Genomic DNA, 72,089 nt, shown 5'->3' with positions numbered 1-72,089 from the left:
GCAACCGGGACAGAACTGGCACCCCAACCAGGACTAGAACCCAGAGTACTGGCACCGCAGGTGGATGATTAGCCTAGTGAGCCACGGCGCCGGCCTCAGTAAGTTTTTATATTCTTAAAGTAACTAATGTGTATATGAAATGTATTGAACTATTACCCACATTCCATTATTTTCCTCTTTTTCTTACTTTTATGGTTCATATTTTCCTTTCTGAGCTTTTTATTGCTTCAATCCTTTAAAAATGATCTCTCTGCCCCAGTTAGAGTTATACTTTATCAAATGATTGTATTCATTAACAGTTGTCTATTCTATTCTTTAGATTTGATATGCCTGATTTTAACTGAGTTCAAATTCCAGCTGAGGTCTCATGTGTCCTATAGTAGATATATTGTTCTAAATTATATTTTTCCACATGTCTAATCAGTTTCTCCAACGTGCTCACTTAATATTAGATACTTCACTCATTGTCATATGGCACATATTAGCTACCTGTTAATGTCATAGATGCTAAATCTATTTCAAAGTTTTGTTCTGTTCCACATATATATCCTTTAATTTGGGAGCCAGCATCACAGACTTACAAATCACTGCTTTGTAGTTTGTTTTAACATGTGATGGGATTTGTTTATTTACTTCAAAGGCAGAGAGAGAGAGAGAGAGAGAGAGAGACCTTCCATCTGCTGGTTCATTCCCCAACTAGCCACAATGGCCACAGCTAAGCCAGAAGGCTGGGCCAGGCTGAAGCCAGGTGCCCAGAACTCCATCCTGGCCTCCCATGTGGGTGGTAAGGGCCCAAGCACTTGGGCCATCCTCTGCTCCTTTCCCAAGTGCATCAATAGGAAACTAAATTGGAGACAGAGCAGCTGGTACTCAAACCCATGCTCTGGTACCAAATGCTGGCATTGCAGGTGGTAGTCTAGCCTGGTATACTACAACACTGGCCCCCGAGAAGAATCCTATTATTCATTATTCTTTTATTTTCTTGCTTATTTTTCCACTTTAATGGAGATTGTGTAAAAATTAGAAAACTACTTGGAGTAAATTATTATATTTATACGTATGTATGCTCTCATCTCATTCAAGAGCAGGTCTACAATGGACCCACTTTACAAATAATATCTAAATCTAAATATTCTGTCAGTATTTCTGAGGTCCCACCACTGTCCCTAATCTCTTCTCTCTTTAGTAACAGGATCCAGTTTCTTTGCAAACTTCAGCAGCTGTGGTAAGCAAAAGAATAACACTCATCCATGAGGATGTCTGTGGTGGAATGAGAAGGCCATGCCAAGATGGCCGCTAGCAAGCGAGCATCAGTTACTCAGGAATGGCTTCAGAACCCACCTGGCAACGGAGCCTGCCTGGCAATAGGCAGTGATTGGTTAGGGCATAGACCACCCCTTGACCACATTGGCTGCCTCGGCTATATAAGCTGCTATACCAACTGAAATAAACGAGTCTGTGGGCTGCTCACCTCTGGCCCGCTTTTACCTGACTCCTGGTGTCTGTGTCGTGACTCTACGCCTCTTGCCCCCACCTCACTTCTCCTCTCAGAACGAATCCACCTCAACAGATGTCCCTGTCCTAATCTTGGAGAACTGTGAATATGTTAGGTCACATAGCAAAGGCGAATTAAAGATGATAAGCATGTGACTTTTTAAATAGGCAGATTATGCAGGTAGACCCAAGGTAAGCACAAGAGTCATTAAAAGTAAAACGGGGGAAACAGAAAGATAGCTGAGAGTGATGAGATGTGAGAAGGACTTGACTCACAATTACTGGCTTTGATGGTTAAAGATGGTTAAAGAAGGGGACCATGAGCCAATAAAAGGGGGCTGCAGAAGGGAATGCAGACCTACTAAAACCGAGATTATAACTCAGTGTTGGATTTTGAACCTATGGAACTATGTAACAAACAAATTTGTGTCTTAAAGCACTAAGATTGTGGTAATGCAAGGGATCCTCAAAGTGCTCATGGGGCAGGCGTTGTGGCCTACCTTGTTAAGACAGAGACCACAACACCAGCACCCAATATGAGCACAAATTTCAATCCTGGCTGCTTCACCTCTTAACAAGCTCCCTACTAACTGGTCTAGGAAGATAGTGGAAGATGGCCCATGAGCTTGGGCCCCCGCCACCAAATGGAAGACCATGAAGAAAGTCCTGGCTCTTGAATTCAGCCTGGCCTAGCCCTGGCCATGGGGTCCATTTGGGGAGTGAATCAATGCATGAAAGAGCTAGATCTCTCTTTCTGTCTCCCTTCTCTTTCAATAAATCTGCCTTACAAACCCTTACAAACTCTTCAGGCTCTGAGAGAGCTACATCAGGTGTGTTTGCTTTGGTATGATTCTTTCCTTCCAGGAGACTTTGGAATCCCTATCACTAATGGGCCTGGGAATGGAACAGAAGACGGCCTAACAACTTGAGCCCCTGCTACCATGTGGGATAAAAGAATGGAGTTCTTGCCCAGCCACATCCTTGGAAGGCATTGAGGAGTAATGCAGTAGACATAAGACGTTCTCCTCTCTGTTCTCTTGTCTCTGTTACTCTGTCATTCAACTTTTAATGATAGATTAAACTTTTAATATAACTTTTAATGATAAACTTTTAATATCAACTTTTAATGATAGATTAAAGGCAGAGAGACAGACAGAGGCAGAGACACACACAGAATTCTCCTATCTGCTGTTTCCCTCACAACATTTCTGAAATCCACACTGCTGAGCCAGGCTCATGCCAGGCCACAGGTGCTTATCCCAGGTCTCCCAGGTGTGAGGTAGTGTCCCATGCTCTTTAACCATCATCTGCTGCCTCTCACAGTGCATGTGGGCAGTATGCTGGAATCGGAAAAGGAGGTTGCATCCTAACCTAGACTCTACATTATGGGATGTGGCATCCCAACACATTTCTTATCTACCACAACACATGCACATCCCACAGCTTTCCCATTAAAAAGTAGCATTTTATTCATTTTCCAGACAGAGAGAACTACAGAAAGAGTGAGAGTCACAGAGAAAGAGACCTCCCATCAGCTAATTTGGTCCTCAGATGCTCTCAATACCCACTGCTGTTCCTATCAGGTTAAAAATCAACAATAAATTGTTTATTAATTCCTTTAAGGCAAGGAGGGTACCATTATTGTGTCACAGAAAGTAAAGTGGCAGCTTGCAACACCAGCAATATTTATTGAAGCAAGGGTTCCATTACTAGCTGCTTCCATTCTGATCCACCTCCCTGATAATGTGCCTGGGAGACAGGGGAAACAGCTCAAGGCCCTTGATTCTCTCCACACACACGGAGACCTGGATAGAGTTCCAGGATCCTGCCTTCGGACTGGCCCTGACCCAGACCTGGAGGCCATTTGGGGTGTGAATCTGTGGACAGAAGGTCTCTTTCTTGCTGTCTCTCTCTCTCCTTCTCTCTGTGTTACTTTGCTTTTCCAATAATTAATCCTTAAGAGCAAGGCAAAAAAGGCAGAGACACAGAGGAAGACAGAAAGAAAGGGAGACAGATAAATGTCACCCATCTACTGATTTCCTCCCCGAATTTCTGAAATTGCTAGTGGTGGACCAGGCTGAAGCCAGACACCAGGAGCTTAATCCAGGACTCCACATGCGTGGCAGGGCCAGGACTGCTTTTGCCATCAACTGCCGCCTCCCATGTGCAGAACCCTGGCATGCATACAGAGCTTGGTCTTGAACTCAGGTTCTTCAAGGTGGTATGTGGGCATCTCAAGAAATATCTGACCTACTGCACCAAATGCCCATCTCAAACCTTTATGTTTTGAAAACTGAATTCTGGGGGCTGGTGTGGGGGAAAAGCAAGTGAAGAGCCTTCTTGAAATGTCAGTATCCCATCTGAGCACAAGTTCATGTGCAGACTGTTCCAATCCCCATTCAGCTCCCTGCTAATGTGGTGAGACCATGAGGAGATCTCATTCCTTTTCTAAAGTTCAAGAACAATTTCCATGAGGACAGGGAACATGAGCAAACCCAGATTTACTGAAAGTAAGAAACCTCCCGCCACACAGTCAGGAGGGTGCTCCAGGGAAGAACTTGCCAAAGCAGCTTACTAGTGCTGGCTGTCTTATACACAAAGTGGCCCGGATCCTACCCTTTCTGAAAATCTGATCCAGATTTCACAAATCAGGAGAGTAGCCCAATAACAAGCCATCAAGAGGTAGGGATAACAACCCTTCAGGAGGCCTGAAAAACATCCAATCAGAGGACAGGGAAGACAGCCAATAAGAAAGGAGGGATAATTAGCAATCACAGAACTGAGAGTGTATGCTAATTAGGCATGCTATGTGAACCAATCAGGGCACTGAAAGTACATGCAAATGAGGCAAGCTACAGGAAACAATCAGGGAACAGATATTGGAGTAGCCCGTTTTGCACAGAAATATGCAGAGTGCTCAACTGGGTTGGTCAGGCAGACTCAACAGCATCTCAATATTACATTGTCTTGGTTTGCCCTGTCTCCAGTACCCCCTCCCCCCGGCCGCCCTCTGGCCCACCCCTGGCCTTTGCTCTGAGAGAGTTACATCGGGTGTGTTTCCTTTGGTATGATTTTTTTCCTTTCCAATACACCCTGGAATCTCTGTCACTAATGGGCCTGGGAATGGATCAGAAGACAGCCTGAGAACATGGGCCCCTACCACCCTGGTGGGATACCAGCATGGAGTTCTGGGCTCCTGGCGTAGGCCTGGCCCAGTTACATCCTTTGAGGGCAGTTGGAGAGTGATACAGTGGATGGAAGATGCCCTTCTCTCTTTGTCTGTCCTTTGCTCTCTGACACTCTCTTTGAAATAAAACTTCTTGAATGTTGCAGAAAAGGCAAAGAGACAGAGGGAGACAGACTCACAGAAATCTCCCATTTGCACTTTATCCCACCCCCCCAACATTTCTGAAACCACCACCACTGGACCAGGCTGACGTCAGGCCCCAAGAGCTTAACTTAAGTCTCCCAAGTGTGTGGCAATTTCCCATGTGCTTCAGCCATCACCTGCTGCCTTCCACAGTGTGTGTTGGCAGGAAGCTGGAATCTGGAAGGGTGGCTGCATCCTAACCTACACTCTACAGTATGGGATGTGGCATCCCAAGACATTTTGAACCTACCGTAACAAATGCGCATCCCATAGCTTTTCCCTTTTAAAAGCAACATCTCATTCATTTACCAGGTAGAACTATAGAAGGAGTAAGACACACAGAGAAAGAAATGTCCCATCATCTAGTTTGGTCCTCAAATAACCCCCAATATACACTGCTGTTTCTATCAGATTAAAGATTAACTTTAAAATATATTCTGAGGCGGGCGCCGTGGTATAACAGGTGGGGCCACTGCCTGCAGTGCCGGCATCCCATATGGGCACCAGTTCAAGTCTTCGCTGCTGCTCTTTGGATCCGGCTCTCTGCTATGGACTGGGAAAGCAGTAGAAGATAGCCCATGTCCTTGGGCCCCTTTACGTACGTGGGAGACCTGGAAGTAGCTCCTGGCTCCTGGCTTCGGATCAGCACAGCTCAAGGGGTTGCAGCCTCTCCTCTTTCTGTGTAACTCTTTCAAAAAAAATAAATATTTAAAAAATAAAAATAAATAAAATATATTCTAATTCATTAAAGAAACAGAGGGTGCCAGCATTGTGTCACAGAAAGTTAAGCTGCAGCTTGCAACTCCAGCAATTTTTATTGAAGCTAATGTTCCATTCCCAGCTGCTCTGATTCTGATCCACCTCCCTGCTAATGTGCCTGGGAGACAGAGGAAATGCCCCAAGTACTCTGACCTCTCCCACCCACATGGTTGACCCATATATAGTTCAAGGACCCTGGCTTCAGGTTGGCCCTGACTTAACCTTGGATACTAAGGAATGAACCAGCAGAGAGGAGATTCTCTGTCTCTCTGTCTCTGTCTCTGTCTCTCTCTCTCTCTCTCTCTCTCTCTGTGTGTGTGTGTGTGTGTGTGTGAGAGAGAGAGAGAGAGAGAGAGAGAGACTTTGCCTTTGCAATAAAAAACTCTTAAAATAACAAACAAAAGGCAGAGAGACAGAGGGTGACATACATGAGGACCAAAAGACAGAAATTGTCAATCTGCTGATCCCCTCCCCAAATTTCTGGAACAGCTAGTACTGGGCCAGGCTTAACCCAGATGCCAGGTGCTGACTCCAGGTCTCCCACATGGCTGGCAGGGTCATAATTGTCCTTCCCATCCCCTGCTGCTTCCCACAGTGTCTGAGGTGGGAGCTGGAATGTGAGCAGAGCACGTACCGGATCCCAGGCCCTCCAAAGTAAAATGTGGGCATCACAGGAAATATCTGACCTGCTGCAACAAAAGCCCATCCCTCAGCTTTACATCTTGAAAACTGAATTCTGGGAGCTGGCGTTGCACAGCAGGTTAAGCCATTGCCTGCCTTACTGGTATCCCATGTGATTCTCTGGTTCCTTTCCTCACTGCTCCACTTCTCATCCAGCTCCCTGCCAATGGGCGTGGCAGTGCTGCAGATGATACTCAAGCACTTAGGCCCCTGTCATGCATGTGGGAGATATGGATGGAATCCCCAGCCCTGGCCATGGTGGCCATTTGGGGGTGAACCAGGGCATAGAAGATCTATCTATGTCTGTCTCTCCCTGTCTCACTCTATAACTCCACCTTTCAAATAAATAAATGAATAAATATTAAAAACATAAAATAAACACATGTAATGGTAGTAACTTTTATTTTTCTAAAGATTTATTTATTTATTTTAAAGTCAGAGTTACACAGAGAGAGGAGAAGCAAAGAGAGAGAAAGAGAGAGGTTGTCCATCCACTGGTTCACTCCCCAGTTGGCCGCAACGACCAGAACTGCACTGATCCGAAGCCAGGATCCAGGAGCCTCCTCCAGGTCTCCAACATGGCTGCAAGGGCCCAAGAAGGTGGGCCATCTTCTACTGCTTTCCCAGTCCATAGCATAGAGCTGGATCAGAAGTGGAGCAGCCAGATCTCCAACCGGAGCCCATATGGGATGCTAGCACTGCAGGCCAAGACGTTAACCCATTGTGCCACAGCACCAACCCTGGTAGTAACTGTTAAAAATTTGATTTATTTGAAAGGCAACTGGGGACTGGCACTGTGGTATAGTGGGTAAAGCCATCGCCTGCAGTGCTGGCATCCCATATGGGCATCAGTTCGAGTCCTGGCTGCTCCACTTCCAATCCAGCTCTCTGCTATGGCCTGGGAAAGCAGTGGAAGATGGCCCAAGTTCTTGGGCCCTTGCACCCACATGGGAGACCCAGAAGAAGCTCCTGGCTCCTGGCTTCGAATTGGCCCAGCTGCGGCCTTTGTGGCCAATTGGAGAGCGAACCAGCAGATGGAAAACCTCTCTCTCTGCTTCTCCTTCTCTTTCTGTGTAACTCTTTCAAATAAATAAATAAATCATTTTTAAGAAGGACTCATTATTTATTCTGCTTATCAAAAATTAGGAGTAACTTGATGTGTGTATTACTAAATGGATTTTTTAAAAGTATGTTGAGGGCCATTGGAGGGTGAACCAACGGCAAAAAGGAAGACCTTTCTCTCTGTCTCTCTCTCACTGTCCACTCTGCCTGTCAAAAAAAAAAAGTATGTTGACATTTCAATTGGTTTCCTAAAGTCTTCCCTGCCTTGGACTGATATGCACACCAATACAACATATACACATAAACATAACATACTCATATATGTACATAAAAACACAAGCATAAACACATGTCTACACGCAGTTGTATACTTGTACACATGCATACACATTCACATGCACCTATTCAGTCAGATAGATACAAATATACACACATAAACAGATACACACGTACACGCGCGCGCGCACACACACGCACCTAAAACTAATGCTGTGAGGAAAGCTCATTATATGAGAAGGAAGAATTAGAAAATTCATTAATTTTTTTCAATTTATGTTGACAAATGTTTTCTGTATAGTTAAGAATTTGAAAACGAAAGGTTGGAAAAAGATATTCCATGCCAACAGAAACCAAAAAAAAGCTGGCATAGCCATCTTAATAGCAGACAAAATAAACGTTAACACAAACACTGTTAAGAGAGACTTAGAGGGGCACTATATTATGATTAAGGGATCAATTCAACAGGAAGATGTAACTATTATAAATGTATATGCACCTAATTATAGGGCACCGGTTTATTTAAAAGATAGGTTAAGGGACTTAAAGGGAGACTTAGGCTCCAATACAATAGTACTGGGGGACTTCAATACTCCACTTTCAGCAATGGACAGATCCACCAGACAGAAGATCAACAAGGAAACAGCAGATTTAATCGACACTATAGACCAAAGGGATCTAACAGATAGCTACAGAACTTTTCATCCTACACTTGCAGAATACACATTCTTCTCAGCAGTACATGGAACCTGCTCTAGGATTGACCACATACTAGGCCATAAAGCAAGTCTCAGCAAATTCAAAAGAATCAACACCATATAATGCATCTTCTCAGATCACAATGGAATGAATCTGGAAATTAGCAACTCAGGAATCTCTAGAGCATATGCAAACACATGGAGACTGAACAACATGCTCCTGAATGAACAGTGGGTCAGAGAAGAAATCAAAAGAGAAATAAAAAAAGTTTCTGGTAGCAAATGAAGATAACAACACAACATATCAAAACTTATGGGATACAGCAAAAGCAGTGTTGAGGAAAGTTTATAGCAATAGGTGCCTACGTCAAGAAATTGAAAGGCACCAAACAAATGAGCTATCAATGCATCTTAAGGATCTAGAAAAATTGCAGCAAACCAGACCCAAAACTAGTAGGAGAGGAGAAATAATTAAAATTAGAGAGGAAATCAACAGGATTGAATCCAAAAAAATATTACAAAAGATAAGCAGAATGAAGAGCTGTTTTTTTGAAAAAATAAACAAAATTGACACACCATTGGCCCAACTAACTAAAAAAATGGAGAGAAAATATCCAAATCAATAAAATCAGAGATGAAAAAGGGAATGTAACAACAGACAGCACAGAGATAAAAAGAATCATCAGAAATTACTACAAGGACTTGTATGCCAGCAAACAGGGAATTCTATCAGAAATGGATAGATTCCTGGACACATACAACCTACATAAATTGAACCATGAAGACATAGAAAACCATAGCTATAGAAAACCAAAACCAAAACCATAACCGAGTCAGAAATTCAATCAGTAATCAATGCCCTCCCAACAAAGAAAAGCCCAGGACCAGATGGATTCACTGCTGAATTCTACCAGACATTTAAAGAGGAACTAACTCCAATTCTCCTCAAACTATTCAGAACAATTGAAAGAGAAGGAATCTTCCCAAATTCTTTCTACAAAGCCAGCATCACCTTAATTCCTAAACCTGAAAAAGATGCAGCAGAGAAAGAGAATTACAGACCAATATCCCTGATGAACATAGAAGCAAAAATCCTCAATAAAATTCTAGCCAACAGAATGCAATAACACATCAGAAAGATCATCCACCCAGAACAAGTGGGATTTATTCCTGGTATGCAGGGATGGTTTAACGTTCGGAAATTGATCAATGTGATACACCACATTAACAAACTGCAGAAGAAAAACCATATGATTATCTCAATAGATGCGGAGAAAGCATTTGATAAAATACAACACCCTTTCATGATGAAAACTCTAAGCAAACTGGGTATAGAAGGAACATTCCTCAATACAATCAAAGCAATTTATGAAAAATCCACGGCCAGCATCCTATTGAATGGGGAAACGTTGGAAGCATTTCCACTGAGATCTGGTACCAGACAGGGATGCCCACTCTCACCATTGTTACAAGAACTTTTTAAATTTATTTTTTGTTTATTTGAGAGGTAGACTTATAGACAGAGAGAGGAAGAGACAGAAAGGTCTTCCATTCTCTGGTTCTCTCCCCAAATAGTCACTCCTCAAATGGACATAATGGCTGGGGCTAGACCGATCTGAAGCCAGGAGCCGGGAGCTTCTTCCAGGTCTCCCAAATGGATGAAGGGGCCCAAGCACTTGGGCCATCTTCAGCTGTTTTCCTAGGCCATAGGCAGAGAGCTGGATCGGAAGAGGAGCAGCAAGGACACTAACTGGCATGCATACGGGATACCAGCACTGCAGGCAGAGGCTTAGCCTGCTATGCCACAGTGCCGGTCCCAAGAATATTTTTAAAAAGAATTTGTTGGAACTTGTGTCGTGGTGTAGCAGGTAAATCCACTGCTTGTGATGCAGGCATCCCATATGAGCACTGACTTATGTCCCAGTTGCTCCACTTCTAAATTAATATATTTATATTAAAAGACAAGAATAAAATATATGAAAATGTTCATAATCATCATCTCTTGGCTGTAGAATTGCATGTCATTTTATATGACACCTTTGTAATATATTACTTATATAATGTATTTATTCTTGTAGTTTAATATAAATATATTTATGATTTTAAATAAAAATTATGTTGTGTAATATCATTTCCCCTTAATATTATATCAGGAACTAGGACAGGCATTATGGTGCAGCAGGTTAAGCCACTGCTTGTGACTCTGGCATGCCATATGAGTGCTGGTCCAACTCCTAGCCACTCCGCTCTGCTTGCAATCTAGCTTCCTGCTGATGCACTAGGAAGGCAGCAGAGGATGGCCCAAGTACTTGGGCCCCTGCACCCATGTGGGAGACTCAGATAGAATTCCTGGCTCCTGGCTTCAGCCTGGCTCAGCCTTAGTTGTTGCAGACATTAGGAGAGCGAATCAGCGGATGGAAGAGATCTCTCTTCTCGCTCTCTCTCTCAGTCTCTCTCTGTCTCTGTCTCTCTGCTTTTCAAATAAAATAAATAAATCTTTTAAAGATATCATGAACATGTTCATTCTGGGGGAATAAAAATACATTTAAATCACTATAATTTTTAGTGCCTTCATAGAATTGTAGCATTATGGGTTGCTGTAATTTCTTTTTTTAAGATTTATTTGAAAATCAGAGTTACAGAGAGGGAAAGGCAGAGGCAGAGAGAGGTGGAGGAGTCTTCCATCTGCTGGTTCACTCCCCAGATGCCACAACAGTTAGGGCTAGGCCAGGCAGAAGCCAGGAGCCAGGAGCTTCTCCCAGGTCTCCCATGTGGGTGCAGGGGTCCAAGGATTTGGGCTATCTCCCACTGTTTCCCAGGCCTTAGCAGAGAACTGGATCAGAAGTGGAGCTGCCAGGACACAAACTGGCACTCACATGGGATGCTGGTGCTGCAGGCGGTGGTGTTATCCACTATGCCATTGTGACAGCTATACTATAGTTTCTTAATCAGGATTGTATTCTTGAACATTTCAGTTATCTCTGATTATCCATATTAAATTAATACTGTGTGGTCGCTGTTGTGGCACAGCACTTGTAACTCTGTATTTTCTAACTTTTGATAACAGAGTATAATTTTGAGTTATGTACGAATCAATTCTGGCCGGCGCCGTGGCTCAACAGGCTAATCCTCCGCCTTGCGGCGCCGGCACACCGGGTTCTAGTCCCGGTCGGGGCACTGATCCTGTCCCGGTTGCCCCTCTTCCAGGCCAGCTCTCTGCTGTGGCCAGGGAGTGCAGTGGAGGATGGCCCAAGTGTTTGGGCTCTGCACCCGCATGGGAGACCAGGAGAAGCACCTGGCTCCTGCCATCGGAACAGCGCGGTGCACCGGCCGCAGCGCGCTACCGCGGCGGCCATTGGAGGGTGAACCAACTGCAAAAGGAAGACCTTTCTCTCTGTCTCTCTCTCACTGTCCACTCTGCCTGTCAAAAAAAAAAAAAAAAGAATCAATTCTGTAAGAGCAAAATAAATCATGATCATGTATTGCAGGAAAAAACACAAACAATTTTGGAATTGATTGAATGCAATATTATTTTAATGCAGGTTGCACAATGAAAAAGCCTTCATTTAGAAAAACTTGTTTTCTGCTTATAGAACTTAGTATAAGTTGTTATACATTTAGAATTTAATGGCATATTCTTAGGCTACTTTGAACAGGAGAAAATATAATTATTTGAAAGGCAGAGTTACAGAGAGGCAAGGGCACCCAGAGAGAGAGAGATCTTCCATCTTCTGGTTCACTCCCCAGATGGCCACTATGGCTAGAGTTGCGCCTATACAAACCCAGGAGCTTCTTCCAGGTCTCCCATGCAGGTGCAGCAGCCCAAGGACTTGGGCCATCTTCTACTGCTTTCCCAGGCCATAGCAGAGAGCTGTATTGGAAGTTGAGTAGCCAGGACAGGAACTGGCACTCATAGGAGATACCCGCACTGCAGGCGGTGGCTTGCGGTGGCTGTACCTGCTTTTCCACAGCACTGACCCCCAACAATTGGATTATTAACCTCAATGTTATTCAAATTTGTATAATAATGCAATAATGCAATGCTTTCATGTAGTTATTGAAATAAGAAGCGCAAATACTCCTCTGCATGCTAAGAATGGATTTCAGGAAACCCAAACTCTGCTTGTGGGGAGAGTTGGTGGAAATGGAGCATTTCTTCAAATAAGTGTATGAGTTTTAAACTCTTTAGTGAGTATTTTATTTTTATGAGACAGAGACACTTTGTTTTTGACGTAGTAAGTAAATTGTTCAACATTAAATGAATCCCAGTAAGGAATCTCAGTGATAAAAGAAGAGATGCTCTAGAAATAATAGGTAATAAGATCAATTCTAGTTCTGGCAATACATTTTATTTTTTTAAAGATTTATTTATTTATTTGAAAGTCAGAGTTACACACAGGGAGGAGAGGCAGAGAGAGAGAGAGAGAGAGAGAGAGAGAGGAGAGAGAGAGGTCTTTCATCTGCTGGTTCACTCCCCACTTGATCGCAATAGCTGGAGCTAGGCTGATCCGAAGCCAGGAGTCAGGAGCCAGGAGCTTCTTCTGAGTCTCCCACATGGGTGCAGGGGCCCAAGGACTTGGGCCATCTTCTACTGCTATCCCAGGCCATAGCAGAGAGCTGGATCGGAAGTGGAGCAGCCAGGACTTGAACTGTCTCACATATGGGATGCCAGCACTGCAGGCAGTGGGTTTACCTACTATGCCACAGCACTGGCCCCAACACATCTTAAACTTTTAAGATGTGCATACTTTCCTATCTAGTAATCCTACCTTTAGAAATTTGTGTTAATGAACCGCATTGTGGTGCAACAGGTTAGGCCACCACCTGTGATACTGGTATCCCATGTCAGAGTACCTGTTGGAGTCACAGCTGCTTTGTGTCTGATCCAGTTTAGTGCTAATGCACCTAGGAGGCATAACAAAGTAGCCCAAGTACTTGGGCCCCTGTCACCCATGTGGGAAACCAGGATGGAGTTCCTGGCTCCTGATTTTGGCCTGGAGCAGCCCTGGCCATTGTGGCTGTTTGGGGAGAAAGCTAGAGATGGAAGATCACTCGCTCTCTCTCTCTCTCATCACTCTGTCAAATACATACATACATACATGTTTTTAAAAATGAATTTATCTTAATGCAATAAGCAGAGTTTGGCTTAGAGATGTATGCATTAGGTTGAATAATGTGTATTTGCTATTTGACCATTTTTACTTACAACAGTGACAACTATATATGGTTCAACCTAATACAAAGATTTTCCTCATGGTATTAAATTTTGTAGACTTATATATTTGGCAGGCAGAGTGACAGAGAGAGAGTGTGTGTGTGTGAGAGAGAGAGAGACAGAGAGACAGAGAGAGAGAGGAAGAGAGAGAGATATCTTCCATTCATTAGTTCACGCCCCCAAATGGCTGGGCTGGGCTAGGCCAAGCCAAGAGCCAGAAATCCATCCTGGTCTCTCATGTGGGTGCAGGGGTCCAGGTACTTGGGCCATCTTCTGCTACTTTCCCAGACACATTTGCAGGGAGCTGTATTGGAAGTGGAACAGCCAGGACTTGAACCAGAATCAACACATTTGGAGAAGATCATAACCACCAAAAAGAAAAAAAAATGTTATATGACAAAAATGTTACTCTTCTGTCTTTGCTCTTTACAACACAGTGCCCTGGAATGTTTCCCCCCATCAAGAAAAATGCAGACTATTTAAAAATTTGCAAGTTATTATCATAGTCAAATAATTCTGCATATTTGTAGCACGCCATTGCCAAATATTTCTCTTTGGTGTGTGCATCAAATAAACAGGAGGTCCAAGGAGAGAGGTGGAACTTAAGAAGTCAAGAAAGCCAGATAATTTAAAAAGCAGATTCACCACGAATTCTTCTTTCAGTAGGCGGAGCTACTCTAAATTCCTCTTCACTGCTAGCTTTACTTATTAGCCTAACATTGAGGTCCAGTCCACCATGAAAAGAAGAGACCTTAAATAGAGTGAGCAAGCTGACATCTGCTATTGTACAGCAGGACATTTAAGATGTAATCAATGTAAACGTTTCATGAATCAGGTGCATCTATCACTTTATCACCTCTTTGGCTAAGAAGAACTGCCTGTCACCCAAGGATAAAGCAAAGAAATAAATTGCAATGTTATCTCCATAGATACGCAGGTGATAAATAGGAATGATACTTACAATTCAGTAAAAGAGTTAAGAGTAATTTACTGAGAGAATTTTTTTTGGTCCTAGGTCCCTGATTCATGTAGCAAGGACAGACAAGACTAACAGAAATTAGGCGTGATAACATCACTCTTTAAATAGTTAACAAAATTGAAATACAATAGACTCACATTCAAAGATATTTATCAAACAGTTCCCCAAAACATTTGATCCTATATTGCTTCAAATCATATTAGCTTTTCTATTTTTTTTCTTTTTTTGTTTTAAAGATTTATTTATTTATTTGAAAGTCAGAGTTACACAGAGAGAGGAGAGGCAGAGAGAGAGAGAGAGGTCTTCCATCAAATGATTCGCCCCCAATTGGCCACAACAGCCAGAGCTACGCCGATCCGAAGCCAGGAGCCAGGAGCTTCTTCCGGGTCTCCCACGTGGGTGCAGGGGCCCAAGGACTTGGACCATCTACTGCTGCCTTCCCAGGTCATAGCAGACAGCTGGATTGGAAGTGGAGCAGCCTGGTCTCCAACCGGCACCCATATGGGATACCGGCACTTCAGGCCAGGGCGTTAACCCGCTGAGCCACAGCGCCAGCCCCTATATTAGCTTTTCACTCTCTATTAATACAAGGAATGTTATCCTTTAAAAACAAACATCAACAACAACAACAAAAACATCTTTAACTTTTGATATCCTCTTTAAAATAAGCTCTGAGCTAAGCCATTATCTCTGGCTGAGGATATGTCATGCAAACTTGGAATCTGCCCTGAGTTTCTGAAGCACAAATTTCAAACAGTTAAAAATAAGTGCAGTTCCTAAATTGACAGACTGAGAAAGAAAAACCATTTGATCATCTCAATACATGTAGACAAAGCAGTGGACAAAAAAAAATAAAAAAATAAAAAATAAATAAACTGGGGTGGGAGTTTTTTCTAAGCATTAAGATACCCATGTCCCATATCGCAGTTCCTCAGCTCAAGTCCCAGCTCTGCTCTGATTCCAGCTTCCTGCTAATGCAGACCCTGGAAGGCAGCATTGATGGCTCAATTAATTGGGCTCCAACCACCCATGTGGGAGACCTGGATTGAATTCCCAGTCCATCTACAGCATTGCAGGCATTTGGGGAGTAAAGCAGAAGATAGAAGTGCGCTTTCTCTCTCTCTCTCTCTCTCTCTCTCTCTTCTGCACTCTATCCATCTCAAATTCACAATGTATGAATAGAAGCAGAATTTCATTAATCTGTTAAGGAACAACTCTGAAACATATAGTTAGCATCAGAATGATTTTGGACTGAATGCCTTCCTCTTAACTACAGGTAAGAGGCAAGAAGGAAGTTGAGGGAGTTGGAGCCATAGTTTCAATTTTCTCTGCGAAGGAAGAAATGTTCTCTACCTATGCCCAGTATCACTTTGACACAATTCATAGATATTGCAAAACTAGGAAGAAAGAGAAAATAGAAAATGTTGCTTTTAGCAAGTAATATAAAAGCCAATTGTTTATTAGAATTGTTTCAATTCACTAAACATCACTTTGCCAAACACTACATGTTACATGTGCAAAGATTTGTGCTTTTGTGACACAGTAGTTCTCAAACCTTGGTATGCACTCAAATCACCTGGGAGATTCATAGAATCCACACGGCTAGTCCTTATCCTAAAGATTTTAATTCAATAGTTTACAATGGAGCCTGAGAATCAGAGAATCTATGTTTTGCTTTTTAAAAAAACAAAACAAAACAAAACCAGGACCCAACTTGTGGCCCTGAGAATTAAGCTGCTGCCTGAAATGCCCACATCCTATATGAGCAGGGGCTTGAGTCCTGGCTGCCCCAGTTCCCATCCTTTTCCCTGCTAATGTGCCTGGGAAGGCAGCAGAAGATGGCCTAAGTACTTGGCCTCCTGCCACCCACATGGAAGACCCAGATGGATTCCCACTCTCCTAACTCAGAATTGGCACACCTCGGCTGTTGCAGCCATTTGGGGAGTGAATCAGCAGATGGCAGATGGATCTCTAGCCCTGTCTCTCCACAGCCCCTCCCCAATAAAATACCTCTGCCTTTGAAATAAATAAATCTTAGAAGAAAAACTTCCCTCAATCCCTAATATTGGTGTAGGCAGCACCTAAACCCTGGAGAAATATTAAAGTAATGGCTAGAAGACATCGTGAATGAGGCAACCTAATTTTGCTTCAAGGGTGTTAGATGTTAGCACTGTCTCCTAGTGCCCAAGCTACCAAGGCATCCATTTAATCCGTTATAAGCCACAGAGACACATTCTTTGCTATGGCTTGATTATGTCCCCTCAAAGCTCATGTGTGGGAAAATTGGTTCCCAAATTCAACCTTTGGAAGGTGATTGGATCATGACAGCTCTGTCTTCATGAATGGATCAGTTCATTTATTGTTTTTGGATTTTTTAAAAAGATTTATTTATTTATTTGAAAGCTGGAGTGACAGAGAGAAGAAGAGACACAAAGGGAGATCTTCCATCCCCTGGTTCACTCCCCAGATGGCTGCAATGGCCAGAGCTGGGCTGACCCAAAGCCAGGAGCCAGGAGCTTCTTCCAGGTCTCCTATATGGGTGCAGGGCCCAAAGCAGTTGGGCCATCTTCTACTTCTTTCTCAGGTCATATCAGAGAGCTGGATCGGAAGTGGAGCTGCTGGGACTCAAATTGGCGTTCATATGGGATGCCAACACTGCAGGCAGTGGCTTTACCTGTTGAGCTACAGCACCAGCGTCTCATTTATTGTTTTAATGGGTTAATGAGTTACCCTAGGAGCAGCTCTATTATAAAAAAAAAAAAAAGATCTCCCTCTGACAGGCTTGCTCCATTTGCCATGTGATTATGCAGCAAGAAGACCCTCACTAGATGCTGAGCAGACGCCTGTGCCATGCCCTTGGACCTCCCTGAGTTGCTGGTGTCCCTGGCCTGCAGGTAAGGGGGCCTGATTGTCATGGATTTTGAAAATCCAGGACATGGAGGCTGTAAGACAGTGCAGCATAGAGATGTGTGGTGGTGAAACACAGGTGGTGCACAGGACTGCTCAGCGGAGTCACCCGTAGTGGGAAGGTATGCACGCAGGCCCTTTAGCGCCTGTCGCATAGCCCGGTGACACTATAGTAGGAGGAACCCGTGGCCAGCAGGTGGTTGGGCTATGTCCTGCTGAAATCATATTTGCTCTGGTTCTCCAGCATCTCAAGCAACACCTCTGCTGAGCCTCGGAAGAAATCTGACAGAACTGCACCTTCTACAAGGGTCATCTCCCTTGTTTAGCAGGGCCATATATGGAGAAAACCACGTATCATACGAAATGTGTAATTAAAGCCATGTAAGTCAAAGCCCATGATACGCAGTGGAAAAGTCCACTGGTAAACTGGCCTAGATGAAAACTGTTTCTGTCTACATTCATTTGCTTTGTACGTTCAAAGTGCCATGGAAAGAGCTGTGTGATGTCTGAGAAGCTCTGAAAAGCAGCACTTGCTGTAAGCACTGTTATCGTTTACAGATTCTCTGATTAGAATCAATAAGAAGAAAAGGCCTGAAAGCTATAAGCTGGTGTTAATCACTTTAGATTCAGTAACTCCTTGTAGTTTTGTGTTTCTTTCCCATTTGTATCTTAGTCACTGTAGCTTCTTGGACAGAAGAATATGTAAATAATCTTTACCTATTTTACACATTCTTCTTTCTTCCCCCTGCCCTTCACTGGACTTAGCATCCCTAAATTTATCGTGATAGAAAACTTTGGAAAGAGTTGCTCGAAAGTGCAAAGAGAAAAAAAGTAGCTAGTATAGACAGATCCTGAGAACAAAATAGAGCAGGCATGTAATTTTATAAGGTTATTTCATTATCTTTTTTTGAAACCCACTGCTTTCTATCAAGGTTTTAGAATATTGGCCTCAGAGGACACTCGCTCCATCTCCCCTTTACAGATGAACAAATTGGAGTCGAAGATGGAGGTGAGTTCCCCAGCTCCCAGTCAAGCCTTGCCTTCCTTCTTCCCTTCCTCGCTCCGTCTTCATTTGCCTTAAGCTAGCTAACCCTTTTGAGTTGCTTTGTCATTCCCCCAAACTTAGGGAAACCCTATTCTTTGCATTTACTGACTCAGGCATACTTACTCTCCGAATCCTTCCCCTGCCATATCTATTGATTCTGCTTTGGCAATATTCTCCAGATCGATCCGTGCCTTCCTAACTCTTACCAGAGCAATCAAGTTCAGGCACTCATTGCCTCTCCCCTGAATTATTGGCACAGCCTCCTGACTCTTCCCTACCACCAGTTTCTGTGTTGCAAGCCCCATCTCCACTGTCAGCCTCCAGAGTTGAAAGACTAACAGCCTTGAAGCCAAGTCATTCCATCACTCTTTCTTGAAAGCTGTCAGAGGCTCCCTATAGTGGGCAACATAAAGTCTCATCTTCTTGAGTTAGTCCTCACTTACTTATCCAGCCCCATCTTCTTTTACTCTCTGGATTGTTCCACATGTGCCAAACTAGAGCACTAGCCTATTGCCAAGTGTTCCCATATTTCCCCTTATCCTTACTGCCATGATTAATCTTTCTAAAGATGAGCCTAAATGTTCCTTCTGCCATATAACACATTAAAAGTTTTCTTTCTTTCCTCGTTAGTGGCCGTTAATTATAATCCAACTTGGGAAATAGATGATTCTTACATTCTTCCTACTCATACTGTAAGCTTCTTGACCACATGAGCCATCTGCGTTATCTCTGATTCAAGCAAAAGTCGTAGTTTAGAATGCAGCCCCTGGAGCAAAGCTGTGCAGCGGAAAAATACTGCAAGCTACATGCGCCTATGTAATTTCGAATTTTCTGTTAGTCACATCAGAAAAATAAAAAGAATTGGGTAAATTAAATATGCCTGCATTTTAATTCATATCAAAATAGAATAATTTCAACATGTAATTGTATTAAAACATTGCTATATTTTATATTCTTTCATAAAAAGTCTTTGAAGTCAACTGTTTTCTAAGTGTACAGTACATATTAATTAGGAGTAGCCACATTTTAATTGTTCAGTAGCCCTGTGTGGCTAATGGCTAGTGGTTATCACATTAGACAGTGAAGGGCAAGGGTTTTGCTGCTAGGATTCAAATCCTAGTTTTATAACTTCAAGCCACCTAATCTATACTAATTGATTGCACCCTTGTGACTTGCTGTATCTCTAAGCGTGGGAACAATAACAGTACCAACCTCATACGGTTATAGTGAAGATTAAATGAGAAAATGTGAGTGGAGAGTTTTGCATGCAATTCAACACGTAAGAATGGTAATCCTTACTTTTAGTACCATCTTGGTAGATTCTGGAAGGTCTAGAGAATATCCACAGTTGGCAATTAATGCATGTTTATTGAATTGAACTGAATTCTGCTCAGAGTTCCTCAAATAGTCAAGGGATTAAAAATAATATTTATGAAAAATTAGCCTGAAAGTATAACATGTATTAAGTTACAAAATCAGAGTGAAATATGTTTGTCTTTTCAATGCAGCCTCTCAGATTCTCTCGACTTCTCTCTGGCCCCTGGGGTGGAAGGACATTCACTTCATTGGTTCTCAACCTTGGCCATATACTGGAATCATCTTGGAAATTTTAAAAACCACCACTGTATGGGTCCACTCTCCAATGATTCTGATTTATTTCTTATTTGGTAGAACTTGGCCATTGTTGGTTGTCTAGAAGGTTCTGAGATGATGCTAATATACAGCTGAGGCTAAGAAACAGTGGCCCAGATCAACTTACCTGGAGCCATGTTTCTCAGAGTGTTCCATAGACTACCTGCATCAGAGTCATCTGAGGCACTTGTTCAGAACGCAACCCCAAGTTCCATGGGAAGTGTTTGTTAGTCAAAAGTATATGGGAGTATGAGCTATGAAGAATTACCTTTATAACAAGTTTCTCAAATGTTTTTACTTTTCTGGCGTTCTGTTTTATGGAATGCTCTTCCAACTGCACATGCTTAGTGAAAGGGTGGTCTACTGTTCCTGGCCTCTAGGCTGAAAAAGCCTCTTCTCAGTATTTTTGACCACCTCCACTCAAACCCCCTTTTGCCAAATACAGATGCTAGATGGTTAAAATTCAAATTCATTGCTCTTCTCCATCACAGGCCTGATTTTCCTATATCCCTGTCCCAATGCAGCAGGTGGGCTGACATCTATTAAAGATGAGGAGGACAAAATCAGAGAGTGCTTCTGCATCTATGCAGTTGTCTAGTGGCAACCATCACATCTCTTTCCTCCCAGTCCTTGTCCTCACATGACTTTCTAAGCCCTTCCTCAAACATGGCTGCCAAATCGCTAGAAATCATCACTCTGACCAATGAGTACCCGATTTGGGGTATTTTGTTGTAAAGGATTTATCGCGATTGCAGGCTTTGTAGCAAGGACACCCCAAATGCACAAACTCAGCTGCCAAACTGCAGCCCAGCCGCACCTCAGTCATGTATGTGTGATTCTCAGTGTGGTCTGAGGCAGAAAAGCATCAAAGTCACTTGGAGAAGGATGGGAGAATACAGGTTCCTGGACCTGCAGGATCCACAAGCAGGGAGCTTGGAGATCTGAGGTTACTTTTCTTTCTCAGTGGAAGTTTGCTAGGGGATGGAAGGGTAAGGAGACCATGTCAGAGTCTATAGAAAAATAAAAAGGGCCCAAGCACTTGGGCCATCCTCCCCTGCACTCCCAGGCCATAGCAGAGAGCTAGCCTGGAAGAGGGGCAACCGGGACAGAATCCGGTGCCCCGACTGGGACTAGAACCCGGTGTGCCGGCGCCACTAGGTGGAGGATTAGCCTATTGAGCCGTGGCGCCAGCCCATATGTGCATTTTTTAAAAAGATTCATTTGAAAGAGTTACAGAGAGACAGAGGCAGAGGGAGAGAGAGGTCCTCCATCCGCTGGTTCACTCCCCAGATGGCCACAATGGCCGATCCAAAGCCAGGAGCCAGGAGCCTCCTCCGGGTCTCCCATGTGGGTGCATGGGCCTGAGCATTTGGACCATATTCTACTGCTTTTCCAGGCCATAGCAGAGATCTGGGTCAGAAGTGAGGCAGCTGGGACTTGAACAGGTTCCCATATGGGATGCCAGTACTGCAGGCAGCAGCAAAAAAAAAAAATCACAATACAATTTCTGTTATGTCACAGCATTCTTAAACTAAAATTAAAATTACAAGTCAATGAAAAAAAAAAAAGAAAAATAAAAAGGGCGGTAGTGCCAAAGAAAAGCTCTGATCATCTCACTCTTGTTTACTTATTACTGTCCTGTACCCTTCCAACTAAGACAGGCAGAGCCTATGTGGTGGCAGAAGTGTTGCTGGCTATTCTGACATTGTATCCCAAAGCTTACTGGGAAGTGTGCAAGCTGTTAGGTTGTGCAAGGAGATTTCAAAAGGATTGTAGAGAAGTGGAATTAGAAGACAATTTTATACGGGTGCATTTTTTTTAAATTCATGTATAGTTTATTCATAAGGTGCATTTTGTGAGGACCCTTCATATGCATGGACAGCAAATTTTTTTTTGTATAAAACAGTTACCTTTTAATTATGTTTCAATGAATTTTTTTAAATAGTTCCATATAATCTTGATACAATTTGACTCATCAGGTTATAGTATTGTTTTAAAGAGAAAGTAATGGAATGATATGTTCCCCTTCCTAGAGTACAAGCTTTTAACAGGGATAGTAAGAAATAAATCTTAGGGGCTGGTGTGATGCAGTGGGTTAAGCCACCTCTTGCAATGCCAGTATTCAATATCAGAATTTGAGTCCTGGCTACACTCCTTCTCATCCAGCCCCCTGCTAATGCATCTGGGAAAGCAGTAGAATATGGTCCAAGTGCTTGGGCCCCTGATGTACCCATGTGGGAGACCTGTTTGGAGTTCCAGGCTCCTGGCTTTGGCCTGGCCCAGCCCTAGCCTTGTAGCCATTTAAGGGGAGAACCAGCAGATGGAAGATCTCTCTCTCTCTTTCTCTCTCTCTCTCTCTCCCTGCTTGTCACTCTGCCTTTCAAATAAATAAAGTCTTTAAAATGAGAGAGAAATAAACCTTAAATGAAGTATAACATATGGTAGGATTTCTGTCCCACAGCAGACAGGGGGAGGAAGAGGGGACTACTGAGAGGTTAGGATACATGAGCAGAAATAAAAGAAAATGGTAGTAATTCTGTTGCTATGTCCTATGGGGAACTAGGCCTTAAAGACACTCAATTTTGGGGCCAGTGCTGTGGCGCGGCAGGTTAACGCCCTGGCCTGAAGCGCCGGCATCCCATATGGGCGCTGATTCAAGACCTGGCTGCTCCACTTCCAATCCTGCTCTCTGCTATGGCCTAGGAAACAGTAGAAGATGGCCCAAGTCCTTGGGCCCCTGCACCTGCAAGGGAGACCTGGAAGGAGCTCCTGGCTCCTGGCTCCTGATCAGTGCAGCTCTGGCCATTGCAGCCAATTGGGGAGTGAACCAACGGATGGAAGACCTTTCTCCTTCTCTCTGCCTCTCCTCTCTCTGTGTAACTCTGACTTTCAAATAAATAATAAATAAATCTTTAAAAAAAAAAGACACTCAATTTCTGTTTCTCTCTGGAAACAACCCGCTTACAGCACCTCTAGGTTATGTGTGCAGGAGTCCCTGCTCTAAAGAGTATCTTATTCCTGGGAAGGTAGTGCCCCTGTAAAGGGCTCTGTGGCTACACTGTGCCTCCAGGATTCCAGCTGGGCCTTGGCAAGGACATAGGGCTTGCTTATCCAATCCACTGGTGGCTGGCCAGATCCATTTGGTAGCCTTGGAAGTTCCCCCCTCCCTTGTCTCATCTCTGTGGGTATTAGGTTAAATCTAGCATTGACCAATGATAGTGTTTGGATGAGAAGGAATTTTTTAATCATGAACGCTTTTACCTGGAGGAAGAATAACCACACTTCAACTTGTAAATCAATGGTTATAGGCAGCCATCCTTGTGTGTTCAGTAAGAATCTCGAAAGTTCCTGTTTTGTATGCAGTACTGTACTCTGGGCTGTCTCTGCCCTAGCAGGTTCCTTTGCCAGGAGTGGATGGCTGATTCCTAATCTTGTCTTTCTAGACAAAGCTTACATTTCTCCTCTGCAGTATTCCTGTTTTACATGACACATTATCCACTCTCCATCACATTACCTGATTTATCTTCTTCATAGTGCTTTTGAGCACCTGAAATTATCTCATTTGTTTCCTTTTTCTCTCCCTCTCTCCCTCTTTCCCTTCTTCCTCGTCTGTCTCCCTCACACCATAGAAAATTAACTCCAGGAATAAAGCTGGTTTCTTCTTTCTTGCTCATTCCTATATCCCCAGTGATCAGCCACTCAAATAGATGTTGAGTGAGTTGAGAGACACTGGAAAGATAGGAATCTTCGGCCAAATCTTACAGGAGATGCTCAACGGGGCCAGCACTGTGGCATAGCCGGTAAAGCTGCCACCTATGATGCCGACATCCATATAGGCACCAATTCTAGTCTCGGCTGTTCCACTTCCAATCCAGCTCCCTGCTAATGCACCTGGGAAAGCTGCAGAAGATCGCCCAAGTGCTTGGACCCATGTATCCACGTGGGAGACCGAAAGAAGTTCCTGACTCCTGGATCCTGGCTTTGGATCAGCTTGGCTCCAGCTGTTGTGGCCATTTGAGGAATGAACCAGCAGATGGAAAACCTCTATCTCTGTCTGTCTCTACCTTTCTCTGTAACTCCGTCTTTCAAATAAAAAAAATTAAAAACTTTAAAAACTACATTTTTATTTATTTTTAAAGAGTACTTATTATTTAAAAAATTTATTTATTTATTTGAAAGAGTTACAGAGAAAGAGAAGCAGAGGCAGAGAGAGAGATACCTTCCATCTGCTGCTTCACTCCTCAAATGGCTGTAATGGCCAGGACTGGGCCAGGCCAAAGCTGGGAGTCTCATCCAAGTCTCTCACATGGGTGCAGGGGCCCAAAGATTTGGATCATCCTCCACTGGTTTCCAGAACGTAAAGTGCTAAACTACAAAAAGGACGAGGTTAGATCAAAGGGACAGTGGAGAGAAGTTTTGGAAGTTCCCAGTGGTGGGGGATGGTGTGTGAGGGACGGGGGTGGGGAAGCATGGTGGCACAGCAGGTGAAGCCACAGCTTGAGACACTGGCATCGCATGTGGGAGCATCAGTTCTGGTAAATATGAGATGGGGGTCACGCATTTTGTGGAACGGCATCCCTCATGGTTTGTCTGCTGAGTTTCTCGTGCTTAGACTGGGATCTTGGAGCTTGGTGAAGTTTCACCCCCCTGGGGAAGTGCTATTCTCACATCATCTCAAACACACATCCTATCAATACGGCTTAACACTAATCATGCTAACTTTGATCACCTGGCTATGGCAGTGTTTGCCAGGCTTCCTCATGTTACTGTTATCCTCTTTCTCTCTCCATGCACTATTCTTCAGAAGCAAGTCTCGGTCCATGTTCACAGGGAACAGGGAAAATTAGGCTCCACCCCCTGTAGAGTGGAATAGCTACATAGGCTATTTGGAATTCTTCTAGATAGAATATATGTTTTGGCCGGCGCTGCGGCCCAATAGGCTAATCCTCCGCCTTGCAGCGCCAGCACACCAGGTTCTAGTCCCGGTTGCCCCTCTTCCAGGCCAGCTCTCTGCTATGGCCCGGGAGTGCAGTGGAGGATGGCCCAGGTGCTTGGGCCCTGCACCTGCATGGGAGACCAGGAGAAGCACCTGGCTCCCGGCTTCGGATCAGCGCAGTGCGCCAGCCGCAGCGCGCTGGCCGCAGTGGCCATTGGAAGGTGAACCAACGGCAAAAGGAAGACCTTTCTCTCTCTCTCTCTCACTGTCCACTCTGCCTGTCAAAAATAAAAAAAGAAAAGAATATATATTTTTCACACATTATTTATTCAATTATGTCAGTATAAATGCATGGATTTTTTTTATATTTTGGGTTATAACCTGATGCTATGTTATTTATTTTCTTGCTTACATTTTGCCAGATTTGGACATTGGAACTTTTTTAAGATTTATGTATTTATTTGAAAGATAGAGTGACAGAGAGAAAGGGAAGGATGGAGGGAGGAGGAGAGAGAAAGAGAGATGTTCCATCTGCTTGTTACTCACCAAATACCACAACAACCAGGGCTAGACCAGGCTGAAGCCAGGAGCCAGGAACTCCATCCAGGTTTCCCACATGGGTGGCAGGGGGCCCAAGTACTTGATCCATCACCTGTTGCCTTCCCAGGTGCATTGGCAGGAAGCTGGACAGCCAGGACTTGAACCAGCATTTGGATATGGGATGTGGTGTCCCAAGCGACAGCTTAACTTGCTGCACCACAACAACCCAGTGCATTGGGAACATTTTAAAAGATTTATTTATTTGAAAGGGAGGGAGGCAGAGAGAGAGAGAGAGAGAGAGAGAGAGAGATATCTTTCATCCACTGGATCACTCCCCAAATGGTTGTAAAGGCTGGGGTTCTGCCAAGCCAAAGCCAGGAACCCAAAACTCCACACTGGTCTCCAATGTGAGTAGCAGGGGCCCAAGTAATTGATCAGCATCTGCTGCCTTCCCAGACACATTAGCAGGGAGCTGGATTAGAAGAGGAGCAGCCAGGACTCCAACCATCACTCTGACATGGGATGCTGATGCTGTAGGCAGCTTAAGCTGTGGCACCACAACACTGGCCCCTGTATACCAAAATCTTGAGGTGTTTCTCCCAGTCTCTTGGTGTGAATTGTACAAGCATGCAAGCCTCTGTGTAAACCAGCAGTGTGATATAAAGAAATGTGATGCAATGGAAAGAACACTAGTCTACAGCTCCAGAGACTTAAACTCTAGTCCTTAAATTGTCATCATCCAGCCCAGTGACCTGAATGAAATATTTAACCTCTTGGCCTCAAGAAAGCCTACATTTCTTTCAAGTTTTCAGAGTTCTGTTATCTCAGATGTGATAAACAATTCTGTAGAATCTAACTCGGTATTTCCAAAACCTAAGTGGAACATCTTTCTTTCTTTCTTTCTTTTTTTTTTTTTTTTTTGACAGGCAGAGTGGACAGTGAGAGAGAGAGACAGAAAGGTCTTCCTTTGCCGTTGGTTCACCCTCCAATGGCCGCCGCGCTGCGGCTGGCGCACTGCGCTGATCCCAAGGCAGGAGCCAGGTGCTTCTCCTGGTCTCCCATGGGGTGCAGGGCCCAAGCACTTGGGCCATCCTCCACTGCACTCCCGGGCCATAGCAGAGAGCTGGCCTGGAAGAGGGGCAACCGAGACAGAATCCGGTGCCCTGACCGGGACTAGAACCCGGTGTGCCGGCGCCGCAAGGCGGAGGATTAGCCTGTTGAGCCACGGCGCCGGCCAGATTTTTCTCTAGTGTATATGTCATGATCAAGAAGTGATAGACTATTTTAATCAATAAGTCACAGTTAACACGTCTAAATTAATATCATCCCCATTCCATGTCATGAAATACACCTAGCCCCATGATGCTGTTATAGCCCAAAACTTCAGAAACTTATTTCATTAACCAATGAAATCCCAAGCTTTCAATTCTGTGAATATTTCAATGACAGAATGTTTATTTCAAAGTTATCATAAATGATATATGTATAGCTCAATTTAAGTTTCTATATGTGTCATATACATATGATTGGACATAATATTTGAGGGCATTTTAAAAGTCTGTGGAAAAAATGGAAGCTTATTTTGGGGCAAAAAGTTTTTTTAAAGGTTTCATTTATTTATTTGAGAGGTAAAGTTACAGACAGTGAGAGGGAGAGACAGAGACGTCTTCCATCCACTGGTTTACTTCCCAAATGGCTGCAATAGCGGGAGCTGGTCCAAAGCCAAGAGCCAGGAGCTTCTTCAGGATCTCCCATGCGGGTGCAGGAGCCTGAGCACTTGGGCCATCTTCTACTGCTTTTGCTGGCCATAGCAGAGAGCTGGATAGGATGTGGAGCAGCCAGGACTAGAACTGGTACCCATATAGGATGCCGGCACCGTAGGTGGAGGATTAACCTACAGTGACAGCAGATACCTGGGTGCCAGTCCAAAGTTTTGAAAGGCATGCAAAGGCATGCATACGGGGGCCAGCACCGTGGCTCACTTGGTTAATCCTCCGCCTGTGGCGCCAGCATCCCATATGGGTGCCGGGTTCTAGTCCCGGTTGCTCCTCTTCCAGTCCAGCTCTCTGCTGTGGCCCGGGAGGACACTGGAGGATGGCCCAAGTGCTTGGGCCCCTGCACCAGCATGGGAGACCAGGGAGAAGCACCTAACTCCTGGCTTCGGATCAGCGCAGTGCCGGCCGTAGCGGCCATTTGGGAAGTGAACCAATGGAAGGAAGACCTTTCTAACTCTCTCTCACACTTTCTAACTCTGTCAAATAAAAAAATAAAATAAAAGGCATGCATACAAATACATCAAAGACAGTTTTTAAACCATACAAAAAGCCAGTGTCATTGCTTTAACAATCACACTTTTTTTTTTACCAAATCCATCAATTTCTAGCTTTCTCACCCACATTAACCACCAGACATCCTACAAATGACCCTCAGTTATTTTCAAAAACCAAAATTCCTCTAAAAAGAGTTTTTGTCATTAGGGGGAAGGAAAACCATTTGAGAACTTAATAAAAGATATGAAATCCTGTCCAGGAAAACACATCAGCAAGCAAAAAGAAATTGTTAACAATTTTGACCCTTGGACTGATTTAGGGACACAACGAAAACCCAAATATGTGAGAATATGCAGAAGAAAACTTTTGGAGCCAACTATGCTTAAAGAAAAAAATGCAGACTATAATGGGAAAATCACTGCACTGGAGTGTGAATAAGGCCCCTCAAGGTTTGCATTTGGATTTGGGTATGCACTAACCAGCTGTTTCCTCTTGGTATAAACTTTCCATTCCAAAAGGAGCGCAGATCCAAGAAGTACCTTTCTCCGAAGGGAGGCGAGAACTTCCACTTTGACTATGGCTTTGTCTAAATAAGATCGGAGTTGGCGAACTCAAGAGGCTTCCATAGCCTTGGCAGCTCATGACAAGAGCCTCCTCGGGTGACTACTGACACCATAAACAAGAGTGTCAATTGTTAAATCAACAACAGGAGTCACTGTGCACTTACTCCCCATGTAGGATCTCTGTCCTTTATGTGTTGTACAATGTGAATTAATGGTATAATTAGTACTCACACAGTACTTTATACTTTGTGTTTCTGTATGGGTACAAACTGCTGAAATCTTTACTTAATATATACTAAATTGATCTTTTGTATATAAAGATAATTGAAAATTAATCTGGATGAAGAATGGGATGGGAAAGGGAGTGGGAGATGGGATGGTTGCGGGTGGGAGGGTGGTTATGGGGGGAAAAGCCACTATAATCCAAAAGTTGTACTTTGGAAATTTATATTTATTACATAAAAGTTTTTTTAAAAATCCAATAGTAAAAAAAAAGAGGAGGGCAGGAAAAAAATGGATAGTGCTACCTCAATAGTTCTCAGTGTGTTCATCAGCCAAGTACAATTAACATCACATAGGAACTCCTTAAAATGCAAATTATCAGTCCCCACCCCCAGACCTACTGAGAAACTCTGGGGGCAGGGCCTGGGCATCAGCATCTTAGCAAGTCCTCCTGGGGATTCCAATGCACTGCTCCAGTGTGAAAACTACTAAGCTAGGTGATCCCTACAGTTCCTTCAAGATCTCAAATTGTACAATGCTTAAATATTGACAAGTTAAAAATACCAAACAAAAATCAATAATGTCAGTTACATCTGTTTAAAAATATGTGTTAATTTCTAAAGGACAACAGGATAATAATCTCTATTTTTCCTTTCATCCCCCCTTCCCAGTATCCTCACATAACTCTTTTTTTAAAGATTTTATTCATTTATTTGAAAGTCGAGAGTTACAGAGAGGAGAGGCAGAGAGAGAGAGGTCTTCCATCCGATGGTTCATTCCCTAATTGGCCACAATAGCCGGAGCTGCGCCGATCCGAAGCCAGGAGCCAGGAGCTTCTTCCAAGTCTCCTACGCGGGTGCAGGGGCCCAAGGACTTGGGCCATCTTCTACTGCTATCCCAGGCCACAGAGGAGAGCTGGATCGGAAGAAGAGCAGCCGGGACTAAAACCGGTGCCCATATGGATGCCAGCGCTTCAGGCCAGGGCGTTAACCCGCTGTGCCACAGTGCTGGCTCCCTCACATAACTCTTTATACCCAAATGTGGGCCATTTTGGATAAAATGAAAATTCTTAGCCCCGGAGGTAGATGGGACAGAAAAAAACCTGACTGAACTTAATCTTTTATTTTCTTTCTTTATTTTTTTTTTCTTTTTGACAGGCAGAGTGGACAGAGAGACAGAAAGGTCTTCCTTTGCCGTTGGTTCACCCTCCAATGGCCGCTGTGGCTGGCGCACCGCACTGATCTGAAGCCAGAAGCCAGGTACTTCTCCTGGTCTCCCATGGGGTGCAGGGCCCAAGCACTTGGGCCATCCTCCACTGCACTCCTGGGCCATAGCAGAGAGCTGGCCTGGAAGAGGGGCAACCAGGACAGAATCCGGTGCCCCAACCGGGACTAGAACCGGGAGTACCGGCACCGAAAGGCGGAGGATTAGCCTAGTGAGCAGCGGCGCCAGCCTCTTTATTTTTTTTTAAAGATTTATTTTATTTATCTGAAAGATAGAGTTACAGACAGAGGTGGAGACACAAAGAGAGGTCTTCCATCCATTGGTTCACTCCCCAAATGGCTGCAACAGCCGGAGCTGCGCAGATCCGAAGCCAGGAGTCAGGTGCCTCCTCCAGGTCTCCCATGTGGGTGCAGGGGCCCAAGGACTTAGGCATCCTCCACTGCTTTCCCAGGCCATAGCAGAGAGCTGCATCGGAAGAGAAGCAGCTGGGACTTGAACCGGTGACCATATGGCTTCAGGCAAGGACTTTAACCTGCTGTGCCACAGCACCGGCCTGAACTTAATCTTCAAAAGCTACTATCTCTCCTGCCTGCTACTCAAACTATTCTATGGCTTCAGTCGCAAAATAGTGAAGAAAAACAACGGGAGTTTGTTTTTAATCTAAAAGCAACAGCTCACTTTCTAGGCAAATGTGCTCAAGGCATCACTAAGACTTACAAACCAACATTAGAACTAACTGTTCTATTCTGGTGCTAACAAAATGCAGATGATGGGGCACGCATTGAAGCACAGCAGGTAAAGCTGCCGCCTAAGATCCTGGCACCCCATATGGGCACTGGTTCGAGTTTCCCTTTCACATGCATATGGGTACCGGTTCACTGCTCCACTTTTTTTTTTTTTTGACAGGCAGAGTTAGACAGTGAGAGAGAGAGAAAGGTCTTCCTTTTCCGTTGGTTCACCCCCCAATGGCCGCTACGGCCTGCACGCTGCGCTGATCCGAAGCCAGCAACCAGGTGCTTCTTCCTGGTCTCCCATGCAGGTGCAGGACCCAAGGACCTGGGCCATCCTCCACTGCCCTCTGGGGCCACAGCAGAGGGCTGGCCTGGAGGAGGAGCAACCAGGACAGAATCCGGTGCCCCAACAAGGACTAGAACCCTGGGGTGCAGTCACAGCAGGCGGAGGATTACCCTAGTGAGCAGCGGCGCCGGCTTCACTGCTCCACTTTCAATCCAGCTCTCTGCTATGGCCTGAGAAAGCAACAGTGGACAGCCCAAGTGCTTGGGCCCCTGCCCTACCTGGGAGACCAGGAAGAGGCTCCTGGCCCCTGGCTTCCTGCCCAGCCCCAGGTCGTCTCTCTCTCGCTGTTCCTCTCTAACTCTGCCTTTCAAATAAAATAAATAAATCTTAAAAAAAGGCAGATGATTTTAATATTAACAAGACTAGCAATTATGATTTTGATTTCAAGTAAGTAGACCAGATATTTGGCATTAAGGAATTTCAGAAATTTAACAAATGCTAGTTGGTAAAGATGTAGACAAACTCTCCTACACTGTTGGTGGGAATGCACATTACTATAGCCACTATGGAAAATGCTCCTCAAAAAACTAGAAACAGAGCTACCAAATGATCCAGCCATCCCATAACCGGATATATATCCAAAGGAATTAAAATCAGTATGTTGAAGAGAGATCTGTAATCCTGTTTGCTGCAGCACTATTCATAACAGTCAAGATGTGGAATCAAATAAGGTGCCCACCAGTGGATGTGTGGAGAAAGAAAAAGTGGTGTGTACACATGATGGGATATTTTCAGCAATAAAAAGAAGGAAATCCTGTCATTTGCAACTGGATGAAGTGGAGGACATTAAGTGAATTAAGTCAGGCATAGAAAGACAAATATAACATGTTCCCATTTTTAAGTGGAAGCCAAAGTTTATCCTAAAGTAGAGAACTGAATGGTAGGTACCAAGCCTGGGGAGGGTACAGGGAAGACAGAGACAGAGAGGGTGGCTAATAGGTGCAGGGCAGTTCGATAAGAAAAGTCATTTTGATGTTCTATATCACAATATGGTAACTATAACAATTAATTGAATATTTCAATATAACTAGTAGAGGATTTCAAATGCTACCAATACAAAATCACAGATGTCTGAGGAGACAGATCTTTACCCCCACTCTGATCATTCTACACTGTATAAATTTAAATGGCATACTGCGAATATGTACACTTACTGTGCACCAATTAAAAATACCTTAACAATAGAGGCTGGCATTGCGGTGCAGCAGGTTCAGCTGCAGCCTGTGATGCCAGCATCCCATGTGAGTGCCTGGTCAAGTCCCAGCTGCTCCACTTCCGATCTAGCTCCATGATAATGTACCTGGGAAGGCAGCCATCCACATGGGAGACCCGGATGGAGTTCCTGCCTCCTGGCTTCCGCAGTTGTTGTAGCCATTTGGGGAGTGAGCCAGCAGATAGAAGATTCTCTCTCTCTCTCTCCTCCTGTCTTTCTCTCTCTGTGTATAACTCTGCCTTTCAAATAAAATAAATCTTAAAAAATACTAAAAACAAAAAGGAACTATTTTTACTTATGGAGATATGATGATGGTATCATAGTTTTATATATATAAATTTTATATAAAGTTATATATATATTTTATATATATAAATGCCCTTATCTTTTAAAAATCACATACTTGGGCTGGCATTGTGTCCTCTGCCTTTCTAACAATTACAAGAAAACAAGTTAAACAACTTGGGCTTACTTCTGATCCAGCAGATAACTGGATTTATGTATTTTTCAATGTTATGTTATAAATTCTTATTTGTAGGCTGGCGCTGTGGCTTAACAGGCTAATCCTCCGCCTTGCGGTGCCAGCACCCCAGGTTCTAGTCCCAGTTGGGGCGCTGGATTCTATCCCGGTTGCCCCTCTTCCAGGCCAGCTCTCTGCTATGGCCCGGGAAGGCAGTGGAGGATGGCCCAAGTCCTTGGGCCCTGCACCCGCATGGGAGACCAGGAGAAGCACCTGGCTCCTGGCTTCGGATCAGCACGATGCGCCGGCCGCAGCGGCCATTGGAGGGTGAACCAACGGCAAAAAGGAAGACCTTTCTCTCTGTCTCTCTCTCTCACTATCCACTCTGCCTGTCAAAAATAAATAAATAAATTCTTATATGTAAGCATAGTTTTAAAAGCTGGAGTCTTTAAAAATGTATGTATTCAGTTCTGTGTCCCAGCATTGTTGCTTACAATTGCACCAAAGGACAAACTCCCAGAGAAAGCTACAAATCATCAAACCTCTAGAACAGCACTGTGTAACAGAACTGTCTGTGAAGATGGGACTGTTTTATACCCTACGCCTTACAAAACACTAAGTAGTCTCTAGCTACTCGTGGCCATGGGGCACATGAAGTATCTATCACTCATGGGACTAACGAAAAAATTCTTCCATTTCATTTATCTTCACTTCCTTTAAATACCCACATGTGGCTAGTGCCTGCCAAAATGCGTAGTATGACTCCAGAGTATCTAAGAGAAGAAAAACACAAACACACATAGTTTTACTTAATATCTAACTCACATTTATTAAAAATTGAAAATTACAGAAAAGCATGAATATTTGGCTGCATTAAACAAGTTTACTTAACTTACCTCTAATTAATAAATGAAAGCATTTTATACCACGAAACAAATTTTAAGAATAAGGTCTATGCTAAAAGAAAAACAGCCAAGACATTTCCCAAAGGAGAGAGCAACCAGATCTCCCTCTAGTGGCAAGAGAGAGAGTTGCTGCTAAAAAGCTGAATCGCTCCAGTATGTCTCCTAAAACTGCCCACATTTCCTTTATAATATTTTAACTTAAAAAAAATTTTTTTAGATAAAAAAGAAAGATAAATCTTACCTTTGGCCAGAAAAAAAATCAGATCTAATTTTCACTTACTATGAATGCTAATCTCTCTAGAAGTTTGAACTCTCTGGAAAAAAAATATCTTGCCAATGATACTTGGCAAATTAGGGTTTTCACCAATCAAAAGTTTAGAGTCCTGGACCCAAACCATGAGAAAAAAGATAGAAACTCCTCTCTGTTGGGAAATGTTCTGGGATGGAGCACGAAAAGGAGCTGATGTGAAATACAAATGCAAAATATAAAGTAGGACACAGCAGCAGGGTTTGTAAAAACTGAAGACACATCAAAAGAACCAAAAAGAATGGTACTATTACCAGAGTTCCTAATAACCAAAATGACATTTCCCATTCTGATATTCAGTTTCAAAAGACAGTTCTGCCACATTGATAGTTTTAATTACAACCATACACACTCATTTAGATCTAACTACTGAAGTACTTTCAAGTACAAGGACAAACTCAAAATAGAAATGACTTGTGTGTTATAGCTACTGTTACGCCCTCACAGCTTCAGGAAAAATCAGGCTTTATGTACACCGTAGTTAAGTACAGCATGTACAGAAGAAAGTTTTATGTACAAAAGTGCATTAATATAGTAATACATTTAGCAGGAATACAGGAAAAAAATCCTGGTTAACTATCTGCTACGTTACAGATTTCAGACTACTTGAAGATTCTCCAAACTAGTCAACTTCCTACTTGCTTTGGTTATGGTATTGATGCTACATGACTAATCTTTGAAACTAAAAAACAAAACAAAAAATATTCCACAAACAATTTGAAATTTTTAACCATCTGTGAAATGCTTCACATATACTTGTGTTGATTGTTAATAGCTTTTGACAACAATCTTATTAAATTCCCAACACAAAGATTTAGAATGGATGATACTTATCTAAATCAGGGTGCTCAAATAGGAAATTAAGCTGATCTGCTACACAGGAACAGACACTATCCGCTCCATTTCTAAAAGCCTCACCTAGATAACCTAATTCCAAAATCTCATTTGAAATCCAATAGGTCAGCTACTGTTAAAGAGCGAGCTGTACCACAAAACAAGTCATGGATTCAGGCCACTGTTCTTAGAACAATTCAGAACAGTAAGTGTTAACTTGTCATTTGTACATATTAATTCTATAACTACCTTTACATAGTTAAAACGTATATGCATAATTAGAACAATTCTCCCTTTTTTCACTCCACAAAAAAAGAACATAGATTTCCACAGGTTCCAGTGACCACAAAGATGCAACAAAAATTTGACAATACAGAAAAAGCACTAAATACTGAATTCAGAGAGGACCAAATCAGGTTTTCTCAGTTCAGTATGAATGTCAAATTAAAATTTATCACTATAGGATCTAGGCTATTATCTATTATCTTAATTTAAAAATGATTGGAGGGGGAAACTGAAAATAATTTTATTATTAGAGGAAAATAAGAAAACTAAATGTTAGTGCATCAATTTAGAGCTTCAGCTCTACCATGAAATTTCCTTACTCCTAACAGCCAGTTACTTAGAGGAATGTTCAGAATTCCTTCTAAGCCTTTTGGAATAAGCTAATTACTTTCCAAAGAAATAAGCATTCTAAGGAGTTATGTTCCACATACTATACTGATAGAGCCTAGTTCAAAATCTCTCTCAGCTAGTTCTTACCCACTTAGCATAATTTAATTTTTAAGATAATATTTATCTTACTTTATCAGACTTAAAAACTAATCCAAAGTTCCCACAGTATGATGGTACTTCAAAAGGTTCATGGAAAAAATGGAATTAAATGTATAAATTTATTTGGTGCTGCTATACAATGTATACCATGAAAAAATTATGCCAGATTTCAAAAGTTGTTGTGCCAAAATAAACTCACACTTTCAATTCCATTTTCCACAAACTTTATGAAGCACCCTCATACATGTGTATACAAATACTTATTTCCTAACAGTCCTTTTCAGGATTAAATCGACTCATTTAAACGTGTTGAATGTCATGGCACTCAACGTCAAAACTATTATTTGAATGCAGCTGGGAATTTTCCTACCAACTATCCCAAACTATAGCTTACTTTCCATCAATTCTAAACAAGCATTCTTCTTGAAGATAAAAGTGCTAAAAGGTAATTCAATAAAGTAAAGGGACGAGGAGTGTTTCAGCTATTACACAAGTGAATTCAATGATTCCCTAAAGTTAACCAGAGAAATCAACTTGCTATATAATCTCTATTCTCGAAGCACTTTTGCCTATACCTTGAAAATGACCTTCCCAGGTCACTAAAAGTTATCTGGGTTTAAAAAAATCACCCTGGTAGCTATGATCTCTTTCAGGAAAAGGAAAAATTTTTTAAAAAATCATTAAGCAACATTTTAGATAACTTTTAAGGTTCTTCAATGATCTAGCTAAGCCAAAAATAAGAGTTTTACAAATGAAATTTAAGGTTTGAACATTTTTGTTTTGTTTTAGTCCTGTTATGATTGATTGGTTCAACTTAACAACTTTGCTTACTGATCTCCAATACTATGGGCATTTATATAAAACAAATTACAACATTTCGATTATTTTTGAGTTTGGAAAAATCTGATAACTGACAAAAAGTACAGGGTTCACTACTTTTAAGGCACATGAGGCTATACAGAGTGAGCCACCAAAGAAAAAGTCTCTACTTACAGAACATGAAACAAACAGGATTCTACATTGGTGTACACAAACATTTTTGGCTTAAATACAAAGACATTTAATAATTTTACAATTTTTAAAGCTCATCAGAATCTGAATACCTATAGCTTCTTGTAATTTTTCCCTTATGAGGGGATTAATACATCTCAAGTTAGCTTTTACAAGTATAGTCAGTATTTCAGAAGTCAGTTTCTAGGTTTAATTTGGTCTTATCTAATTTACTTAAGGGACAGAGGAACTGGACAAAAGTGCCACAGCCTAACAAAAATGAAACACTAATCATGAAAAAAAAGTGCTATTATACTCTACATTCTTGTTGGGACAGAACAAACTAGCCCTTTCTACCCTACTCACATTTCACTACACTGCCTTCCTTTGATCAGCTGCAAAACTAGAAAAATACATGCCCTTTGTTTAGTCCAAGGTTCACACTTTAAAAAGCTGTGGTAGGGATCCACTATTACAGAATCTCTAATAAAATGTTTCTGGATAAATCAGTGGAGACTTTTTCAATGCCCTCAGTTAACAAGGTTTATTTTAAAAGGGAGATATTAATTTCTCCAATGTCAGTTTTCTACAGGTGAGCAGTGACACTGGAACAAATAAGTTTCACCTTTGTATGAACTCATTAGCTAAGGTTTATATTTTTTAAAAATACCGATTTTTAAAATTGAACTCAGAAATACATCAGGTAGAACAAATTATTACTTAGTTCAAGAAAGAGATAATTCAAATGAATTATCTACATGAGGCATCAAAACAGAAGAAGTAATCTAGCATGTTGTCAAAGACAATATAACTTTTTGTTTATGTCGTTTTGTGCTGGTTTCTTTTGGGAAGGATAGAGAAATTTTAAACATGTGATTACAAACAAAGTTGAATCTTCTTGGATCATAAGTAGGCCAAGTTGTTTAACCTGCTTTCTTCTGATTGATAGAAATATTTTCAATCTTCTCCAAATCGACTTTATGGGTTACCTCTAGTTTACAGGGCTGCAAAGACAGTGCATCCAGATTTACACAAGATCTCATGCCACAGTCTATAAGCACTCACATCCTTACAAGCTTTCAAATGTGGCTTTGTGGCACTTTGGTAAACGTGTCCAATAGTGACTTAAGCTAAATCTAAGGTAGTAAGATTATGTGACTGTTGGGAGAGTAGAACTGGTCTTCAGTTACCTCATGACCCTGTTTAGGATTTTCTTTTACTGGTCACTGTCAAGTAAATAGTTTCCAAGTATTAGATAAATGCTGTCAGTGTTCTCCAAAAGGGGCCTATTTTTCGTGAAGAACAGGTAAAGAGAACAGGCAATTAGTCTGTGGGATTTTGCTTTTGCTACAAGCAGGTAGACAATTCAAACCTATTTGCTCTTCTCTCCATTTGCTCTTCCTAGACTTAGAAGAACAAACAAGGAGGTTGGCCCATTCCATCTTCCTCAGAGTATTCTGAGGCCCATCCCTGAACTCTCACTGAGTTCCCTAAGCTGGTTAAGAGCACCAAGAAGAGGGTAGTAGGGAAGTCGGGACTACTCACACTGAAAGTCATATGCACATACATGCTTTTATATTAGTCATATTTTAAATTATTACTTTAGTTGTCTTTAAAAGGTTGTAACTGAACCACAGATCTCAGCTAAGCTGCACTGTATTTTCATCTTCACATTTAATGCTTCAAACCTTTAAGGAACCAAGATGAAATCAAAATTTCAAAACATGGAACTGTAAAGGTTTAAGTCTTCATACCAACTGAGAATTAACAATGCAAATCAGGATTATTTTTCTTAATGAGCTACCTGACTACAACACAAAGTTAAAAAGAGAGTAGAAATCCTACTAACCTCTGGACTATATAGTTTTTAAAAATACTGATTACAACTCTTCCTACAGAAAATGACTCTCTAATGTTATCTACAATAAAAACAATTTATGACAGTTGGAAAGCAGCTTGATTGTCAGTAGTATCACTTTCCATCTTCTTTGAACATGTGAACATTCAATTGCATATGACAGAAGTAAAGGGATCACACTATTTCTGATTTCATAATAGCAATCTCTCTATGCAAACATTTGAAGTAAATTTAGAGTTCTATTAATAACCAACAGGCTACAGTGTTTTCTATATCTTGCTGCTCTGTATATTTCTAGAAATTTGTAGGGAAGTTTAACAGAACTCTAAGGATTTTCATCAGTTAATTTTGAACAGTACTCTGTTCACATGCCAGAAAAAAAGATTTATACCAAATATTTAAAAATTAGAGCTGTGCTGGAAAAAAAATTACCTACAAAAAGAATCAGAGACGGTTAGGGAGAGAGGGAGAGAGGTAGAGAGGGAGAGAGGGTGAGGGAGAGAGATATTGGTCTTCTGCTTTTGAGATAATTTTACAGCCTAAAACTTCAGAAAGCAATGGACAAGCAGAATTGGCTTTTTGTCTGATTGCTTTCTCCATTTTAATATTAATTAACATAGCATCAAATCTAAAATTTTAGTTCTTAGTAACAACATGATCTTCTCAGTAGTCAGCACTTATAAAAATGGAAAACAAAAACAAATTGAACAGGAAAAAGATTAGAGCCTGTTTTCAAACCTTTGAGTTAATGAAAAGAAATAGAACTAAAGCTAAAGAAGGCACTATTGTAAACAGCAATCTACACCTTGCCCACACTTCAAAAGACTTCCACCAGGAACTGGGAATTGTGCTATGGCCCTTTAGAAAAAATAAACAAAGAAATCATAATACAAAAAAGGAATCTGAATTGTGAGCTCCATGTACATACACTGACAAACTACTTGTCAGCAGTACCTTGAAATCGTCTGAACTGTGAAAGTACTAGTATTTAAAAAGCCCACTTAACCACCACAAAGTTTAAATATTCAAAACATTTACCAAAACCAGTGGTTCTTAAACCAGAGTGTATCTCGGAATAACCTGGCACTGGTTAAAAACACAACAGCTGGGCCTCTCCCCCTCAGTTTTGCTATTCACTAGATGTGGGATGGCGCCTAATGGTATGCATTCCTAACAACTTCTCAGGTGGTGATGAAGCTGCAGGCCCCAGGACCATCCACTGAGAACCACTGATCTAAATTATTAATGGTACGTCAGCACAGCCCTAACCAAAATTTTGGTCATGATGCATGTAAACCAAGGAGGACACAACACTTCAATGCTTAGAAAGAATGCTGATGAATTCACCCTTATTACATCAAAACATCAACATCTGCTTCATGGTCTTCCTCAGTCACTTTCAAGGACAGCACCTCTTCATTAAGGAAGAGCCCACTGAGCCTCTCCTTCCGGGCCTGCCTCTGCTCTTTCAGCTGCCTCTTGCGGAAGGCCTTCTGCTGTAACTTCCGCTGCTTGGATCTCTTCTGTCAAAATAAAAATTGCTAAATCAGTAAGGTTTAGATCTTGGCAGATCCATGCCAAAATACTTTATGGCTCAAATTCTGATTTTTATGAGCTGTTCAAATTGCTCTGCCATGTGATCCTTTTTCCAAAAAGTGAACCATTGGCTTAGAAGTAAGATTCTATTCTTATGGTATTTCACCAGTGACTCTTCTGATTAGAAAGGCTTGAAACTTGGTCATTTTGGCTAGTTATGGATAACCAGTCATTTCAACTTTCTTTTTAAATCAAATTAAGGTACATGGTTGTTAATGCATAGCAAGCAAAAAATTAATACTAGGAGACAATATTGAATGCAAATGTAGAGATTATTGTCCGCATCTCTAATGTTTATGATATCATGGTACCTTTCATCCAAAATCACCAGCAGTTTTACAATGGCTGGGAAAAAAAATCAGCGCCTTTTTCATATTGGGTAAATCCCATCTTAAAAGCCTATTAGAAAGCCAGTGGGTACTGCAATCCTTGTCACTGGTGAACTGACACCAGAAAGGAATGACCATAAATCCAGAGAAATCCCTAGGCAACCGACAGAGCTGGCTACATTTCTGCTACTTCATTAAGAACTAGGGATGGAATTCTTGTGTATTTTCAAGTCACCACTGGGTTTCCAACGACCTTAAGAGATTCTCTGATCATTGTTAAGTTGACCTCTGACTCTGTTGCCATTGCAAGAAACTGAATTCTCCTGCTAAGCCAAGGGAGCATTCTAAGCACACGTATACTTTCTTTTAAGTGCCCAACAATATTTTACAGAATTTCTCAGCCATGAAAGGACTAGACAGAAATTACAGAATGTATTATTACATTTTGAGAAAGGAAGCATTCATGATTAAAATGCTAAGAGAAACATTTAACACACAACAAAAGACACACATGAAAATCGAAAATCGTAGGAGCTAATAGACAGCAACATCAGTAATGTAGTAAGATTTGCTCAGTAGTGAGTTGCAGTCAGTATTGCAAGCTTGAGAATCACTTGTTACTTCCATCAATTTAGCTTATTTAAAACAGACACAAAAATCAGATAAAATCGAATGACTTGTGGGTCCAAACAGTATTTCAAAGCACTCAGCTTAGAGTGCTTTGTTTAACAGCAGAGCTTCCTACTTGTTCAATTAAAACCAAACCCACAGGCATCTAGATAGCAGGATTATATTCACGTTCCAAGAAATTTATATGAAGGAGTACTAATGTTAATATTGAAAGGTAAAGTTTTGTATTGATGAGACATTTTACTTTTGAATCCCGAATCCGCTCTGCTGCACTTGCAGACAGGTTGCTGTCACTGTGTGCTCGACTCATGTTGGCACTGGAGTTTGAAGCAGAGTTTCCAACACTGGACCCACTGCTGCTTGCAGAACTGACCATGCTGGCACTGCTGCTGCTGGCGCTGGCGCTGGCACCGCTCACTCCACTGGTGCTTGCACAACTAAAGTTGCTTCTCTTCCAGGCCTCTCTTGCAGGCCGTTGGCGAGGGCTATGCTCCTTGATATAGTTTCTGACCTTGAGACACATAGACATAAACTTGTTAGTGTTGCATCTTGACATTCTACCCTCAAAATTCTGGGGAAAGAAGTCATACTGTCTTGAATCTAAAAGACTGTCAAACGTTCTGCAGATGTGTCAAGAAGACAGAAGGGCAAAAGTAATCTTTAAATGTAGACACAAGTACCAGGGGCCGGCATTGTGGAGTAACAGGAACCTTTCACATGTGACACAGGCATCCCATATGAGCACTGGTTCAAGTCCCAGCTGCTTCACTTCCAATCCAGCTCCCTGCTAGTGTACCTGGGAAAACAGTGGAAGATGGCCCAAGTGTTTGGGCTCCTGTCACCCATGTAGGAAACCCAGATGGAATTCCAGGCTCCTGACAATAGCCTGGTCCAGCCCCAGCTATGGCAGCCATCTGGGGAATGAACCAGGGAATGGAAGATTAATATTTCTCTCTCTCACTGTGTTTTTATCTGTCCGTCTGTCTAACTCTGCTTTTCAAATATATAAGTCTTCATTTTTGAAAAGATGTAAATGCCAGAAAATTTGCCAATGTTCACAGTTCTAGAAAACTTGTTATGCAGTAAAATGTTAAAAGGCTATAAAATATAACCAGTAAATGGAAATGTACTAGCTCTCACATTTTAGGACTGTAAGAAAATAATACTCGGACACAGAAACTAACAGCAAAACAAAATACATGATATTAGGCATTTGTTAAAGATTCCCACCTAAGATGACTGAAATAAATTGCTGATTATATCTAAGATTAGGGTATTTCCTAAATCTTAGCTAGAGGCCAATGATATCTTCTTCAAATTCAGGGCATCAACTTGCAAGACTAATGAAAAATGGACTGGAATTTAGAAAAATTATACTATGGCCACTGGGAGAAACACTGAAATGAAAGCGATTTTTCATAAATAATGATAAACACAAAACAAATAAGCAATCTAAAAGCAGAATATAGTATTCATTTTAACCATGTAACAGAAAAGAGAGCAGCAAAGACTATATTTAGAATATACCAGAAATGTGGGCTGGCAATGTGGCTTAGTGGGTAATGTTGCTGCCTGCAGTGCCAGCACCCCAAATGGGCACAGATTTGTGTCCTGGCTGCTCCATTTCCGAACCAACTCCCTGCTAATGGCCTGGGAAAAGCAGTGGAGGATGGCCCAAGTGCTTGGGCCCCTGCTACCCACGTGGGAGACCTGGAAGAAGCTCCTGGGTCCTGGCTTCGGCCTAGGCCAGTCCTGGCCATTGCAGCTTTATCTGGAGAGTAAACCAGCAGATAGAAGACCCCTCTCTGTCTCTCTCTCTCTAATTCTGACTTTCAAATAAATAAATCTTAAAAACAAAGAATATACCAGAAATGCATGTTTCAGAATAGCAAATGGGAAATTCATTAGGTTTTGTCTTAGGCAGGCTCCCTAAGACTATTCAAAATTCTCAGCTCAGATGTTCACCAAAGCAGAGCTCTTATTAATTAATACTAATTAGTATTTTGATTCTGTAAACTCATCTCTTTTACAAAAATATAAACCTCAGCTTAATGACTCCTTAAATGCTGAATTAAGTTTCAAGGCCTATATAATTGACAGGGAGGTTCTAGATTGACACTGACCCAGAAAGGCACTGCCAGGTGAGATCCACATAAACCTATTAAAAAACCATGTGTTCTCAAATTTTTCCATCGTTTTTCTACCATTTCACAGCACTGACTTTGACCTTAATTATCCATATTTTCACATATGATTTACTTATGATTATCCAAGTCTAGTGGAAGATGGTGTTTTTCAATAGGTATACAATCTGCATTTTCTTTACATACCTGCTTCAGTTTTTCATCGGTGAGACAGTTAAGCTCAATAATAAACTCACTGTCTGTAGGGGAGATTTGAGCAGAAGGATCAATTATTTTAATAATATCAAGTTGCTCTCGAAGTCCCATCTCAGTACTGACTTTACGACTCAGATATTCAATATATTCCACCTATGTGATGGAAAATGACAGCAAACATTAATGCTCAAAACCTCTGAACCTTTAGCACATTGATTACAACATGTTCTATATATCTGAAGTACTTCTCTGACAAACACTTAAAGCTCAAATTCAGATTCCCTAAGAAAGCCACATTTATCCATTAGCTGTAAATAAGAAATAAACAGATATACATTTTTCACACATATGCTTTTAAATGTTGAGGTCTTTACCTGCTCGTCATTTGTCATTGCACTCCAAGGAAGTTCATCTAAATTCCGGTGCTTGTTTTTCTTTTTAGGAAGCAGGCAAGGTGAACTTGGAATACTGGGTATGACATCAGAAAGTACATCACTTCCACTGGCAATGTCACTACCTGGTAACTATAAAAATAAGGATGGTGGAAGTAGGGAAAGTATTTTGAATAAGGCAATATATTTCATACACTAACTAAAAGTTACTTTATTATAAGACTAATGGTAAATACAGAGTCAGAGGACATTAATGGTGACCTATGACAATTTTATGCAAAGTAGCAACATCATTACACTCTGTGTATAGGTTCACTTCTTCAATGAAAGTTATTTTTAATAACTTAAAATCATTATCAAAAGTTGTTAAAATGCTAACATAAGAGTCAATCACCATTAGTTTTTAATTCATAATGCAAATGTGAATAGGGCCCACATAGCATAATGAGTATAAAGACAAATAAATCATGGTCCTTGTCCTGAAGTCTGTCTTAACAACCTCAAGACAACTAAAATAACATAAAATGTGCTGTTAACATAAAGCCAACAACTCCAGAGATCAAAAATATTAAGAGAAAGCATATACAGGGAAAATAAAAGCAAACCTAAGCACATGGAAATCAAAACAGTTTCAAATGACACCAACAGCTAAAAGTGAGGCTTAATTTTATAGTCTGCTTAAAAAGAGTAGATTTAATTTTTAACAACTTCACTGATGTATATTTGACAAACAAAAGGCTGCACATATTTAATGCACACAATTTTATGAGGTTGGACATATGTATATGCATATACCTGCAAAACTATCAGCACAGGAGAGGCTCCAAGATGGCAGAACAGGGAGGGAGCATACTGCTCTAGGCAAGGGGAAGATAGTTAAAAAAACAAAAAAGGTGGAGACAGTGCATAGTCAGGAGAGAGGGAGAAAACTGCAATAGAAATTCGATGGAAGAAGAGGGATGTTATATATCTACGTGGAGGATATAGATGTATAGCATGAGCAAGGACACAACACAGGACCCCAGCAGCAGAGAGCCTGAGAGAGCACCAGCTTAGGAGAGTAAGGTGAGATCACACTGCAGCAGCCCATGCCACTGGTGATTTAGCCAGAGGGAGAGCCTGGCATGAGTCCGGCCTAGAGCCCTATGCAGGACAGGGTACCCGCTAAACTACAGAAAAAGGGGGTATGTTTCCCTCTTCCCATGTCCTCTACAACAGCACCCGATAACTAGCTGAGAGAGGGCAGGTACCATTTTGGACATACATAGCAGCTGCGCCAGCTCTTGTGTGCACATCCAGCAACTTGCTGAGATGAGAGGCCATCTTGTCAGTAACTGGTAGCAGCTCGGGTGTGTGCACCTGGCCATCAGTACAGCTGTGACTAGTGGCTCTTATATACACATGTGGTCCAGGGATTTTACCAGAGGGGAAAACCCATGTTCCCCTGGATCACACGCGTATACAAGAGCCACCAGTCACAGCCCCTTCTCGTTTCACCATGGTGCTTTCTCCCCACTGGTGGCCAAATTATAATCAAAACAGCCTGGTACTGGCACAAAAATAGATGTATAGACCAATGAAACAGAATTGAAACTTCAGAAATCAACCTATGAATCTACAACCAACTTATCTTTGACAAAGGAGCTAAAATCAATCCCTGGAGCAAGGACAGTCTCTTCAACAAATGATGCTAGGAAAACTGGATCGCCATATGCAGAAGTATGAAACAAGACCCCTACCTTAGACTTTACACAAAAATCCACTCAAAATGGATCAAAGATTAAATCTATGACCCGATACCATCAAATTACTAGAGAACATTGGAGAAACTCTGCAAGACACTGGCATAGGCAAAGAGTTCTTGGAAAAGACCCAAGAAGCACAGGCAATCAAAGCCAAAACTGACAAATGGAATTACATCAAGCAGAGAAGCTTCTGTAATGCAAAAGAAACACTCAGCAAAGTGAAGAGGCAGTCAACCAACAGAACGGGAAAAAAAAAATTTGTAAACTACAAAACCGATAAAGGATTAATATCCAAAATCTATAAAGAGCTCAAGAAACTCAACAACAGAACAATTTAGTTAAGAAATGGGCAAAGGGCTTGAACAGGCATTTTTCAAAAGATGAAACTAAAATGGCCAACAGACACATGAAAAAATGCTAAGGATCACTAGCCATCAGGGAAATGCAAATCAAAGCTTCAATTAGGTTTCACCTCTTCCCAGTATTCTATAGAATGGCTCACATGCAGAAATCAACAAATAATAAATGCTGGTGCAGATGTGGGGAGAAAGGTACCCTAATCCACTGTTAGTAGGAATGTAAACTGGTGTAGCCATTGTGGAAGACAGTATGTGGATACTTCAAAAAGCTAAAAATAAATCTACCACAGGACCCAGCAAACCCACTCCTGGGAATTTACCCAAAGGAAATGAAATCAGCATATGAAAGAGTTATCTGTACCCTCATATTCACTGCAGCTTAATTCACAATAGCTAAGATAGGGCATCAACCCAGATGTCCAGCAACTGAAGACTGGATAAAGAAATTATGGCATATATACACTATAGAATGCTACTCAGCAGTAAAAAAAAATGAAATCTTGCCATTTGCAACAAAATAGATGCAACTGGAAATCATTATACTTAGTGAAATAAGACAAATACCATGTTTTCCCTGATCTGTGGTAACTAATAGAGTATCTAAAATGTAATGTATAGGAGTAAAAATGACATTTTGAGATCTGATGATTACAGCCCTAATCTCTACTGTTGAGGAACAGTGGTTTTTTTCTTCATAGTATCTGTTGAACTCTTTACTTGGTGTAGGGTTAATCTTGTAAGTATAAAGTAAACTGAAAATAGATGTTTGTAAAAATTAAGAGTGGGAATAGGAGAGAGAAGAGGAAGAAGGGTGGAAGCAAGGGTGGAAGGGAGGGTAGGGTGGAAAGAATCACTATGTTCCTGAATCTGTATACATGAAATACATGAAATTTGTATACCTTAAATAAAATTAAGAAAAACAAAAGAAAAGAAAAAAATCGCCATAATCAAGGTGATAAACACAGCCATCACCTTCAAAAGTTACAACGGATTTGAATTTAAAGAAATGTATTTAAAGCATTCATCACCACATTAATGTAGAGGAAAACATTATGTTTTCCACTGCCTGGGAAAGCAGTAGAAGACGGCCCAAATGCCTGGGTCACTGCACCAACATGTGATGAAGCTCCTGGCTCCTGGCTTTGGCCTGACCCAGCCAGGGGCTGTTGCTGCCATTTGGGGAGTGAATCAGCAGATGGAAGATCTCTGTCTCTCCCTCTCTCTCTGTAATTCCAACTTTCAAATAATTAAAATAAATCTTAAAAATAAAACAGGTAACATAAACCCTTAGCCAATGTCAAGTTGCTGAAATGGTTGGATTAAGTTTTACAGGGTAGTGTTTCAGAATGACCAAAGAGGAAAAAAGAAAAGGCACTTAGGTAAGCAAAATAAATTACTAAAATCATAGATTAAAAAAGCACAGAAGAAAAATTAGGTCCAAGGAGGGTCACACAACTAAAGACAGAATCCAAAGACAAGTGCAGTGATTTCAACTATTGCAGTCTGGCCTTGGAGGTAGCTTGTAATGAAGGAACGTCATTTGGGATATGGAGTTTGTAGTGATCGTGGGAGACGCAAGCACAAAGTATCCTTTGAACAGACAACAGTCACTCTTTTTACTATATGCTATAAAACATGTCACAAAGCATTCTATTTTTTTCATGGAAACACTGTAATTGCAAGTTACATCTCTGACCCAGGACTCAGCATCAGATAACATGTTAGTATTAAATAATAAGGTCATCCAAGTGGAAATGTCAAGTAGTCAATTAGAGATACAGGATGAGCAGCTGCATGGTGGAACTCATTGTATGGACTCCTGTATATTTATGATACCAGCAATTTTCCAGGTTATAACTGGTAATATATTTCAGAATAAAAATGCTTAATGATTCCCATCTCATATTTTTCATGAACAATATTTGGTATATTTATATTATAATCAGTAATTGTGACACATAGGGAGAATTAAATCAAGCCTCTGCCATATTTTCTGCAGGGTGCAGCAGAATTTTATGAGTAAGCTCACTGTTGTAATAGCTGATGTGTAATTTCAGATTGTACCTCTACGTTTCAAGTGTGACAGCTGAATTACTCACTTTTTAAATTTTATAAGCTTTCCTGCTCAGCAATGGAAATAATTTCTCAACCTCTAAGACTAGTCAAATATATCTTCAATAATAAAAGGACTGCAAGCAAAGAAAACTATCAGCAAAGCAAAAGGCTTTAATATTACTTCAAATGCTAAGATGCTCCTTCATTCTAAGGTTAAAAATCTCGCCTAATGGAGTAGCTAGAATTTCTCTTCCCAGAGAAATCTATGAATCATTTACACTTACTTTAGTTGTAACTAAAACATGTTAAAAAGATAGATTTACACAGATGCAGTTTTTAATCACAACAAAGGTAACACACATTTTTAAACCACAAGTAAATGATTTTTAGTCTGTATTAATCCCAACATATAATTTGTAATTATCCTCTTGGATAATTTACTGCTCGTCATTATGAGTTCCCACAAAGACAAGACTGCATTTAAACCTTTCAGCATATTTAAATAGCAAATATCCATGGTAACAGAGTACCCATACTACAATTTCAGAGGTGGGAAAATACATTACCAAAGCAGGACTGATTTTTTGTTCAAAAGTGTAGTCATTCATGTGCATTAACCGTCAGTGGTTAGGGATGGCTTTCCACTTGATCTACTCATGAACTAAGGTGAAGAATTCAGCAATTACAATTTCAAAATGCCTGCCACCTTGCAGTGTTATATACAATGCAAACTCTAAATAAATCACATAAAATAAGTGGAAAAATATTTCTTAGAATTATGAGGACTCCATCTGATTGTACTTTATTAAGATTCATTGTAATCTGATTTTAAGTATAAAGTATGCACTTGACATATGAAGCACTGAGAATAAAATGGTACCCACACAAAAAATGATGACTGCTGTCACCTATAATAGAAAAACAAACTGAAATAGGTGTAAAGCGAGGAATGGTTTCTCAAGTTCTGGTATATCTAATGGCAGGAATGGCATGTAGCCATTAAAAAATTCATTATGAAGATCATGAAAAACTTTGATATTTAAATGATAAAATCTTACTATAAAATTTTATCCAAAAGAGGAAGGACTATTCCCTACCTCTTTCTATGAGGCCAGGATTACTGATACCAAATCTAGAAAAAAACGAATAAAAGAGAACTATAGAACAATATCATTTATAATATAGATGCAAATATCCTTAACAAAATGCTAGAAAACTGAATCTAGAAGCATATGAAAAGGATTATACACCATGACCAGTTAGGACTTATTCCAGGAATGCAAGAGTGCTTCAATATATGAAAGCTAATCAATATAACGTATCATAGAATAAAAGAAATCACATGATCATCTCAAATTCTCAGAAAAAGCATTCCACAAAATCCCACATCCTTTCATAAAAAAAAATCAAACTAGAAATAGAAAGGAAATTCCTTAGCATGATATAAGGCATTTGCAAAAACACTGAGGCTAACAAACTCAATGGCTGAAGACTGTAAGTTCTCCCACCAGGATCAGGAAAAAGACAAGATGCCCATTTTCACCACTTTCATTCAACACTGTATTGGTGATCTAGCCAGAGCAATTAAATAAGAAATAAAAGTCATCCATATTAGAAGGAAAAAGAGGAAAAGTCTCTCTATTCTCAGACAACTTAAATATAAAAAAAAAATCAGAAAAAGAGGCTATAAAAGCTAACAACAAGCTCCAGCCATTGCTGCCACTTGGAGAGTGAATCAGTCGATGGAAGACCTCTCTCTCTCTCTCTCTGCCTCCTTCTCTCTCTGTGTAACTCTGGCTTTCAAACAAATAAAGAAATCTTTTTTTAAAAGAGAAAATATATTGCTACAGTTGCCTTAAAAAGAATAAAATACCCAAGAATAAATTTCATCAAGGAAGTATGAGGCCTCTTCAAAGTATACATGGAAAATTCATATTATAAAAAAGCTAAGCATGGATTTCCAATATTTTTGCACCAAAATAAACTTAATCCCATGTCTATGAACTTTCTAAAGTACCTTTGTATAAGGCTTGGACACTGAAAACTGCAAAAGTAACACTGAAAGAATTAAAGAAAACCCAGATAGAGATAGTCCCTCCTATCCTCATGGATCGGAGTATTTAGTGTTGCTATTAAGATAGCAATACTCCCCAAAGTGATCTACAGATTCAATGTAGCCCCCATCAAAATTCCAACTGCCATTTTTGCAGAAATGGTCAGCCTGATCTTCAAATTAATATGGAATTGTGGGAGATCTCAAAAAACCAAAACAACCTTTATAAAGAACAAAACAGAATAATTCACATTTCTCAATTTCAAAACTCAGTACAAAGCTATAGTAATTAGAAGTGTTATACTAGCATGAAGTCAGACACATGCACCAATGGAATAGAACTGACAGTCCAGCAATAAATCCATGCATCTATGATCAATTATTTTTAAAGATTTATTTATTTATTTGAAAGTCAGAGTTACACAGAGAGAGAAGGAGAGGCAGAGAGACTGAGAGGTCTTCCATCTGCTGGTTCACTACCCAATTTGCCACAGCGGCCAGAACTGCGCCAATTCGAAGCCAGGAGCCAGGAGCTTCCTCCAGGTCTCCCACACAGGTGCAGGGGCCCAAGCACTTAGGCCATCCTCCACTGCTTTCCCAGGCAGAGATGGATCAGAACTGGAGCAGCTGGGACTCAAACTGGGGCCCATATGGGATGCAGGCACTGCAGGTGGCAGCTTTGCCTGTTACACCACAGTGCTGGCCCCTGATCAATTCATTTCTGGCAGTGTGCTAAGATCGTTCCATGAGGAAAGAATAGTCTTTATCAACAAATGGTACTGGGACAACTGGGTATGTGTATGCAAAAGAATGGATTTGAATCCCTATTTCACAACGTAGACAAAAAATAATTCAATTGAGCTTCGTTAAAATTATAAATGTGTGTGTGTGTGTGTGTGTGAATGTACACTATCAAGTGACTAGACACTATCAAGTTAAAAGAACCCACAAGGGGGCCAGCACTGTGGCATAGCTGGTAAAGCTGTTACCTGCAGCACTGGCATATGATTTGAGTCCTGGCTGCTCCACTTCCAATCCAGCTCTTTGTAGATGTGCCTGGGAAGGCAGCAAAAGATGACCCAAGTACTTGGGCCCCTGCACCCACCTTGAGAGACCGGGATGAAGCTCCTGGATCCTGGCTTTGGCCTCGCCTAGCCTTAGCTGTCACAGCCATTTGGGGAGTAAGCCAGTGGATGGAAGATTCTCTCTCTCTGCTTCTCCCTCTCTGCCTCTGCTTCTCCCTCTCTGTAACTCTTTCAAATAAATAAAATAAATTTATTTTTATTTGAATTTTATTTAGTTAAAATTTATTTTATTTATTTGAAAGACACAATTACACAGAGAGGTCGAAACAGAGAGAGAGGGAGAGGTCTTCCATCCACTGCCTCACTCTCCAAATGGCCACAACAGCAGGAGCTGAGCCAATCAGAAGCCAGAAGCCAGGAGCCTCCTCTGGGTCCCCCATGTGGGTGCAAGAGCCTACATGGGATGCAGGTACTGCAGGCCGAGGCTTTAACCTGCTGTGCCACAGTGCTGTCCCCCTAAATAAATCTTTTAAAAAAAGACAACCCAGAAAACTAAGGTTTTGTAAATCATATATCTGATACTAGTCCAGCAGGCAGAATAAAGACTTAATAATTAAAAGACAACACAACTAAAGGATTATGAACAGATTTTCTCTAAGATATACAAACAACCAGTAAGGACCTGAAAAGATACTCAATACCATTAGTCATTAGGGGAATCCAAATGAAAACCACCATGAGATACTGCTTCACATTCCACTAGATGCCTGTAACCAAAAAGACAATACCAAGCTTGAGCAAGGATGTAGAGAAACTGGAACTTTCATAAATTGCAAGTGGAAGTGGAAAATGGTGCAGATACTCTGGAAAACATGTTAGCAGTTCCTCAGAAAGTTACATAGAGTTATCATATGACCCAGCAATTCTATTCCTAGGGATATATTCAAGGGCATTATAAATATACAACCACATGAAAGCTTATACTTAAGTGTATATTATTCACAATAGCCAAAAAGTAGAAACCGCTCAAAGTACCCATCAGCTGAGAAAAGATAAACAAAATGTGGTATATGCATGCAATGGTTTATTATTCAGTCATAGAAAGGAAGGCAGTATTGTGATATGCTATGACATGGGTAGACTTAAAATATGCGAAATGAGAAAAGACAGACACAAGAGGACACACATTCTGAAGCCATTTATATGAAATATCTAGAAAAGCAGTTCTTCATACTATTTTTTGAATTCTTTACTTAGTGAAGGGTAAATCTTATGAGCATAAAGTTAACCGAAAATAGATCTTTGTAAAAATTAAGAGTGTGAATGGGAGAGGGAGGATGAAGAAGGGTGGAATCATAGGCAGGAGGGAGGGTAGGGTGAGAAATATCACTATGCTCCTGAATCTGTATATAGGAAATACATGACATTTGTATACCTTAAGTAAAACTTTAAAAATAAAAAAAGAGAAGCAAGCCATAGAGAAAGTAGATTACTGGTTGCCAGGTGATAGGCACAGTGGGAAACTGGGACTGTGTTCTAATAGAGTTTCTTTTGAGGAATGACAGAAACATCCTGAAATTAGATAGTGGTGACGGCTGTACAACATTATATTAGTAACCACTGAATTGTGCATTTTGAATGATTAAAATGGTAAAGTTTCCTTGTTTTTTACAGTTAAAAAATTATACATGTTTATCCAAAACATATGAAACAATATAAAAAAAAGAAATGGAGGGGGCTACAAAATTTTTTGCTCTTTAAAAACTTGTCTTAGTTTTCAGCATAGCATTTTTATAACAATAAAAAGCAGCAATCAATCTAAATAATCATCATTATGGAACTGATCAAGCAAATCATGATGCAACTATAAAAAAGAATGACATATTTGTTGAAAAAAAGCATAAAGTCAAACAGTGGGTGAAATATGATCTTATTAATGTGTTTTTTTTTTAAATTTTTTTTTTGACAGGCAGAGGGGACAGTGAGAGAGAGACAGAGAGAAAGGTCTTCCGTTTGCCATTGGTTCACCCTCCAATGGCCACCGCGGTAGGCGCGCTGCGGCCGGCGCACCGCGCTGATCCGATGGCAGGAGCCAGGTGCTTCTCCTGGTCTCCCATGGGGTGCAGGGCCCAAGGACTTGAGCCATCCTCCACTGCACTCCCTGGCCACAGCAGAGAGCTGGCCTGGAAGAGGGGCAACCGGGACAGGATCGGTGCCCCGACCGGGACTAGAACCCGGTGTGTCGGCGCCGCAAGGCGGAGGATTAGCCTAGTGAGCCGCGGCGCCGGCCATTAATGTGTTTTTAATACAGAAACATACCTATATCTGCATAAGCTCTTAACAGCGGTAACCATAGTGGAGTGGGACTTAGGGACCTTTTTTTAAAAAAAAAAAATTTTTGCCACTTAGTACTATTTGATATTTTAATAAAAACTGTTTGAAATAAGGTGGTATTTCTCTTTTGGAATACAACATCAAGTATTTGGATGGCTTTCAAACATAGCAGGTATTCAAGTTTATCTGTTGAATAAAACATTGGCTATATAGAAGGAAAGTTTCTTTAAATATTTTTATCATTTACAATCAGAAAATGGATGTCACAATAAAATAGTCTACATTTTTTTTTTGGACAGGCAGAGTGGATAGTGAGAGAGAGAGAGAGAGACAGAGAGAAAGGTCTTCCTTTTTGCCGTTGGTTCACCCTCCAATGGCCGCTGCGGCCGGCGCATCGCGCTGATCCGAAGCCAGGAGCCAGGTGCTTCTCCTGGTCTCCCATGCGGGTGCAGGGCCCAAGGACTTGGGCCATCCTCCACTGCCTTCCCGGGCCATAGCAGAGAGCTGGCCTGGAAGAGGGGCAACCGGGATAGAATCCGGTGCCCCGACCGGGACTAGAACCCGGTGTGCCGGCGCCGCAAGGCGGAGGATTAGCCTGTTAAGCCACGGCACCGGCCCAATAGTCTACATTTTGTGATAGACTTCAGTCAGTATAAAATAGCATTTTCAAACAATTTGCCACAAAGCTGTTTTATGTGGTATATATGCCATGAGAAGAAAAACATCTCTATATAAGAACATGATAGAAATGAGAAATTACACTGTATTGCTAACAGAACCCAAAATTATGTACTTGTAATAATAATGGTTTATAATACTGGATATATAACATGACCCTGGTGTGTGTCCTGAGGAGATGAAGACTATTTGTTATAAAGTGGGAGAGTAAATTTGCTTGGATTCATGTATAGAAAGGTACTGCACATGTATAATAATGGTAACACTATACCAGTATTAAAGTACATGAACATGTACAAAAGGATATCACAGCATCATAAACCTAGAGGCACATCAGCAAAAATAAAGGATATATAGATATATATTCTTTCTAATTGTTAATCTCCAAAGAAGTTGCAAAGTTTCCAGGACTGGATAAATAGCAGACCAATGTGCTCTGAGGTAGAGATGAAAATATGAAAAGGGAAATTATACTGTTACTTATGTAGATACGATGTCAATAAAAGAAAAAAAACTTACCTGCCATTCAAATTCACTATCTGACCAATCCCAGTAAGTGCTAATCGAAGAGGACACATCACTGCAGACACTCCCCTCAGGGAATAAATCAAAAGAAGTGAAATCTTGATCATCTAATAGGGAATAGCAATCATCTTGATCTCCAACAGAAACTGATGAAAATAGCTCCTCGCTGCATTCTGAGCTGGCAACACTTGTTCCACAAGAAGTCAGGTTCCACCTTCAAAAATACAACACAAAGGCAATCACAAGAACTACAAGGTCCACACAATTTTGAGATATTAATATGCATAGTTATGAGGAATTTATTTTAGGTATGATGATATTGTGTGTATTTTTAAAGGAACCCTTAGCTTTTAAAGAAATATTAAAATATTCATGAGTGAAACATGTCTGGGATTTACTTCAAAATAATAGCGAAGGCGCTGGGGTGTTTGCTAGGGGTATAGATGAAGCATGAGGTCACATATGAATAATTGTTGAAGCTAGGTGATGAGTACATAGGATTCATTACGCTATTCTCTACTTTCTTAGTCATCTTAAAATAGCTATAATAAAATATTTTAAAAGAAAGATATTTGAGTTAGGAATAAAACAAAATCTTCATCCATAAACTATATATATATATATATATATATACATATATATATATATATCATAGTGGTTATGCATAAACTCTGGAGTCTGGCTGGGTTCAAATTCTTGCTCTGTCATTTGCTAGCTATTTGATCTTAAACAAATCAAATCCTCTACAAACCTCTGTCCCAACTTTAAAAATTGATTTATTGTGAAGGTTACATGAGAATGCATACAAAGCACTTAGCACATCTAAAATGTGCTCAGTACATGCATCTATTCTTAGCAAATTGAAAGAGGAGAGGAGCCATTGCAAGGCAAAGAAAAGCACCAGAAAGAATGAGCACAGGTACAAGTTCAAGAAGTTGTTTGTTATTTATGTTAATGTTGTACAGGCTCAATGCAAAGAAGTTGGAATAAAAAAGGGCTAAAGATCAAAATGGTCAATTAATCTATTACCCAACAAGAACTTGTCCATAACATTTTGTTATCTTTTTCTATGTGCATTTGTATTTTTTTTTCAGAATCAGCAGTCACTTTGAGTATCTGTATTTCAGTATCCTGCTTTTTTCACTGAATATTTTCCTAAGCACATGCTGAGTATGCCTAATCTGAAATGTTCTGGATTAGAGATGCTTTGGATTTCTGATTTCTAATTTTTTAATTTGGATTTGGAATATTAGCACATACATAGAGTTATCTTGGGGATGAGACCCAAGACTAAAGACAAAATTCATTTATGTTTCATAATATCTTATACACATAGCTAAAAGTAATTTTATACAATATTTTGACTGCACATATCACATGAAGTCAGCTGTGGAATTTCCCACTTGTGTCATGATTGCCCTCAAAAAGTTTCAGATTTTGGAGCATTTTAGATTTCAGGTTTTTTTTTTTTTTTTTTTGACAGGCAGAGTTAGACAGTGAGAGAGAGAGAGAGAGAGAGAGAAAGGTCTTCCTTCTTCCGTTGGTTCACCCCCAAGTGGCTGCTACGGCCAGCGCATAGCAGCCCGGCGCATGGTGCCGATCCGAAGCCAGGAGCCAGGTGCTTCCTCCTGGTCTCCCACACGGGTGCAGGACCCAAGCACTTGGGCCATCCTCTGCTGCACTCCCGGGCCACAGCAGAGAGCTGGACTGGAAGAGGAGCAGCCGGGACAGAATCCACCGCTCCAACAGGGACTAGAACCCGGGGTGCCGGCGCCGCAGGCAGAGGATTAGCCTAGTGAGCCGTGGCGCAGGCAGATTTCTGGTTTTTGAAACAGGGATGCTTAACCTTTATATTACCTGAAGCCATTTTACTACTGTGAATAGTCCACTGATTGAATATATCCTAGTTAATCCTATTCTCCCAATAACAGATATATAGGCTGTTTCCATTTTTTTGTGTTAAAAATAATACTGAGGCCGGTGTGCGGCTCAATAGGCTAATCCTCCACCTGCGGCGCCGGCACCCCGGGTTCTAGTCCCGGTCAGGGCACCAAATTCTGTCCCGGTCACTCCTCTTCCAGGCCAGCTCTCTGCTGTGGCCTGGGAGTGCAGTGGAGGATGGCCCAAGTCCTTGGTCCCTGCACCAGCATGGGAGAAGCACCTGGCACCTGGCTCCTGGCTTCGGATCAGTGCAGCGCGCCGGGCCGCAATGTGCTCACTTGGGGGTGAACCAACCGAAGGAAGACCTTTCTGTCTCTCTCTCTCTCTTACTGTCTAACTCTACCTGTCAAAAAAATTTTTTTTAAATAATAATAATACTGAGATAAGACATTTTGTTAATAATTATTTATCTAAACATGAATTCTCTCAGGATAGATTGCTTGAAAAGTAAACAGAGTCAAAGAATATGAATGCTTCTAAGAGTCATATACCGTTCTGAAAGGTCAAACCAATACACCCTCCCTAAGGCAAGACAGAAAAGTGTTCATCTCTCCACACCTTAACAGCACTGAAATTTTTATTTAAAATTAGTTAATCTATCTGATAGGACAGAAAGATTTTATATCGTTTTATTTCTTTGATTAATAGCAAGATCAGAATTTAAAATGTTCACTAGCTATTTTGCTCAGTGTTTTCTATGTATGAGTGTTCTCCTTATTGATTTTGTAAGAGCTCTTTATGCACTAAGGTCATATACATTTTGCCTACAGTACTTGTTGCAGCGATTTCTCGTGTTTTATTTTTTTGGTTTTGAAATATTTCAGTTTTCTCTTGTAAATTTCCACTAGGTACAGACTGTTAATGAGATAATCTTTACTGCTTTGCCAGTAGCATAGGGAATTAATCCTGAAGATATTGATTTAGTGTTTCCGATACTAATAAGCTACTGAAATGACTTCCTGAAGAAAATCCTCTTATTTCTCCATCATTAGGTTGTTTCTCATCCTTCATTAAATCCAGGGGTTTTTTTGATGATTTTTTTAACTTCCTCCTTTATATTTTATATGGCTAATCCAAACTCAAAAGTTCTTGGTTTACAAAATTAGGATGACACAAAAAATTTTATGGTACCTTTTCCTTTTAGTTGAAGGTGGAGAATTTCAAAGCATTGAGACACACATACAAAACTATTATAATTCTGTTAACAAAAAGCAGATGTCAATAAATTTTTATAAATAGATAATCTAAAACTCATCTGAAAATCCTAGAATATTTTTTCTTCATATGCTTGATAGGTGGGCAGTAACTGTACTTAAAAAAAATTAACAGATTGAGCAGAATTAGGCAAACTGTCCAGGTCTTGCAGTAAAAGCTATGAACAGCAATCAAAAATTCTGTCCTAGACATAGTAAATCATAGCCACATTGTGTCTTGAGCTAATACTTTTCATGACTTCAGATTCCAAATGAGTCTTTTCCCCTTTATTTGTTCACCATTCCACAAACATTTATTCAGTATCTTCTATGCGCCAAATACTATGTACCGTGCTAGGAAAAACTGTTAGATAATTGTTTTTAATTAGAATTTCTTTTCAGCTCCACTGACAAAGGAGTCATATATTTGCTTTTTTTCCCCTCTCATCTTAGGGCAAAATCAGTATGTCCCTTATTTTCTCAGATTTGTAACTATGTAAGATTCTAGAATGTTCTCAGAAGCCTTTAATTTTTAATGATCTGTGCCAAGCAAACTAGGTTCACCCTTCAAATAGTTTGCCAAATAGAAAGAATGTTTTTTACTATTAAATATTTTTAAAAATTTTAGTTCTTCCAATTTGCAAATATTAATTACTATTTCCAGGCAATGTAGAAAAGAACAAACTAGGAAGTATCTTTATCCATTGCTGGTGGAAATATAAGCTGACATAATCTTTCTGAAATGCAATTTGGTAGTATATATATATCAAGAACTTTAAAAAGGTTCACTCATTAGGAGTCAGTAATTTCCCTTCTAGGAATCTATTCCCTCCCTTAAACAGCAATTTGGAAAAAAAAAAGATGTAGGTACAAACACATTCAAACGGTATTATTTATAATAATCAAGAGGGGAAAATAAATGCCTCCAAACCCTGGGGAATAATTCAATGATACAGCTGAATGATGGACTTCATAATCATGAAAAAAAATCATAGTTTCAGAATATTTAGTGAAAAGGAAAACACTCAACATTATGAGCAAAAATAAGCAGGTCACAAATTACATATACAGTCTGATCTTGATTTTTAAAAATTATATAGGACTCAGAACATTAAAAGAAATAGCATCAAAATGTTGAGAGTATTTACTTTTGGGGAAAGGGATCAGGAGTAGTAGCCTTGAAAGCCTTTTATATGTCCACAATTTTATATATTGATATTTTACAATAAAAATCTAAATGTGATTCACTTAGAGGTTCCATCAGTTTCAGACTTACAATGAGTGTCCACTGTGTGCTTACCATTGAACTCTCCAAGTTTGTATACCCTCACATCTTATTCCACCAAGAAAAATCTGCCTAGCACTGCTTCTACCTAAAAACTATAACATTATTCTCAGAGGAGACTTTCTTTCACATCTTAAAAGTGTTGAAAGAAATCCCAATGAAATTATGTTTAACTCAATAACTAGGCTTGCTGCCCACATTTTAATTAAATAGTAAAGCCAAGAACATTTCTCTGTGAGGCTTTTTGCAAGAAGACACAGACTAAGGACTTTCAGTGGTATTTTGGTAATCATTTAAATGTTAAAATTAAGAAAAGCATGTACACCTTCCTCTGCAGCCCCTGCTCCTTTCAAGATGACCTAACCATCCCCTCTCACAATGGGAATCCAGGCAATGAGGACTACTGAGTAAAAGCTCAACAGTCAAGTTGACAAATGTCATTCCGGATCCATGCTATGCATTTATTCTCAGGGAACAGCCCCCCACCATTTCACTGACTCCCTGCCATAACCCCCACACAGCCACCATGACTTCTGCGACCTCTCTCTTAGAGCCTAACATGCCAGCAGGGTTTCAGGCTAGCATAGGTGACCTAACCCCCTACCCTCATCCCAGCTACCTCAACTGTCATGAGGCCATTATCCATCATTCTATCCACTCTACTGTCCTGGAAGTAAACCTTCTATGTCATTTCTAAGGCTAATTCTTTCACATGAGCTTCTGAGTGTATCCCCCCTCCCATCTCCCTTCATCCCATCTTGTATTTTTCAACTGCTCCTTTTCCTGTAGCCTGCTTCCAAGAAGCTAAAATCTCTATTCTTAGAATATAGAAATTCAAATGAAGCAAAAACCAAGTGAAGAAATTTTCACTTCCCTTCCAAATTATCATATCTCCTCCTTCCTTTCTGTTAAATTTATTGAAAAGTTTCTAGTCTTTTCAACCTGTGGAACTCATGGTTCCACTCCTATCATGCTAAAGGAATTTGTTAATTACTTCTTAGTCTATATATCTAGCTTAGACATTCTGTCAACGCCTGACCCTCATTCTCAATTTGTTTCAACAAGTTCCCAAATCAGATTCTATCAACATGGCTCTCTCACCTGGAACCCACAGCTCTTTTGCACTTCCAATTCTATATCTAGATAAGAAACTGTGGGTGGCACCAGAGGCTCACAAGAGTCTAGGGGTTTTTCTCTATAATGGTGATTGAAAACAGAGCTCTAAAGTCACAAAATGGAATAACTGATTTATACAATAGTTCATTTCATAGTCTGCCTATACAAAACTAAGGCACTGTCCTCCACACTTTTTACAATTGTTCAATGTCAAGGTACTGATACACTCCTGAAAGAAGAAAAGAATAACACTTCTCTAATTCATGTTAATCTCTGTCATCTCACAATTTAATCACAGGATTTACCAATGTTGTTATAGTTTTCCAACTTTATAAATATCTTTTTTAAAAATTATTTTGTATTTGAAAGGCAGAGAGAGACTGATTTTTCTTCTGTTGGTTCACTTCTCAAATGCTCACAAAAGCTGCAGCTTGGCCAGGCTGAAGCCAGGAGACTGGAGTTCCTTCCAAGTCTCCCATGTGGGCAGCAGGGACCTAACTACTTGAGCCATCATCCTCTGCCTCCCATGGTACACATCAGAAGGAAGCTGGATTCAAAATGGAGGCAGAGGCAGGACTCGATCCTAGGCATGCCCACAAGGGATATGGGATTCAGGTGTCCCAAGTGGCACTTTTATTGCTTTGCCAAATGTCTGCCCCTATATGACATCATTTGTGGTTATGATGGTGCTTGCAGGAGACATGGCTACTGTAAAAAACAAGTCCTGACTGAAGTGCCTGGAGAAAACTATTTACATCAGAAAAATGCTATCCCCCAAGCCAAAAAGAAAAGTCTTAAATACTAAATATATTCCAAATTGACGTTTCAATTTTGTTTGGTCAAAAAGATTATTAATATTTAATATTTTAATATTTATTAATAACTGAAATTTATTGTTTTCCTAAAGCTCTAGATAAAACCAACTTGGCAATAATATCCTAAAAAGCACTCCTAGGAAAGTTTAAATTCTTAGGAAACTGGCTGTGGCCCTGTAGTGTATTTCCTACTGAACCTGTACCAGTGACACACCAAAGTACATCACAGAGGACTCTATTCTGAACACACATGCAGGGTTCAGGAGCCATTAGTGAGTATTAGTGCTGTGGCTCTCTTGGTTAATGAAGACTGCAGATATAGCCCAGAGTATAACAGAAACAAAACTGTCATCATCACAAAGCCCTTATCAAGAACACTACTTAAATATCCTAGTCCACACTTTTCTTACAACGTAACAAGAAGGAAGCAAAATTAAGGTAAACCACTTACCTACCATTGACAAGATTTCTACTTTCAATGAAATTTGTTTTGCAGTGACTAAACTCAAGGCAGAATTTCAGACAGACCTCCACTATTCAGATCTGACTTGGGGACTGTTACTTGAACAGGTGAATGATGTGATGTGAAGGACAAAAATGAGACATATATCTCAAAAAAAAAAAAAAAACCTCTCTAAACTTAATGCTGCTCACATATATGATTTAGCTATTTGCTTCTCCCAGAAAAGAAATGGCTGAAAGCATATGGTCCTCTCAAAAGCCATCTTGAGAAGGGGTAAGAAGGCAGAAAATTCCAGAAGGAGAAAAGATATAAAAAGCAGGATAGCCTAGGGCAGAAACATCAAATCCTGTAAATACTGCTAATTCAGCTTCCCATTCTCTGGTGAAAGGATAGAGACCATTAGATTCCCTGCTGCCATTCAAAGCCTTGTGAAAAATCGGGTAGGAGGAAGATTTTTAAAAAGTAGTAAGTTTCAGCTCTCTGCTGTGGCCTGGGAAAGCAGTAGAAGGTGGCCCAAGTGCTTGGGCCCCTGCACCTGTGTGGGAGACCCGGAAGAAGCTCCTGGCTTCGGATCTGCACAGCTCCGGCCATAGCAGCCAATTGGGGAGTGAACCACTGGATGGAAGACCTCTCTCTGCCTCTCCTCTCTCTGTGTAACTCTGACTTTCAAATAAATAAATAATTTTTTAAGTACTATCTAGGAAAAATATTGACTTGACTTAAAAAAACTGGAGCTTTACAGGAACCTCCCCCTCCACCTTCACTGCCCCATTTTGGAAAAAATATAGCCTTGACCTACCACAGTTGTCAAGGAAAGAGGAAGAAAACACAAGGGAAAAATGGGGAGGAGTGGGAGGAACGGAACAAGCTATAAAAAAAAAAACACAAAAAAACAAACCACGTTATCATTCTCATCACTTCACTCCCCATTACCTCCACCAGTTCTGGCAGTCCTCACCCTCAACCTCCACCTCCACTCCCTTGCCCTCACCACCAGAGCAAGCCAATTCTGGAATCATTTAAATTGCTTTTCCTGTGCATGGGACTTGGCTGTAACCCTGTAAAATCTGAATACCAAATATGTGCAAAGGTATTCTTTTTTATTAGGACAGTTTAGTTCACAAATATGTTAACATTTATGTGACAGGGACATCCTAGACTCAATAGGCTTCTGTGAGTTAGTCTAACAACCTATAAGGACCACTCCTAACATCGGACCCATTAGTTTTGTTCCAAGTTTCATCACTGGCTTCATAGAATAGTCTTGGCCTGACTAGGTTTTATGACCTTCAACTCAGTCTTTTCTCTCTGGGCCTCAGTTTCTTCAGTTTTGCAATGAGGATTTGGAATAGCTGTAACAAATCTGTCACTTCCTTTTAGAACATATTACACTGCTGTTCTGTTTCCAAAGAGACTACAGAAGTTTGTTTTAGGTAAGAATACTTTATTACAGACCTGTACCTGGTAAAACTCAATAAATTTGTAAAATGACTTAAGGAGTAGGATGGGGGAAAATATGCAAGATAATAAAATGTAGGAGGATCTGATCATACTCATATCAGTAAACTCGGATCAAAAATAAGAACTAAACTGCTTCGTTTATCTCTCCAGTGCGTTCCATAGCTGAACCCCTCTCCTAGTCCTTGGAGCACATACTCTCTCAGTCCTCTGACTACATTTCTCAAATACCCACCTATACTAAAAGTTGAGGCTATATCTAAAACATCTTTAAATCCCCCATAACATCTGGCACTAATTGCTCACATGAGAGAATTCTTGCAATAAAACCAGTCAGGAGGAGATGGACCCTGTGAATAAATCTGTGTAAGTTCAACCTAAACCTTGTTCTGTTTGCCTCTCACTCCATAAACACACCCAGTGGGAGAGCAAACCTAAAGGTATGTTACAGGAAAGAATTTTCCCGATTTAAGCTTAAACACTTCAGCAGGGCCTAAAGCCCTAAGGCTAAGAGTTCATAAAGGAAAGAGGGAAACAAAATTGACTTGTTTCCTGGGGGTGGGGAGTAGGGCTGTAAGAAGACAGGTTAAAAACAGGGAAAGTTCTAGCTTCGTAAGTGCCACCTTTCAAAAGACCCACGGATTGACTTGGAGTCATTCCGAAAGCCATACTGCAGCTTACCGGAAATGGAAGGGGTTAAACTTTTGCAGATGGATGGGGAATGGGAAGCCTCTAAAAATCAAGGGTGAAGGTTTGGGACTCACAGGGGATAGAGGTGGAGGAAAGAGGGGAGAAGGAAGGCGAAGGGTGAAGAGAGGCGGTAGGGAAGGGAGGAGTCGCGACAGCCAGAAGACGAATGGGGAAAACAGAAAGAGTAAGCCGCCGGTAGAAAGGAAAACCGGAGGGCAGGGGTGAAAATAAGGAGGGAACAGGGAAGGAGCCCGGGAATGAGCGCTGGTCCAAGGAAGGTGGGGGAGGGGGCGGTCAGAGACACAGCCCTGGGCGAAGTACCGGGAACTGGGAGGCGGGGGGGTCCCGTCCGTTCTGCAGCCAAGAGGCAGGGGTTTGGGTAATGAACCCTTGCCCGCAGCGGCGGTTCGTACCTGTTGGTGTGGAAGCGGTGGAGGGGGTCGGTGCGGTGGCAGGACGACAGCTGGCAGCCAAAGTCGCTGATGTCCAGGCATCCCGGCTCCTCGCTGGGGCAGGTGCTCACCCCGCGAGGGGGTCCCAAGAGCGGGAAGGGTTCCTCAGGGGTTAGAAACTTCTCGTACGAAGTGGTGGCCGATGCCTCGTCGGACATGGTCGGATACGGCCTGGCTCGAGCTCCCTCTGACTCTGGGCTTCTCCCGCACCCGCCCCCTGCCCCCACTCTAACCTGCCCGGTGTCGCCGCCGCTCCCGGGTGTGCCCGCCACAGCTCACTGGCAGGCTGAAGGCCCCGGCCCGCCGCTGCCCGAGCTGTGCGAGGCCAGCGAAGACGCTGGTAGAGGACACAAGCAGCCCGCCGGCCACCGAGTCGGCGCCACAGTGGCCTCTGCAGCCGCCGCCGCCGCCGCCACTGCCCGCCCTAGCCCGTCACAGCCGCCCCGCCCTGTCCGGCCCGCCCCGCCCACTGCGCTCACCGCTCGCTACTGCTGCAGTCCGCCCCGCGCCAGCCGGGAGGGGAAGGGCGGTGGGGAACCGCTCCGTGTGCCCCCTGCTGGAGCGGAGGAGGAACTGAACCTCCGTCCGCCGCAGCCTCGCTCCCTCGGCCCTGCCCACCCCGCCCTTCCTGCCACAAATCAGGGATTCCGGCTGTTGGAAGGGCCGGGCACCTGCGTCCAACCTCCTCCGCTTTCTGGCTCGCTTAGGATTACTAAAGGAGCCACCCCAGCCCCAGGAAAAGGGACTTGGCCAAGGTCATACTGCTGGTGCGTGCGAAAGAATCCGGATGTGTTCATTCCCAGCATACTCGATCCCCCTGTCCCAATTCAACAAGTATTTATTGAGCTCCCTGCAGTGTGTGCGTCCAGCACTGCGTAGTGAGCTCTAGGGGCGTTAGAGCAAGTAGAAAAATAGTCCCTGCCTCACCCTTGATCACCTAACTCCAAGAACACCACACTACAGCCAGCAGGCTACTCAGAGCTGCTGGACACGCAGTGTTCTTTTGTGCTCTGTGCTTTCCTGGCATTATGCTCTCTGATTGGAATGCCTTGCCTTTTCTCTCAAGCTAATCCTTAAAGCCGCAGCTCAAATGTTACCTCTTCTGTGAAGCCTTCCCTGACTCACAAAGGGGACTTAAGCACTCCCTCCTAATAACCCTCTGCCCACCCCTGAAAATAAGCTACGGAGTTGTTAAACATAAATCAACTTGCTAAGTGTCATATACTGTTCTTTCTTCCTATCACTTCTTTTCTATGTATTCTACACAAATGATTCCAGATCTTGGATGTGTAAAATTTTAAAAGTATATTTGGAGGAAAACCCAAGATTGCTGATTTTTTATTTGCCAAATGAAGACAACCTTTTAGATTAACGACTATTTTATAAAGGAAGCACATTTTCATGTAAAATTATTTATTTATTTATTTATTTATTTGACAGGCAGAGTTAGTGAGAGAAAGACAGAGAAAGGTCTTCCTTCCGTTGGTTCACCTCCCAAATGGCTGCTACGGCCTGTGTGCTGCGCTGATCCGAAGCCAGGAGCCAGGTGCTTCTTCCTGGTCTCCCATGTGGGTGCAGGGCCCAAGCACTTGGGCCATCCTCCACTGCCTTCCCGGGCCACAGCAGAGAGCTGGCCTGGAAGAGGTGCAACCGGGACAGAATCCGGAGCCCCAACTGGGACTAGAACTGGGGGTGCTAGCGCCGCAGGTGGAGGATTAGCCAAATGAGCTGCGGCGCCAGCCTTTCATGTAAAATTATAAGGATATAGTCTTTGATTAGCAGTACTCTTTGCATTAAATATATTTAGCTTCATGTAAGAACTCATTACACTGATCCTTGAGTGTTAGTTGGAAAGAAGGGATAAGAATTCAGGAGGAAGAGGGGAAAGTGGGAAGAAGAATTATCACACAAGCAAGCCCCAATGAGTTTTAAACCCTACCTTGCCCAGTGCAACTTACAATGAAAACAATTCTTCAGTGACTCCTTTAAAATTTATATATACAGTTGTTCCTCAGTATCAGAGTTTTTGTTCCAGGACCCCTGAAGATACAAAAACCTATAAATGCTCTGGTCTTTCATATAAAATGGCATAGTGTTTGTACATAATCTGTATATGGCCTCTCATGTACTATAAATCATGTCTAGATTATTTATGCTAGTTAATACAATATAAATGCTACATGAGTAGTTGTCATGGTGTATTGTTTAGGGAATAATGACAAGAAAAGAGTCTGTATGTGTTCAGTACAGATGCAATTCTTTTCAAATATTTTCCATCTGTATTGGAAATTGGTATGTGGAATCTATAGATACAGAGGTTCAACTGTATTACCTTGCTTTAGTTCTTTGGTTGCCTGCTGTGAGTATTCTTGCTTTCGTTCATTTGTAGAGCAAGAAGGTGTATTAGATTGCGAATGTGGCCTTCAAAAATCAACCATTCACTACTATCTAGTGGGTTTGTCCAATTTAAAAATTGGGAAGTGAAGGTGGGGATGGTTTGACCTAGGATCCCCAATGCACCATCCCCAGGGCCCTGAGGTTAAACTGCCCATGGCTTAGTCCCCACAAAGAGACTCAATTGTTTAAATGAAACAAAAGGCATGTACTGCATGATAATGTAGGTACTCAGGTAACAGCACCAGAAACTGTTAATAAGAAGCTAACAAAACAGTCTAAATATACACATTTTACACACACTCTAAGAAGTAGGTGTTTTTCAAGCTGGAGCCTAATGACAGAGTCTGCAAGTTTTCTACAAGTATGTTTTATTTTTGCATTTAATTTTAAGCATATTCTGGAGTATCTGGATGACCTCATGATGACTAACTGCTGTCACATAATTAGGACATGTATTTAAGTCTGTTTTTACAATCAAGTTGGCACAAGGTAATACTACTTTAATTGTCATGAGCTAGTGAGAAAATAAATGAAGCGAACCTCATACTTTACAGCTGGCTATCTAAATGAAGGTTTGCTTAGTCTTTTTAAAAAAAGAAGTGGCCCGGAAGTGAAAGCCAAGAATATATGTCGGCTACTAGGTAGTATGTTTGGTATTATTATGACAGCAATTCATATACTATGTGCACTATATGTACAATGCTCACTCAAATTAATTGTGTATCATATATGTATATGTGTATATATATGTACATATATATAAGTTCTTAATCATTAGGGGTTGATGACTATAATGCATCTTGCTTTCTTACCTCAGTTTACTTGGCTTGTCCCTTGGTTGTGCCTCATATGAATGGATTTACCCAATTCATTCCCCCCTTTCATTCCCCACTAAGATTTCTATTTCTATTTCCCTGAAAATGTAGGTAGAGTAGTTCCCCCATCTTCTCTGAAGGTCTGATCCCGGGAGGATACCCTGGTTCAATCTGCCTGGAATTCTTTTGGATGTATAATTTACCTACCAGGAACTGATAGGCTGCAAGAAGGTTGTGAAGAGACTGAATGGTATTGACAATTGTCAACCAACCTTTCTCATTTGGTTTACTTTTGGACATAAATATATTGGATCTGACCCAATGATTGGTAATATAACTATTGTAATTTTTTCATGTGATTGATGGGTGCAAAGTTTGTGTGTGTGTGTGTGTGTGATTAGCTACTCAAATATCAACATAATCTACAAATAAAACAGAGATTGAGCTGATTGCTTACTGTGGCAAAGGAGGATACCACTTCCATAAGCACGGGCAGTGTTTCAGAGGGTAAAGGTAAGGATAGAGTTTATTAATAATTGGAAGCCTGGTTTAAAGTGGGTTATACATTATCAGTCCATTCACTTTCTTCTTCAATATTGTGCTGTCCTAGGTCTTTTTCTTCTCCATACAAGCTTTAGAATCAATTTGTTGATATCTATAACATAAATTTCTGAGCATTTGGGATTGAATTGAACCTATAGGTCAAGTTGGGAAGAAGTGAGATCTTCACAATATTCTTACTATCCATGGACATGGAATCCTCCCCCATGTATTTAGTACTTTGATTTCTTTCATCAGACTCCATAGTTTTTCTCATATCGATTTTGTACATATATTGTTAGGTTTGTACTTAAGCATTTCTTTTTGTTTCTTTTTGGGTCATTTTGATATATGAGAGGTCTTCAAAAAGTTCACAGAAAAATGTCCGTTGTGTTTTAATTCTATTTTCCATGAACTTTTTGAAGTATGTTCATATTTTAATAATGCATTGTGTTGCTAGTATATAAGAAAGCAATTGGCTTTTGGATATTATCCTTCTATCCTGGGAAAGTTTTTTTTAATAAAGATTTATTTATCTATTTATTTGAAAGGCAATGTTACAGAGAGAGAGATATATATATACCTGTTGGGTCACTTCCCAAATGGCTGCAACTGCCAGGACTGGCCTAGGCCAAAGCCAGAAGCCAGGAGCTTTTTCCAGGTCTCCCCTGTGGGTAGCAGGGCCCAAACACTTTGTCCATCTTCCATTGTTTTCCCAGGTGGATTAGTAGGGAGCTGGAGCAGAAGTGGAGCAGCCAGTGGATCACAATGGATCATAAACTGGTGCCCAAATGAGATGCTGTTGTCGCGGGCAGTGGTTTAACCTCCTAGGCCCCAGTGCTGGCCCCAGTGGGGAAGTTCATGTAATGACCAAACTATTTGCCTAGCAGGACAGTCCTGGCAAATAGAGAATGGCTAATAAAGACATCAAAATAGCAAAATTCCAAGAACGTAGCTAGTAAAGCGTGGCTTTAGTTCTCAGAGTTCAGGCTGAGTGTGAGGCTAGTCAGTTCTGATCCTCAGTCCCTCCTGTGCCTGTTCGTCAGTCCAAGACAGAAACATCATTAATATCTGAGGATATGATCACTCCAGACATTCACTGTCCGAGGCATCCCAAATGCACGTTAAGTTTCTGTCTATGGTTGTTTTAATCTCCAAGATTCTAGTGGTGGTTGTCTAAATCTGTTTTGCTGCACTTTCTGCAGTATGACCAATTTCTAGATCATTCAGTAGAGATCACACATCTAAAACTGCAAAACAGACAAAAGGTTAAAAAGGGATTATGATCAGAGTTTTAGCCTACGTCTCAGTCAGGAGCCAAGAATTCCTATTTTAGGCTGGCACCGCGGCTCACTTGACTAATCCTCCGCCTGCGGCGCCGGCACACCGGGTTCTAGTCCCGCTTCGGGTGCCGGATTCTGTCCCGGTTGCCCCTCTTCCAGTCCAGCTCTCTGCTGTGGCCCGGGAAGGCAGTGGAGGATGGCCCAGGTCCTTGGGCCCTGCACCCGCATGGGAGACCAGGAGGAAGCACCCGGCTCCTGGCTTTGGATCGGTGCAGCACGCAGGCCATGGCAGCCATTTGGGGGGTGAACCAATGGGAAAAGGAAGACCTTTCTCTCTGACTCTCTCTCTCTCTCTCTCTCTCTCTCTCTCACTGTCTAACTCTGCCTGTCCAAAAAAAAAAAAAAAAAAGAATTCCTATATTAAACCAAGGTTGAAAATCCCATCCCCAACCCCAGGGGTCTGCAGAACCAGCTATGATGTAATTCTCCAAATTACCCAATTTTTGATTTCTTGGTTTACTTTCTGGTTTTATTTTTTTTTTTAAGATTTATTTATTTACTTGAAAGTCAGAGTTACACAGAGAGAGAAGGAGAGGGAGAGAAAAAAAGAGAGAGAGAGAGAGAGAGAGAGCAAGCAAGCCTCCCATCTGCTGGTTCACTCCCCAATTGGCTGCAACGGCCGGAGCTGCGCCGACCTAAAGCCAGGAGCCGGGGGCTTCTTCCAGGTCTCCCATGCGGGTGCAGGGGCCCAAGCACTTGGGCCATCTTCTAATGCTTTCCCATGCCATAGCAGAGAGCTGGATCGGAAGTGGAGCCAGCCAGGACCAAAACTGGTGTCCATATAGGATATTGGCACTGCAGGCGGTGGCTTTACATGCTACGCCACAGTGTTGGCCCCACTTTCTGGTTTTAAAAATAGTATTAATGATCACAATGAGGTCTGCAGGAACATATATTCTACATTTTTCTGTGGAAACAGCCCACATTCTGCCTCCACAAGCCAAATCCTATGCCCTAACTCAGATCTGTTCTGAACCACTGCCTTTGGATTGCATGAACTTCTGGGCTAAGAAGCTCTATAGTTTTAGGGATTGTATTGGTTTTCACAGTTACTATACGTAAATGCCACACACCTGGAGTCTTAAAACAATAGAAATGGATTCTCACACATTTCTGGAGACTTAAACTCTGTAAACTGTCAATGCTACACACTGCAGGATCTTGAGGGGATAAATGGCCCCTTGCCCCTTCCAGCTTCGGGTAGCTGCCCTGCCATTCCCGGGCCTGTCACCTCATCATTTTACTCACCAACTGCATCTTCTTGTCATCCTCTCCCCTGTGTATTGATGTCCCTCTGCTTCACTATTATATGGACACTTGTCATTGGATTTAAGGTCCACCCAAATCATCTAGGATGAAGTTCTCCTCAAAAAACCCTTAACTTATCAACTCTTCTGCCCTATACAGTAATAATACTCGCATGTTTCAGGAATTAGGAAGTGGAAATAACTGTGTGGGGGACAACCATTCAGTCACCTGCAGTCTCTGAACCATAGCATATAGGATTTTATATACTTCCCAGACCTGTAGTAAGGCATGAACTTAAGAAGACTGAGCAGAGGGGCCAGTGCTGTGGAGTTCTGGATAACGCCTCCACCTGCAGTGCCGGCATCCCATATGGGCACCAGTTCAAGTCCTCGCTGCTGCAGTTCCGACCCAGCTCTCTGCTATGGCCTGGCAAAGCAGTAGAAGATGGCCCAAGTCCTTGGGCCCCTGCACCCACGTGGGAGATGCGGAAGAGGCTCCTGGCTCCTGGCTTCGGATTGACGCAGCTCCGGCTGTTAAGGCCATCTGGGGAGTGAACCAGCGGATGGAAGACCTCTCTCTCTCTCTCTGCCTCCCTGTAACTCTGCCTTTCAAACAAATAAATAAATCTTAAAAAAAAAAAGAAGATTGAGCAGAGAAAAAAATCCAGAATTCTCCTAAAGTAGTAAGGGTTTCAGTTCCTGAATCAGAGCTCCTCTCCATTTTTTTTCTGTCCTAAATTAAGTTACCAATTGATTCTCGTTCCTAGAGGACAAATCAACAGGCCAAATGGTGTAATGTTGGAAATAATCCCAATAATAAAGCCAATTCATAATGTTTTCAACAAAATATAAGCATAATAATTAGTCATTTCCAATGAAGATAATAAATGCTATATTTGATTTATAAAAATTATACAAAATGGGTAAACACACTTTGTATGGAGGAAAAACAAAATACAACATTAATACAGAAACACCATGTTCATACTATGCCATGACTACACTAAACACATAGCAAAATATATACTGACAAGAGTATCAAGAATATCAAGTAAAGAGATTTAGCAAGTCTGAAAAATATCTAAAAATCTGTATTTTAATGAAACTCTATAAATAAGTCTGATATACATCTTTAATTGAAGGCTAATGGCCTAAAATATGCTAGATTCAAGTGAATAAGAAGTAAATGTGCAGCTAAGTAAACATTAAAATAATAGCTGAAATTATGACTGTTAACACTCTGTTGGCTAATATCCTTAGGCAAAGCACCAGGAGGATTCAGGAAAACAGAAATATTACATAGAGCAAAGACACTATGAAATCTCTATATAATTCTTACAATTCTCCTCATACAATTATCAATAGTAATATCAAACAAACATAATGACTTTGAGGACTCTCTTTTTACGATAAAAAAAAAAATAAGCTTTCAATTGTCCAAGGGCCTTCCAGAAAATCTCAAAGACAGTTTTAGTTGTAAAAGATATCTTGAAAGCTATTTTATGTCATTTCACATTGAAGATTCAATCGTAAGGAAGATGAAGTCTCCAGAATGGGAGTAGGGGGTTTAGGGTGAATGGAGCTGTAAAGGCAAAGTCACTTGTTGGTGTCTAAGACACACTCACCAATACTCCCTACTTCGTTTATTTCAACTTGCTCTAGATACAGCCTTATCTGCTTGCCATCCCTCTGCCAACATTTTTGCTTGACAACAGGATTTTATCTTTCCTGGTCTCTGGAACTGAACTTCTCACAGCTCTATTGCTACACGGGCATTTTCTAATAGTTTGACAGTCAGAAATCATGGGGAAAATTCCGTAAAAACCATCCCACACTCTCTTTTTTTCATTTAAACAGCTACTTCAGGTAGAAGGCCAAGCCCAGACATGTGTGCTCTTGTTGGGTTCTGGGTCTGAGAAGAGGAGATGATTTGTCTGCAACTGAAACCCAGAGACTGTCCTAGGTGTGCAGGGAGATGAGCTC

The 72,089-nt window shown here is 41.3% G+C and overlaps 1 protein-coding gene across 2 annotated transcripts; it reads right to left on the bottom strand.

Annotated features, from left to right (window-relative positions):
- Nucleotides 1-33,443: 33,443 nt before the first annotated feature.
- On the bottom strand, nucleotides 33,444-64,153 carry FAM199X (family with sequence similarity 199, X-linked). Of its 2 annotated transcripts, none has more exons than XM_062183407.1 (6): nucleotides 63,726-64,153; nucleotides 54,346-54,565; nucleotides 43,560-43,709; nucleotides 43,177-43,338; nucleotides 41,091-41,357; nucleotides 33,444-39,814 (listed from the first exon to the last, which is right to left on the bottom strand). In XM_062183407.1, exons 1-6 carry the CDS (start codon nucleotides 63,920-63,922, stop codon nucleotides 39,644-39,646), a joined length of 1,167 nt encoding a protein of 388 aa, XP_062039391.1. In that variant the 5' UTR covers nucleotides 63,923-64,153; the 3' UTR covers nucleotides 33,444-39,643. The 2 variants fall into 2 exon arrangements, with proteins under 2 accessions (XP_062039391.1, XP_062039392.1); XM_062183408.1 differs by having other exon boundaries at nucleotides 41,220-41,357.
- Nucleotides 64,154-72,089: the final 7,936 nt, after the last annotated feature.

This window comes from Lepus europaeus, chromosome X, assembly GCF_033115175.1.
Source record: "Lepus europaeus isolate LE1 chromosome X, mLepTim1.pri, whole genome shotgun sequence".
Taxonomy (NCBI): domain Eukaryota; kingdom Metazoa; phylum Chordata; class Mammalia; order Lagomorpha; family Leporidae; genus Lepus; species Lepus europaeus.
This window is presented reverse-complemented; position numbering and strand designations above follow the sequence as displayed.

Coding starts and splice junctions, on each gene's coding strand:
- FAM199X (XM_062183407.1), bottom strand. CDS start 63,922: ATGTCCGACGAGGCATCGGCCACCACTTCGTACGAGAAGTTTCTAACC. Junction 43,710..54,345: donor ATAGTGAATTTGAATGGCAG/GTAAGTTTTTTT, acceptor TTATTTTTATAG/TTACCAGGTAGTGACATTGC. Junction 41,358..43,176: donor CCGATGAAAAACTGAAGCAG/GTATGTAAAGAA, acceptor ATGTGTCTCAAG/GTCAGAAACTATATCAAGGA.